Below are 70618 nucleotides of genomic sequence, written 5' to 3'. Positions count from 1 at the left end.
CGCTTCGGGTTCCTGGTCCGGTGCGCCATTGCGTGCCTGACACCTTTGTTCCAAAGACTTTAGAGACTGCTAAGTTTGTTTTTGTCAGGCACGATGCCCACAGGACAATGCTGCGGCCGCTGTATGACGGCCCATTCAGGGTTATTGAACCGGGCCAGAAACATTTTGTTTTGGATTTTGGGGGTCGAAGGGAGACTGTGTGTGTTGACAGACTTAAACCTGCACATGTTCTTCCGGACAGTAATGTAGTGCCGGCCCAGGCCCCTCGCCGTGGCCGTCCTCCTTCGATGGGGTTGACAGACTCTGGTTTTCCCCCCAGGACTACCCCCGGACCACCGGCGTTTGAGCCTCCTCCTGCCTTTCCTGCTCGCCTTCACCAGCCTCGTTCACAGGATGGACCTTCCTCTGCCTGTTCTCTCCCTCCCAGGTTCAGTCGTTTGGGTCGTTTGCTTAGACCCAGGGTCCTGGACTGAATAGAGACCTAACTGTGTGTTCAGGGGGGGGGGGGGGGGGGGGGGTATGTGTGGCGGACCACCAGGTGGCTCCACTCACACCCAAGTTGAAGGGAAGTGTTGGGGTGGAGATTTTGGCGCTTACTATATGTGAAGTTCTGAGAGTCAGTTAATAAAGTTGGAGTGAGACACTGAGACCTCTCCTGTCGTTATTACATACCTGTCGGTCCATTCAGTCTTGAAAGTTCTATTTTCAATGTCTACTTTTCTCTTTTTTGAAAGCGCCATGGTTGTTTTACCTCTTGTGACTCCCACTCACATCTTGTCTCACTGTATCGTTAATCGTCTCGCTTGTCATTCGCCTCTCACCGTCTCTTTCCTCTGTCTGTCTGTGTCTGCACTCAGCGTTGCGATCGCCTTGAATGCGCAGATGTGATTGGCTAAGTAGTGTCACGTGGGTGGCTTAACTCGCACACCATTGGTTTGTATGTTCCCTGGTCTAATACAATGTAACGTTACCGCTTAAAATTGAATCGCCGGTCAAAATTAAATATAATTTAATATTTTGTTAACTATAGGTCCGGGTCCATATAGGATGGCGACTGGGTCCTGACCGCGTGAGGCATCCAGAAGACGTTTCAACAATCAGCTCATCTTTGGGTCTGCTGATGTCCAGAACATAGTTGAGCTAAAAAAACAGAGTTGTCATAGACTGTGGATGACAAAATCAGATAAGCACTAAAAGTTGCACTTTGCGACATCTGAAAACTTTAACATACAAGCTACAAGCTACAACATACACCATGATGAACGGCTGGCCAAAATGTTCTCAGGCTTTGTCAGAGCTTCGCACGGTGGTCCACACACGTCAGGAAAAGTTGCATCTGTTGACCTTCTATAGGGAGTGCAGAATTATTAGGCAAGTTGTATTTTTGAGGACTAATTTTATTATTGAACAACAACCATGTTCTCAATGAACCCAAAAAACTCATTAATATCAAAGCTGAATGTTTTTGGAAGTAGTTTTTAGTTTGTTTTTAGTTTTAGCTATTTTAGGGGGATATCTGTGTGTGCAGGTGACTATTACTGTGCATAATTATTAGGCAACTTAACAAAAAACAAATATATACCCATTTCAATTATTTATTTTTACCAGTGAAACCAATATAACATTTCCACATTCACAAATACACATTTCTGACATTCAAAAACAAAACATAAACAAATCAGCGACCAATATAGCCACCTTTCTTTGCAAGGACACTCAAAAGCCTGCCATCCATGGATTCTGTCAGTGTTTTGATCTGTTCACCATCAACATTGCGTGCAGCAGCAACCACAGCCTCCCAGACACTGTTCAGAGAGGTGTACTGTTTTCCCTCCTTGTAAATCTCACATTTGATGATGGACCACAGGTTCTCAATGGGGTTCAGATCAGGTGAACAAGGTGGCCATGTCATTAGTTTTTCTTCTTTTATACCCTTTCTTGCCAGCCACGCTGTGGAGTACTTGGACGCGTGTGATGGAGCATTGTCCTGCATGAAAATCATGTTTTTCTTGAAGGATGCAGACTTCTTCCTGTACCACTGCTTGAAGATGGTGTCTTCCAGAAACTGGCAGTAGGACTGGGAGTTGAGCTTGACTCCATCCTCAACCCGAAAAGGCCCCACAAGCTCATCTTTGATGATACCAGCCCAAACCAGTACTCCACCTCCACCTTGCTGGTGTGATACCCACTAATGTGTGATCACATTTATGTGAATTAATTTAAGTAATTTCACTTTCAATGTAAGTGATATTTCCATTTGGAAATGCCCTAAATAACTACAGTAATTGTAACAGGAAACTTGGTAACTACCCTGGGATGTTTGTAGCGGACGCTTCATTTTTATACCAATAGGTGGCAGTGTGAGACCATGGTTTGGCCTGTTGTTAGCAGCCTGAAGCGCATGGTCCGCGCTGTTTTCTCATAATGGCGGAGTATTCAGGAAACGGCAAGCCAAGTCTCTCTGTCTGATCATTTCTTTCCTGTTTACAGGACACATATATAGCTGTCTACAGGTGCTGCCACCCGGTACCTGTAACAGTTTTCTGGGGGCTCGTCCGGGATCAGTCCTGCCTTTGAGGCTGGGAGCTGATCCAGTAATACCGGTACTTTGGGCCAAGAGTGGCAAGAAAACACCAACAACTCCAGTCTGCTGGTTGTTACCGACACCTCCTGCTGCTGCCTGATGGAGAATAGATGCTACTAATTGTGCAGGAAATGCATTGGCCATGTGTCACAACTAGCACAATGGACAAGAAGTAAGGAAAAAGACAAATAAGGACTGCTTGGTGCTGCTTGGTGCTCGGACCATCGCCCATCAAGGCAAAAACTGTACGAAAGCTGACATTGTGTGACCCACTGCAAGGGATAGGGAAGCAACCATAGCGGAAGGTGAGAGGAGGAGCTTGGTGTGGGCCATCAAGAAAGACCTTCTCGCCCTCTCTGCTGATGAACTGTTCCAGATTGCCAAATCTCTGGGTCCAGTGCCAGGAGTGGATCAGTCTTGCCTTAAGTCAGGGGATGAAGACAGTTGCTTCGAGTACATCAGTGGTTTCATGTGCAGTAAGGCTTTATTAGAGTCAGAAGATCAGGGCATGTCACACTTATTGTCACTGAAAGATGTTGTTGATGCTGTTACCCAGGGTCATGTTTCTGATTTGCAGATACAGGCTGCCACTGGTAATGATTCATGTGATCTATGTCCAAATGCTCAGCCTCATGATGTCAGTGTTGAAGTGAGTCCAACTAATGCAATGTTTTTAGAAGATGGTCATAATAGTGGTACAGAAGTAACTGACAGTGTGACCCAGAATACCAGCTCTACTGCTGTTTCCCAACGTGATATAGAACTGCAAAAAATACTCTTCAGTTACGAAGAGCTCTCTAAGAAAATTAAGCAGTACATGCCCACATCAGGCTCAAAGAGGAAAACAGATTCGGACAGGTTCATGGCAGGTGAGACTGGACACTTAACCCAAATCACCTGACCCGCTGGAATGAGGGTGTCATACCTGCCAGTCCGCAGACGTCCACATTGTGCAGGGGCTTCATCAGCCTTGATGAGGTTTACCAGGAGCTCTGCCTTTTTTGTTGGTATTGACATGGCATTGCAAAGCAGGGTGACGAGAGTTGGCATGAACCGTCCTGGTTGTTCCTGCACAAGTTCCTCCATCACATTGAAACCCAGCAGCAGTCTCTCCAAAACAAAACTGCTTACAAGAAAAGGCACAGTTATTGACAAATTAGGGTCTTCATTCCCTCTCAAATTAACTGTGATTGGCACCCAGCCATCAAATGGGAGAGTGTCACCATTCACAGCACGGACTTTTAACTCTTCTTCAGTATCAATGACTTCATCAAGTGACCTTACAGGTGTATCTGGTAGATATTTATTTATCACTCTCTTTCAATCATGCTCACTTGAGCTCCCGTGTCCAACAAAGCACTAACTGCTAAACCATTTAGATGGCACTGGGTGAGAGCTTTTTTTCCAATTAGTTTGGCTAATTTTTCACTTTTACTGTTGGTTGAACTGCCAAGAAGTATAGCAGATTTATTTTCTTGGTTATTCTGTCTCTGGGTTGGCACTACATTATGTTTGGTGTCAGCGTCACATTTTGCCAAACTTACAGCAACAGTCTCACTAGTACTACATAGGTCAGATTGGGACGGAGCGTGGGACACGGTTTGTCCCGTGACAGGGACCGGCTCCCGTTTCCCTGACGTATTGTTTTCTTCATGCAGCCAACTGCGCGGTGGCCTTCCTGTGGAAAACCTACTCATCCATCCCTAAGCCACTTTTTAAAGAGGTTAAAGAGTACATACAAGAACTTTTGGTAAAAGGCTGGATAGTAAAGTCTCAGTCCCCGTACGCCGCCCCAGTCGTCTGTGTCAGAAAGAAAGATGGCAGTTTACGCTTATGCATAGACTATCGCCTTCTGAACAAAAAGACTGTTCCCGATCGACACCCACTGCCCAGGATACAGGATCTGATTGATACTCTGGGTGGGTACTCGTGGTTTAGCATCTTAGACCAAGGAAAAGCTTACCACCAGGGCTTTGTAGCTGAGGGCTCTCGCCACCTCACTGCCTTCGTAACACCATGGGGTCTTTATGAATGGGTTCGCATCCCATTTGGTCTCACAAATGCCCCAGCTGCTTTTCAGCGGCGCATGGAAGAGATGCTTGGCTCTCTTAGAGATGAATGTTGCGTCCCATACCTCGACGATGTACTTTGCTATGCAAAAACATTTGACGACCATGTTGAGACTAGAGATGGACCGATCCGATATTACGTATCCGTATCGGTCCGATACTGACCTAAATTACTGGATCGGATATCGGAGAAAAATAAAAAATGTAATCCGATCCATTAAATATCACGAAAGCACCTCACAAAACTTGCAACACGCCGTAACTCACCTCAGAACGTTAGCACGTCGGAGCAGTATGTCTCATGTGATAGAGCGGCTGTGGCATGCGGGACCTGTCGGTGGTCTGGATAGCATTTGGAGCTTAGCTAGCAACCTCCGACAAAGTTATCCCCGAGAGAAGTACAGCAAGTGTGTAAGTCCATCTCTGAATGTTTGTAAAGCATTCCCGCGTTAAGCTTAACAAGCGACTGCCTCTTCTTGCTGCTACTTTAATCATGAAACTGCTTAATGATCAGCTGATCGGCTTTTCTGTCGTGAGTCCGTCTCTCTGGTTTGTTTTTGGCCCACTTTGCACCAGAAAGAGGAAACCAGCGGCTGAACAACAGCAGCACGTTTAAGCTTGATAAGCTGTTGTTAGAATGTATTTAACATTACTTTCTACACCAGGATCTTTTTCTACGTAGCTGACGCTGGTAACTGTGCAGGGGCGGATCTAGCAAAGTTTAGCCAGGGGGGCCGATAGGGCATTAACAGGGAAAAGGGGCACAAAGACATACTTTTCTTTCTTATTCTCATTTAAAATGTCTAGCTTTTAATAAATAATTATCTGACACCCAAAGTTTTAATTTGATGTAAAAGGAATAGAAGTCAATTACTGTATATAGTGACTATTAAGTCTAATATATATACCCTAGTAAGCTATAGTACTTTTTCCTTTGGGAAGGTACCATCTGTGCAGTCTGCAATTTTGTTGAAGAAAGATGTTGAATCTATTTAATATTTCTTGAAAAATAATTGATTTCTGTGCATTTTATTTCACACTGCATCAAAGTAAGGTTGATTACGTCGATTAAGCATCATGAGGTGGAGCATGAGGGGTGGTTCCCTATTTTTTATTTATTTATTTTTGTTGTTGCTGGGAGTTGGAACCCTATTAGTTAGGTTGCTTAATATTTCTGCTAAGTACTCTTTAAAATACCAGAATAGGGAGGATGGTGTAGGTTTAAGTTTATTAGATTGATCAGTATTGCTGAACTATGAAATATTTTTTTTTGCATACAGGTATAACAGAATAGCTTTAGTGTAGTTGTTGTTTTAAACTTGAGTATGAACTTATACAAAATGCAGCAAGATATTTAAAAAAAACAGTTTTGTTGATTAAAAAACACTATATCGGATTCATATCGGTATCGGCAGATATCCAAATTTATGATATCGGTATCGGACATAAAAAAGTGGTATCGTGCCATCTCTAGTTGAGACCCTCCGCAAGGTTCTCCAGGCACTCCAAGAACATGGAGTAAAATTGAGGCCGGAGAAATGTGACCTCTTCAAACAAGAAGTCCGATATGTGGGTCGGCTTGTGTCTGCTGAAGGAGTCAAAATAGACCCGGCAGACCTGGAGGCTGTCAAAACCCTGACATCTAAGACACCTCAAACAGTTGGTGATGTGAGGAAGCTGGCAGGCTTTCTAAGCTACTACCGCTCGTATATCCAGGATTTTTCCCGAATAGCTAAACCAATCTATGAACTCCTTCAGACCAAGCCAGGCAAAACTCAGTGTCCGAAATCTGTGAGAAACAGCAAACACCCACAGCTGTCCTCTCGAGAGCACGTTGAGTGGACCCTGAAACACCAGAGAGCGTTAGAACAGTTGGCGACCCTCCTCACCAACCCCCCTGTTCTGACATATCCCGATTTTAGCCTGCCTTTCACATTGCATACAGATGCATCTGACCAGGGCTTAGGAGCTGTCCTGTATCAGCGTCAACATGGGAAATTGAGAGTAATTGGCTATGGATCTAGGACTCTGACACAAGCAGAACGCAACTACCACCTGCATAGTGGAAAATTAGAGTTCCTTGCGTTGAAATGGGCTGTATGTGAAAAATTCCGTGACTACCTGTACTATGCCCCACACTTCACAGTTTATACAGATAACAACCCCCTAACCTATGTAATGAGTACCGCAAAGTTAAACGCAGTGGGACATAGGTGGGTTGGAGAGCTCTCGGATTTCCGGTTCGACATCAGATACAGGCCAGGAAAGTCAAATGTAGACGCAGACACTCTTTCGCGTCTCCCCTTGGATATAGAGAAATATGAAACTGCTTGCACAGAGGGATTTCCAGATGAGGCAGTGCAGGCAGTCTGGGATGGAAGCCAGGTGGCCAGACAGAAAGATGTTGCTTGGGTAGCTGTTACAGGAAAAATGATTGTTTCTTTACCTTCTTTTAAATGTACAAAGCATTGTTTGGATGCCCTTCGTCTATGGTTAGATTAGTTTAGAATTATCCTTTTAGACTTTCTCAGCAAAGACATACTGTTTTGGGACATATTGTTTTAGATTGTTTTATCTCTCACAGCTTTCTCCCAGCTCTCTGCTGACGAGACTAGCGCCACATATGGAGTTGTTTATTTTATCTGTTTTGTATTTTCTTATCCTGTTCTCACTGTCTTTCCTATAAAAAGTGCCAAGCCTCTGTACACGGTGTGAGTTGTTCTGAACAGCTTACCCGTGTGCACGTTAAAGCATAAAAAGTGATCTTGTCTCATTGTGTCTTTATTTCTCCTGGGTCTTTTACAGAGTTTTCCCCCAACAGTAGCCATGCTCAATATCTCTTCTCTGGACCCCCATCAGCAGCCTCATATCAACTCGCTGAGCATCAGCCATGATGATCTGGTTAAAGCTCAAAGAGAGGATCCAGCCATTGGCCAAATCCTCAAGCTGAAACTAGATGGAGCAAAACTGACAGATGAAATACGCAAGATGGTAAGAGGAACTGCCCATAAACTCCTCCATGAGTGGGGTAAGTTACATCTTGAAAATGACCTCTTGTATAGATGTACCAGTGACAGAAGACAATTAGTGCTTCCTGCCAAGTACAGGACTTTAGCATTAAGACATTTACATGACACGATGGGTCATGTTGGGACAGACCGAGTGCTACATCTCGCAAGGGACAGATTCTATTGGCCCTTTATGGCTAAGGACATTGAAGCCTATGTGACCCAGAAGTGTCCCTGTATCATGTCCAAGAAACCAGTAACACACGTCAGGGCTCCCATGGGTAGTATAAGATCGGACTACCCTTTAGAACTGGTGTGTATTGACTTTTTGCATTTGGAAGCCAGCCGTGGAGGGTATGAGTATATTCTCGTGGTAATTGACCATTTCACTAGATTTGCTCAAGCATACCCCACAAGGAACAAGAGTGGGAAAACAGCTGCTGAACGGATTTTCCAGGATTTCATACCCAGATTTGGATACCCATCCAAACTACATCACGACCAGGGTCGTGAATTTGAGAATGAACTGTTCAGGACACTACAGAAATTATCTGGTGTCGGACATTCCAGAACATCACCTTACCATCCTCAAAGTAACCCTTCAGAACGTCTCAACAGGACAATACTCCAAATGTTGAGAACATTAACAGAAAAGGAAAAAGTACAGTGGAAAGACCACCTCCCACATCTTGTACATGCGTACAACTGTACTCGACATGAGTCCACCGGCTACTCACCATTCTATCTCCTCTATGGACGACACCCGCATCTACCAGTCGATCTGCTGTTTGGATTGAAGGGGGAAAATGAAACATACTCACCTACAGGATATGCCAAGAAATGGGCCGAACGAATGTCGGAAGCTTATCGGATTGCTAGTGAAAATAGCAAGAAGTCTAGTGCAAGAGGCAAAATAACATATGATAAAAAGGCAAAAGGAGTCATGCTTCAGCCAGGAGACAGAGTTCTGGTCAGAAACCTCAGTGAGCAGGGAGGACCTGGCAAGTTGAGATCATATTGGGAGAGGACTATTTATATAGTAAAAGAGCAGCTAGCAGATAGCCCAGTTTACGTAGTCCATCCTGAAGCTGGAGACCCAAAAAGAACCCGAACATTGCATCGCAATCTACTGTTACTTGTAAATGACTTACCTGTTCAAGTCACTCCCCCCCTGGCAAAGCCTGCAATTGGAAAGACAACACGCAACAGACGAAGGATGGAAAGATCGGCAGATGCACAAAGACAAACAGACATGTGGGATATCTCTGACAGCGGTTCTGAGAGTGATTGCTCGGGGTACTGGCTAAGAGCACCTGTTGAAAGGACTGTGAGAAAGAACCTGGACCATGAGCAACACCCTGCATCTCAGTCATACCAGACCAAAGAACCTATTAGAGTGACAACAAACACAAAAAATGGACATTCACCTGTGCAGACGATGGAAGACATACTGACTATGCCTGAGCATTCACCATCCGTCAGCATTGAACAATTCGAAGAGGAAACTGGGAGAGAATGCTCACACCTGCCATGTTCTCTGAGAGAGGAGATGGAAGAAATGGAAGTGGGTAGTGACAACCTATCTGAATCCAGAGGGTCTGGTGAGGAGTGTGAAACTCATTTGCAGTCTAACGTACAGGTTCAACCACCGGGACATACTTGTACGGACATTAGAAGAGCTACCCGTCACAGGAAGCCACGACAGTTTCTGACTTATGAATCACTGGGTAAACCCTCAGTGCAGTCACATGCGGCAGTTAATCTAGTTGGGGAACGCACAGCACCACAGTTACCTGCCACAACCATACCATCATACACTGTATTTCCATACCCACCATTGGCAATTGTGCCGCCCGTGTGTATGTCACAGTCACCAATGTACTGCACCCCAATACCATACTCACCATACCAGTATCACGCATCACTGAACCCATCTGCATACACACCACCCCCACTGCTTGTTTCATAACTAGTTCTTGGACTGATTAGAGTTAATAAGAATTTGAGAAGCAAAAGTTAAAAATGTCATGATTTTGTGAATGTTGGGAGCCATTTTGTTTTTGTCAGGGAGTGTGTGATACCCACTAATGTGTGATCACATTTATGTGAATTAATTTAAGTAATTTCACTTTCAATGTAAGTGATATTTCCATTTGGAAATGCCCTAAATAACTACAGTAATTGTAACAGGAAACTTGGTAACTACCCTGGGATGTTTGTAGCGGACACTTCATTTTTATACCAATAGGTGGCAGTGTGAGACCATGGTTTGGCCTGTTGTTAGCAGCCTGAAGCGCATGTTCCGCGCTGTTTTCTCATAATGGCGGAGTATTCAGGAAACGGCAAGCCACGTCTCTCTGTCTGATCATTTCTTTCCTGTTTACAGGACACATATATAGCTGTCTACAGGTGCTGCCACCCGGTACCTGTAACACTGGCGTCTGAGTCGGACTGGAGCTCTCTGCCCTTTACCAATCCAGCCACGGGCCCATCCATCTGGCCCATCAAGACTCACTCTCATTTCATCAGTCCATAAAACCTTAGAAAAATCAGTCTTGAGATATTTCTTGGCCCAGTCTTGACGTTTCAGCTTGTGTGTCTTGTTCAGTGGTGGTCGTCTTTCAGCCTTTCTTACCTTGGCCATGTCTCTGAGTATTGCACACCTTGCGCTTTTGGGCACTCCAGTGATGTTGCAGCTCTGAAATATGGCCAAACTGGTGGCAAGTGGCATCTTGGCAGCTGCACGCTTGACTTTTCTCAGTTCATGGGCAGTTATGTTGCGCCTTGGTTTTTCCACACGCTTCTTGCGACCCTGTTGACTATTTTGAATGAAACGCTTGATTGTTCGATGATCACGCTTCAGAAGCTTTGCAATTTTGAGACTGCTGCATCCCTCTGCAAGATATCTCACTATTTTTGACTTTTCTGAGCCTGTCAAGTCCTTCTTTTGACCCATTTTGCCAAAGGAAAGGACGTTGCCTAATAATTATGCACAGCTGATATAGGGTGTTGATGTCATTAGACCACACCCCTTCTCATTACAGAGATGCACATCACCTAATATGCTTAATTGGTAGTAGGCTTTCGAGCCTATACAGCTTGGAGTAAGACAACATGCATGAAGAGGATGATGTGGACAAAATACTCATTTGCCTAATAATTCTGCACTCCCTGTATTGGCTTTCTTGTTGTCAACTCTTTCCTGAGGTCCTATAGGGCTTTTAACAGGTTTCAGACAAAACACTACATAGAATGCATATTAAATGCATACAAATGCAAGAAAAATGAGCACTATTTATAGAAGGAAATTCATTTGAAACAGCATGTAACAAATTCGTTTATGAGCCCTCAACTACAACAAGATAATGAATGCAAGATTATTATTTCACCTATATATGACAATCACTATTCAAAATAAGAAATTTTACCAGTGTCACCAGACATTGAAGGTGCTGGGTTCAACACTGTTTCTGTGGTTTCTCTGGGTTTATTGCACACCTTTGGGGCTAGGTACACAAAGAAAAGAATATACACACACAGATAGGAACAAATCCAAGGGGTCAAAATGTGGTCATAAATATTTTGTACTTGTAAATCAGTTTTGTATGTGTAAAAAGAATTTGTGTGTGTGTAAAAAAGATTTGTATTTGTGTGGTAGCGTTCTGGTCATAAGACAATGCATATACTTACCTACAACAGCTTGACCCAGTGCTGACAATGAGATATTGATCTTTCCAAGTCGACCATGTCGTAGCTGCCTCTCCAGAAGTTTCTTGTTGGTGACAGTGTTATAATGATGAGTTATATTTCTCATCAAAAACACATGTGTGGATGGACTCATATTACTTAAAAAGTAATTGCTTTTCCTCATGTTTGCAAAGAACTGTTCAACAACTTGACTGTTCAGCCAGCCTTTCAGCTCTGGGACAAGTTGAATTCTGCGGCATTGTCCTCAAAGGAAGAACTCTCCTGAGTCATCTGTGATGGGGTGCCTGATGATAGTGGTACAGTTGATTTGAAGATGTCTCTCTGTGTCTGGAAGAGATGCCATTTAGCTATGTTTTTATGAGGACATGATATTCGAGGCTTTGCACAAGCACAATGCCAGGTGTTCCTCAGAGCATTATAAGTCACAAATATTCTGCCAAGACGGCAGAAACTGTGTATTTCCGGCTCAAATACAGACAAACAGATCTGTGTTGAGGATCCACCAAAATCCACCCTCACACAAAGTGGAGCATATGCCATCTGGGCAGCTTTCTGTCTCTTTATGCATGTAGCAGCTTTGGCCTCTCCAAAAAATTTAAGGTCCACCATTTCCATCACGATGTGCTCTTGAAGAAAAACCTCCTTTACAGTTTCTCGGCAGTAATCTAGTGAGCGAAGGTGCTCACATAAACTGAAGCCTAGTCCGCTCCGCTGGGCCAGCAACTGGTATTGCTGACATTCCTCCAGCTCACATCTGATATTGTGAGACATCCCCCATGTTTTCCTCTGAACGTGAACTGGCACAGAGAACCCATGGCCAGTTCTCTGCACAGCAAATAACCCTGTAGTTTCATCTACACAAACACACTGCTCCGGCTCACTGAGCTGCAGCGGCGCTGGCTCCTCAGCTGGTGGCTCGCTGAGCTGCTCCGGCTCGCTGAGCTGCGCAGCTGGCGGCGCGGGCTTCTCCCGCTCTCCGAGCTCCTGCCCGCTGAGCTCCAGCTCTGGCTCCTGCTCGCTGAGGTGCTCCTGCTCCTCTTGCTGCCTCGCGGGCTCCTCCGGCTCGCCGAGCTCCTGCTCACGCAGGGCAGGTCCAGGTGGCGACATAGCAGCCGGTGAAGAAGATGGCAGAAGGGTGACTGCAGGCGGATGAGGTGACAGTGGCGCTACAGCTACAGATGGTGAAGCAGCAAGTGATGTGGAGAAAAACCCAAGTGAAATAAATAAATAATTAATTAAATGTGTCAATAATTAATTAATTACATGTGTCGTAAATATTTATGTAATTAATTATTTCTGATTTTAATTAATTATTGCCACATTTAATTAATTATTTAATGGTGTATTTAATTAATTCATTATGGCAGTCCTGGCGTTCCATAGGATCTTTGTTCCCTACAAGTGAGGAAACACTACACAATGTGTTACTCTTCTATCACTCCCAGTTTCAACATTTTGCCCATTTTCTTCTGAACAATTTGCCTGTTGTGCTCGAGTCAGGCTATGAGTGCATTATCACCCCAGGCTGTGTTTCAAAATAGCGCTCTTTGAGCAAAGTAAGTTTCTGGGGTGGCTGTAGCTCAGGTGGCAGAGCAGGTCAGCCACTAATCAGAAGGTCGGTGGTTCGATCCCAGGCTGCCTCCTGGCTGCATGCCAAATATACTTGGGCAAGATACTAACCCCATGTTTGCCTACTGGTGGTGGTCAGAGGGCCCGGTGGCGCCTGTGGCCGGCAGCCTCGCCTCTGTCAGTGCCCCCCAGGGCAGCTGTGGCTGCAATGTAGCTTGCCATTGCCAGTGTGTGAATGACTGAATGTAGTGTAAAGTACTTTGGGGTCCTTAAGGACTAGAAAAGCGCTATACAAATGCAGGCCATTTACCATTTAAAGTCGGGCAGGTGGGAGAACAAATCTGCAAACCGCTGCAAAATTGAGGTCACTTTTTCTTTTGTTAGATTAACAAGTTCAATGCGGCTCCCTATGTGGATGAGAGCAAGTGGTTCAGAAAATGTGGTAGATTGTGGTGCTTGGTCTTTCCCCCAGTGGTAGGACATCTATGTACATTCTGATTAAGTTATGAAGTTTATGTGAACTTATTAGCCTTGTGATTTTACAACTGAAATTTGTGTAGATATAGGACCAAATGGCATCAAATGGTTTGACTGTATAGTACAACATACCCCAAAACTTCAACATTTACATACTGAAAATATGTCTTAAGCTTGGACTTTTACTTCTTCAAGAAGCATGTCTCCTTTCTTAATTTGACTGATCTCACATATGGTGGAAATATATAATGTCAAGTCTGAGAGCACTTGTGATTCCAGAAAATAAACGTGACAGTAACTCATTGGACACAGTATTAGATGATCACTTTTTATTAACAACTCTTTTATGTAATAAAAAAGTGGGATCTTCAAAAACAAATACAATGCAAAAGCCCTCAAATAAGGCATTTCTTGGGCTTACTGGGAGCAATGGAATAAATTGCACCTTATTTTCAGAGTCCTTTTTCCCCCTTCACTCTTCATCTTCTCCAGAGGCTCCTGCTGTACTTTTTCTTTTCTCTCTCTTACTTTGGCTTCACTCTTCATCTTCTCCAGAGGTTCCTGCTGCACTTTTTCTTTTCTCTTTCCTACTTTGGCTTCACTCTTCATCTTCTCCAGAGGCTCTGCCTGTATCTTTTCTTCCTTCCTTTGCCTTTTGCCGCTCATCTTCTCCAGAGGCTCTGCCTGTATCTTTTCTTCCTTCCTTTTCCTTTTGCCGCTCATCTTCTCCAGAGGCTCCTGCTGCACTTTTTCTTTTCTCTTTCCTACTTTGGCTTCACTCTTCATCTTCTCCAGAGGCTCTGCCTGTATCTTTTCTTCCTTCCTTTTCCTTTTGCCGCTCATCTTCTCCAGAGGCTCCTGCTGTACTTTTTCTTTTCTCTTTTCTACTTTGGCTTCACTCTTCATCTTCTCCAGAGGCTCTGCCTGTATCTTTTCTTCCTTCCTTTTCTTTTTGCCGCTCATCTTCTCCAGAGGCTCCTGCTGTACTTTTTCTTTTCTCTCTCTTACTTTGGCTTCACTCTTCATCTTCTCCAGAGGCTCTGCCTGTATCTTTTCTTCCTTCCTTTGCCTTTTGCCGCTCATCTTCTCCAGAGGCTCCTGCTGCACTTTTTCTTTTCTCTTTCCTACTTTGGCTTCACTCTTCATCTTCTCCAGAGGCTCTGCCTGTATCTTTTCTTCCTTCCTTTTCTTTTTGCCGCTCATCTTCTCCAGAGGCTCCTGCTGTACTTTTTCTTTTCTCTCTCTTACTTTGGCTTCACTCTTCATCTTCTCCAGAGGCTCTGCCTGTATCTTTTCTTCCTTCCTTTTCCTTTTGCCGCTCATCTTCTCCAGAGGCTCCTGCTGCACTTTTTCTTTTCTCTTTCCTACTTTGGCTTCACTCTTCATCTTCTCCAGAGGCTCTGCCTGTATCTTTTCTTCCTTCCTTTTCCTTTTGCCGCTCATCTTCTCCAGAGGCTCCTGCTGCACTTTTTCTTTTCTCTTTCCTACTTTGGCTTCACTCCTCATCTTCTCCAGAGGCTCCTGCTGCACTTTTTCTTTTCTCTCTCTTACTTTGGCTTCACTCCTCATCTTCTCCAGAGGCTCCTGCTGCACTTTTTCTTTTCTCTCTCTTACTTTGGCTTCACTCTTCATCTTCTTCAGAGGCTCCTGCTGTACTTTTTCTTTTCTCTCTCTTACTTTGGCTTCACTCTTCATCTTCTTAAGAGGCTCCTGCTGTACTTTTTCTTTTCTCTCTCCTACTTTGTCTTCACTCTTCATCTTCTCCAGAGACTCTTCTTGTATCTCTTTCTCCTCCAGTTGTTCTTTATTTTAAGAAAATAATCATTTACTTACTCATTAACTTAACATTGTTCATATTGTGCAATATAATGTTAATATTTACCTGAGGTTATTATTGCTGCAGATGACATTCCACTTTGGTCTTTCTTGTTGTTATCTAAGACCAAATGAGAAATAAATAAATACCACTTCACCTTAAAGTTCTTTGAACTTGTGTATTTTTACTACAGCTGCTGGTTTCCAGTTACCAGATCTGGGTATGGTGTCTTCAAAGAGAGTTGATTGATGAAAAGTGAGCCTCTTCAAGCATCTGGTTTGGTGAATCACCCTTTTTTCTGAACTCTTATTCACAGTCATTGCTTTGTCTTGGCTTACATAGGCCTGCTGCATCTGAAAAATGATGATTGACAAAGAAAAACAAGGTTACTTTAGCTCATCTAGATGTAATGTTCAGATTTGTTATGTAACAACTGGAATTTGGTGCTGTAATCGTAATGAGCTCATCGCCGTTTCTCTGTCCTGTACATATAACACACAGAAATGCAAGAAGACTATGGTGTGAAGACGTGTCTCCCGGGGCTCCGCAAAGCAATGACAAAAATATTGGTTTAAGACGCATCCGCATTTACTATATCAGCCCTGTAGGCTCTAAATAACCGTTCTTGCCGCCGAGCATCCGCTCGTTTATTTATTTTTTTTATTTTTTCACTCTCTGAGGTCGGGAAACCTACTTTTGACAACTTCTGGGAAAGGCCGTAGGAGCTTCTTTCCTGGTTGGCTGTGGTGACCGTAGCAGTTGCGTCCGGGCAATCAAGTTCTCCCACTAAAAGCCTCACCATTTGCTCTTCATTTTTCTTTTTGTACAATGGCAGATAAGAGGGAGCACCGTCGAAAACGGGGTCAAGCCGGCGCGGGTGGTTCTCAGAGCCCGGAGCTGGGCCGCGAATCCCAACGTGACGCGGCTATCACAGAGAGCAGCTACGAGCAGGGTGCGGGCGCACCGCTCGGTGAAGCCACATTTACCAGAGCATTGGAGGCTCTGAAACGGGACATCTGCGACAAGCTTGAATGCAAGATTGACACGGTTACCCATACACTGCGGTCAGAAATATCATCTGTGAAGGCTGAGTTTAAAGCTGCTATAACCACCCTACAGGCCACCGTTAATGCTCAAGGGACTACCATTAAAGATTTGGAGCTTTCAGCTACAACCTGCAGTGACGACCTGACTTCTCTTCAATCTGCTGTAAAGGTCCTAACGGAGGAGGTCAGACAACTCCAAGCTAAATGTGAGGATCTAGAAGGAAGATCAAGGCGTAACAATATTCGCCTTGTTGGCATCCCCGAGGGTTTGGAGTCTTCCAACCCTAGGGAGTTTATTTCCCATCTCCTGCAAGATCTTCTGAAACTGAATGAAGCACCCTTGTTAGATCGGGTTCACAGGTCCCTTGGGTCAAAGCCCAGAGAGGGAACGCCTCCTCGCCCACTTCTCATTAGAGTCCATTACTTCCATGTCAAGGAACAGCTGCTACGTCTTGCAGGGGCAAATTCTCCTCTACTTTACCAGGGCAGAAGGATTTCCATTTTTCCAGACTTTACACCTGCAGTGGCTAAAAAGCGTTCACAGTTTACTGGTGTCAAGCGCCTTCTGCATTCCTGTCCTGGGATCAAGTTCTGCCTGTTCTACCCTGCGGAACTGAGGGTGACACTTCCAGATGGAGTTATACGTAAGTTTACTGATCCTGCGTCTGCCACGGACTTTGCCAATAAGATCCTGGGGGGCCCAGCCTCTCAGGGTACATAAGTGTCTTAGTCCATGGGCTGATATGTCCATCTTGCTTAATTTCTTTGAAATAATTTTTTTTTTTTTTTTTTTTTTTTTTAGGATGTGTCTCGTTCTAATATACTCTCATATAATCCTTGATTTGTCTTTGCCTTGTAATGCACGGAGCTTAAACTCAACTGGGACTTCGAATGGTTGGGAGGAAGTGCTCAGGGGTGTGTTTAGCGAGGGGTGCGCGCATCTTGTTAGGGAAGATGCTTCAGCATTTAGGGGGAAGTTTGGGTGTTTTTTGTTTTTATGTTGTACTGTTCTGTACACTGATTTTGTTTTTTGCGTGTTTTTCATTGGTCAGCTGTGGCTTTTCTCAACCTATGTTTTAATATGGCACCGCAATTAAATATTAATAATCAACAAGCAGGTTACTCATTTAAGTTCTGTAGCTGGAATTGTAAAGGCCTGAACCAACCTATTAAAAGGAGCAAGGTCCTTCATCATTTGCAATTTTTGGGCGCCCAGGTTGTGTTCTTACAAGAAACACACCTAAAAATTTCAGATCATTTTAGACTTCGCAAGGGGTGGGTGGGTCAACTCTATCACTCTACATTTAATTCCAAAGTTCGTGGTGCTGCTATTTTAATACACAAATCAGTGCCATTTGTTTCTTCTAAGGTTATAGTGGACCAGAATGGTAGATTCATTATTGTGAGTGGTAGTATTTGGAACACTAAATTTATTTTTGCCAATGTTTATGCTCCCAATTGGGACGATCCAAATTTTCTTAGTATTCTTTTCACTAAAATTTCTGATTTCTCTTCCCACTATTTGGTTCTTGGTGGCGATTTTAATTGCTGGCTCGGGCCGCTGGATCGATCCTCAAATAAGCCTGGTAGGCAATCCAACTCTTCCAAAATTATTAATACGTTCCTTAAAGAATTCTCTGTTATTGATGCCTGGCGTTTCCTCAACCCTACACGTAGAGAATACACCTTTTTCTCCCCTGTTCATCATACATACACTCGTATTGATTACTTCCTACTGGACAGTCGACTTACTTCACAGATTCGCTCTTGCTCTCATAGTGCTATTGTCATTTCAGATCATGCTCCGTTGACTCTAGATTTGGCAGTGGGCCAATGTTCTCCGCCAGCTCCATGGCGTTTGAATACACGCTCGCTGTCAGACGATAAGTTCACCACATTTCTGAATTCCAAGATAGACTTATTTATAGAGACAAATACTACACCCGGAATATCACCCTCTATTTTGTGGGAAACATTTAAGGCTTTTATCAGGGGACATATTATATCTTATGCTGGTTTTGAGGCAAACCAAAGGAAAGCAAAATTGTCCGAGCTCATAATACGCATATCGCAATTAGACGAGTTGTATGCCGTTTGCCCGGCACCAGAGGTCTATAATGATAGGCTGTCTTTGCAGACTGAGTTTGATCACCTGTCCTCTGCTCGGGCTGAAGAGATGTTGCTGAAATGTCAGTACTCCCAGTATGAATATGGGGATAAGGCCAGTAAACTGCTCTCTCATCAGCTCCGTAGTGCAGCAGCTGCACACTCCATTCCTCGGATTCAGACATTAAGTGGTGTCTCTATGGATCCTAGAATAATTAATGACCAATTTCGAGACTTTTATTCATCTCTCTATGCGTCTGAGTGTGCATTTAGTACGGAGGCTTTGGACTCATTTTTCAATCATCTTAAGCTCCCATCAATCGATCAGACACACAGCCTCCAGCTGGAGGGACCAGTAACTGTAGAAGAGATCATGCAAGCTATCAGCAAACTGCAGTGTTCTAAGTGTCCCGGACAGGACGGGTTTCCGGTTGAGTTCTATCGTAAATTCATGCCTAAACTGGCTCCGCTCATGATAAATATGTATAAGCACTCACTGGAAGTTGGATCCCTCCCACCCTCTCTACTGCAGGCATCTATATCCCTGATCCTAAAAAAGGATAAGGATCCACTACAATGTGGCTCATACCGTCCCATTTCTTTGTTAAATGTGGATTATAAAATCCTTGCTAAACTTCTAGCGAGGCGTGTAGAAGCAGTCTTACCATCTCTAATCAATCTGGACCAAACAGGCTTTATTAAAGGGAGATACGCCTTCTCTAACCTTAGACGTTTGTTTAATGTCCTTTACAATCCCTCAGACTCCAACAGCCCTGAGTTTGGGATCAGTTTAGATGCTGAGAAGGCTTTTGACAGGGTAGAGTGGGGATACCTCTTTTATGTTTTAGATAAATTCGGCTTTGGTAAAATATTCATCTCCTGGTTGAAACTTCTTTATACTTCCCCGCTTGCCGCTGTCAAAACAAATGGCACATGCTCTGACTTCTTTCCCCTGTTTAGGGGGACTAGGCAGGGCTGTCCTATGTCGCCATTGCTATTTGCAATCGTAATTGAGCCCCTAGCCATATCGCTAAGATCAAACCCAGGTATCACCGGGGTTTTTAGAAATGGTATAGAACAAAGAGTCTCCTTATATGCAGATGACTTGCTTCTTTATATCTCAGAGCCAGCATCCTCATTCCCTTTGGTACTTTCAATACTTGAACAGTTTAGCCTTATTTCTGGCTATAAACTGAATCTTGCTAATAGCGAACTGTTTCCCCTGAATGCTGCTGCACAGAAATATCAGTGCACAGCACTGCCTTTTCGAGTTGTATCAGACAACTTCACATATTTAGGGGTTAAAATTACAAGTCATTTTCATGCTCTTTTCAAGCTTAATTTCGACCCACTTGTGGAGAAAGTTAGGCAGGATTTGGACAGATGGTCTCTACTCCATCTGTCTGTAGCAGGGCGCATAAATACAATTAAAATGAATATCCTCCCCAGATTTTCTTTTCTTTTTCAGTGTGTCCCTGTATTTATTCCAATTTCCTTTTTTGTTAAATTAGACAAGATTCTATCTGGGTTCATCTGGAACAAAAAAAACCCCAGAATACGCAAGACATATCTTCAAAGACCGAAAAAGATGGGGGGGATGGCTTTACCAAACTTTATGTTCTATTATTGGGCATGTAATATTCGTATTCTCAGGTATTGGCTACAGGGGGAGGACACGAATAATGCCCCGGCCTGGCTCAGTTTGGAGACTTCTTCCTGTGTCTCAGCCTCTTTACCAGCCCTGATTTATGCCCAAAAGCAGCCTCCGAGTGCAGGTTCTTATAATAACTCTATTGTCAAAGTTACCTTGAAAATATGGTATCAATTTCGTCGTTACTTTAAGTTGACCTTTTTTCCCCTTCAATCACCCATTGTGAAAAATCCCTCTTTTCAGCCTTCGTTAGCTGATGGTGCTTTTTATTTGTGGGCCTCTTTGGGTATTAGGTCTTTTTCTGATCTGTACATTCAGAATACATTTGCCTCCTTTGAACAGCTCTCATTGAAATTTGGCCTTCCAAAAAGTCACTTTTTTCGCTATTTACAAATCCGGAGTTTTGTTAAGGAGAAATCCTCTCAGTTTCCATCTAGACCTTCTTATCATGACTTTGATAACCTTCTATCGCCTCCCCCTTCATTACAGGGCCTGATCTCCTGTTTGTATGGGAGAATATGCTCCTTTGGCAATTCTTCAATCTCGGCTATTAAATTGGCATGGGAGCAGGATCTGGGGTGTGTGATTCAGGATGACTCTTGGGATAAAATTCTTTACCGGGTCCATGGCTCCTCATTCTGTGCCAAACACGGGCTGATTCAATGTAAGATTCTGCACCGTATACATTGGACTAAGGCCAGACTAGCTCAAATATACCCCAATCTTAGCCCTGATTGCGACCGTTGTCATCAAACACCTGCCTCTTTAATGCATATGTTTTGGTCATGTTCATCCCTCAAACAATACTGGATTAATATTTTCTTGATTTTATCTAAGATCACCCAGCTAACCCTCCAACCTGTGCCCTTAACTGCTTTGTTTGGGGTTCTTCCTGATTCAGTTGCCTTGCCGACGCCTCAAGCGGATCTGGTAGCATTTTTCACCTTATTGGCAAGACGCAGAATATTGTTATGTTGGAAGTCCCCTTCCGTCCCATCCTGGGAAATCTGGATCAGAGACGTTTTGCACTTTAGCAAACTCGAAAAGATTAAATTCACCCTACGCGGGTCTACGGCCAAATTTTTTAAGACCTGGCAACCCTTTTTTGACCATGTTCAGACTTTGCGGTCTCGCAATGCTCCCAATTAGCCAGCTCAGACTCTATCATATTTTATTTTTTTCTTATCTTATGTTTAAGTAAGAGGCCTAAGTTTAAGTATATGGATTCTATTGTGCCTGCGCCCTAGTATTTATTTAACTACTTTATACATATTTTGTTTTCTCTAACAGAATTGACTTATCCCTATCACTAAGCTGACCACTTATCATCTGTGGTTTTTTTTTTTTTTTTTTTTTTTTTTTTTGTGTGTTTTGGTTTTTATGTGTCTGTGTGGGGGTGTGGGTTCTGGATACTCTCCACATCTCCTTTGTACACTCAGGAACTGTTGTCTTGTACCCTTGGGTTTGTTACTAGTATTATTAGATTGGACTTTTTCCTTTTTCTGTTTGTACACCCACTGGTACTGCTATAATCATGAGGTGGGAATGTATGTTTTATATTGCTTTATGTTCTTTAAAAAGAAAACGGCATATTGTTCAATTTATCTTTTGTAAAAGTCGATGCAAAAACTTTAATAAAAAAAAAAAAAAAGAAATGCAAGAACAAGAAAAAAATTATAAACCAGTTTCATGTTGGTATTGATTGTTTTAGAAACAAATCAAACTGCAAGGAATGAACTTTAGCCCCCTATTTGTGAGTAAAAGCATTTTGTAATAGTGCACCACTATAAGTGCCTGTGCTGATTTGTTAGCAAATAGTTTTTGGACCGTCCAAGTCCTCAGAACTCACTGCTGGTATTATACATACACGAGCACGATCATTAGATTTACTGCAGCTTTCTACTCCTCCTCATGACCTCACTAAAATGGACTGCAGCTAACTCACCTCTTCCTCAAACACATCTTTTCTGAATTGTCTTTGAATTTATCTGGTGGAGGTTTCCCATCATGTTCCATCCTCTTCGAATAAGCTGAGTTCTTCTTCTTCTTCTGGCTCCTCCCTTTAGGGGTCACTACAGTGGATCATCTGCCTCCATCTTATTCTATCCATAGCCGCCTCCTCGTTCATACCAACCCTATCTATATCCTCCATCACTATATCCTTGAACTCCCTCTAAGGGCTTGCTCTTTCCCTCCTGCCTGGCAACTCCATATGGAACAATATATTCACTATGCCTCTTCTACATATGTCCAAATCATGTCAGCTTTGCCTCTCTAACTTTGTCTCCAAACCGCTCAACATGAGCTGTCTCTCTGATGCACTCATTTCTAATCTTCTCCATTCTGGTCACTCCCAAACAAAATCTTAGCATCTTGAGCCCTGCCATCCCCTGCCTGGCCTTTTGCACTGCTTGTTGCTTTGGATGCTTGACTCCAGGTATTTAAACTCATGTACCTTCAATACCTTTACTCCTTGCATATTTCATATGAGCTGACCATCTGACGCAGAAGAATACAAAGACATATTTTGTTGAATGCACTGAAACAGAGGACAAATTTTACCTTTTCCATGGCCACTTTGTGAATCATTTGTCCCAAATGTTCTGCTTCATCCTTTGAATCATCTTTAGATTCATCTTGTGTGGGTCTGCTATCATGTGTCCCATCCTCTTCAGATGCTGCCACCATCTGTTTTCAGAGAAGACAACAATATGTTTGGTCATTTTTGATGGATTGATTGTGGAAGCACTGAAACTGAGGATGAATTTCACATCTCTTTGTGGCACAGGACACCCAGTTTTGTTTTTCATGGCTACCTTAGGAATCCTTTTACGTTCTTGTTCTTCCTCCTCTTCTGAATAGCCTTCAGATTCATCCTGTGTGGGTTTCCAGTCATCTGTCCCATCATCTTCAGATGAGCTCACAGACTGTTATTAGAACAGAAAAATATATATTTTACTCATTTTTCATGGATGTGTGGAAACAAAACACTTACATCTTTAACTGCAGGAGAAGAAACTCTGCTGGATTTTTCCTGCCCACCTTAGGAACCCATTCCCTCGCTTCATCCTCCTCCTCCTCTTCTGGATTGTCTTCTTGTGTGAGTTTCCCCACATCTGTCCTATCATTTTTGTAAAAGACCACCATCTGATTTTAGAAAAGTAAAAGTAAAAAGGTAAAAGATTAGTAATCAGTGAAAACACTAAAAACAAGCACAAGAACATACATTACATACTTTTCTCTTGCGCAACTGGTATGTCACTTTTTGTAGATGCTCCACCCCCTTTTTCAAATCCTGTTTAGTTTCTCTTATTGTGGCTCCGGCACTACAGGCAACCTCACCCTGACCTGGGCTCACCATCTGTTTATGGTACAAATTAAATATGTTTTGTTCATGATGGAGTAAATGATTATATATGAAAGAAGTGCAACCAATCAAAACTCTTACCAAGGGAATCAGGGCACACATACCTTGTTACTGCTACACTGGAAGAGCGTTCTGTCTAAAAGCTCCTCTGTTCCTGATGACTGCTGCTCTTCCTTGTCAGATCCTTCACTGTCCTCGTCCTGCACAGATCCTCTGTCCTCTCTCCTTTTCCTTTTATTTGCTGCATATGTTGCAATTGCATTGGTGGTCAGTGCTCGGCTCTGGAGTGTGTCCTCTGCAGGGTCCTCAGCTGTGCAAAGCAATATTACTAAATATGAATAAATGTAAGTGTATAGATAAATATATGACTTCACTTTAGCTTATTTAAATAACCTTGATAAAATCTTTTGGCTGTGATGGCATCATGGCACATAAATGTTGCCACTCTGTCGTAAGATTTACGTCCCAACTGTCGCTTGGCCTGAAAGAATAATGTTTTAAAAAGAAACCACATGAATAAAACCCATGACACTTTAACCTACTTCATTGTGTGTCAAAAAATAAAAATGAAAAGTTTTCTCACATACAGCGGGGAAAATAAGTATTTGACACATCAGCATTTTTATCAGTAAGGGGATTTCCAAGTGGACTATTGACACAACATTTCCACCAGATGTTGCCATCAAGCCAAATATTGAAGTCATACAATCAAATCAGAACATATAAGTATACAAGTTAAACCATAATAAATAAAGTGAAATGACACAGGGAATAAGTATTGAACACACTTTATTCAATACTTTGTAGAAAAGCCTTTGTTGGTGATTACAGCTTCTAGACGCCTCTTGTATGGATAGACCAGTCGTCTGCATTGCTCAGGAGTGATTCTGGCCCATTCTTCCACACAAACGGTCTTTAAATCTTGAAGGTTCCTTGGGCCTCTTTTATGAACTTTAATCTTCAGTTCTCTCCATAGATTTTCTATGGGATTTAGGTCAGGTGATTGACTGGGCCATTCAAGCAACTTGATTTTCTTTCTTTGAAACCACTTCATTGTTTCCTTGGCCTTGTGTTTGGGATCATTGTCTTGCTGAAATGTCCACCCTCTTTTCATTTTTAGCTTCCTGGTAGATGGCAGCAGATTTTTATCCAGAATGTCCCGGTACATCTCTCCATTCATCCTGCCTTCAATAATATGAAGTCTGCCAGTACCCCTTGCTGAAAAGCAGCCCCAAACCATGATGCTTCCACCCCCAAACTTGACTGTTGGTATGGTGTTCTTGGGGTGGTGAGCAGTGCCATTTCTTCTCCAAACATGGTGTGTAGAATGACTGCCAAAAAGTTCAATTTTGCTTTCATCTGACCATACTATAGTCGTCCAATAATCCACAGGCTTCTCCAAATGCTGTTGCGCAAATTTTAACCGAGCCTTGACATGCTTTTTGTTCAGCAATGGAGTCTTGCGTGGTGAGCGTGCATGGATGCCATGGCGGTTCAGTGCATTGCTTATAGTTTTCTTTGAAACAACAGTACCTGCTGATGCAAGGTCTTCCTGAAGTTCTGTCCGAGTGGTTCTTGGCTCTTGGAGAACCCTCCTGATTATTCTTTGGACTCCTCGGACAGGGATCTTGCGTGGAGCACCTGATCGTGGCAGGTTTATGGTGAACTGATGCACTTTCCATTTCCGGATAATGGCCCCCACAGTGCTCACAGGAACATTCAGCATTCTGGAAATGCACCTATAACCATTCCCATCAAAATGCTTTTCAACGATAAGATTACGAAGATCTTGAGAGAGTTCTTTGCTTTTACCCATCATGAAGTCTTTCCTGTGTGCCTTCTGGGTAATGAGGAGCCTTTATAGGCCATCAATTAGGACTAAAGCAGCTGATATCAATTAGTACTGATAGGGGACAGGATTTCTCTATCAATACTGACAGATTTCAGGTGATCTCCTGGCTTTCTATGTCATTTTGCCCCTTGTTATCTCCATGTATTCAATACTTATTCCCTGTGTCATTTCACTTTATTTATTGTGGTTTAACTTGTATACTTATATGTTCTGATTTGTTTGTATGACGTCAATATTTGGCTTGATGGCAACATCTGGTGGAAATGTTGTGTCAATAGTCCACTTGGAAATCCCCTTACTGATAAAAATGCTGATGTGTCAAATACTTATTTTCCCCGCTGTAAGTGCTACAGGAGGAACGTAGCATGTTGAAGGTGGGGGCAATCCCCAGATTCATCATCTCCCAGGCTGCCTTGAAAAATACCGGTAGTCTATGAAGAACACCTCCACTAGAACTGTGGAAAAAAGTCGGTGCCTCCGAACCGCCTTCAACATACTCTCTGATATGATTGTAACGCTGCAACCAGGTATACTCATTCTTGTACAGGGGGACAGCTGCTTGCCCATGATATCTTTGAGTTTTGTGCTGTTTAACCTAATACATGAAAAGACATGTTTATTCAGCTGAATAAAAAAATGTCTATGTATACTTAGATTTATATCGTTTTAGTACATACACGGATGATGCGGGCACCCTGCTTAGCTTTTTCTGCCATTTCAACCTCCTCAGTAGTCATGTTGATGATCACTCCCTTTCGGTGACCAGTTATGGCAATAATATATCCGCCCAACAGTCCAAAAAACAATTTCAATATTGTTCTGCTCTGGGGTTGCTTCTCGAGGTCATCTGTAAAAACACAAAGAGAACACTACATGTATTAATATGCTATGCTAACACATACACTGCATTTACATGTCCAGTCCCTTGTGCAGATTATAGAGGGATTTTACAAGCACCATGTCTCAAGGACCATGCAAGCACCACAAAGTATCAAACAAATTTTCCAGACCAACCATACAAAAAACCCAGTTTCCAATTACAAAACCCTGTAATGTGTCTTAAGATAGAAGATAGAAAGAGATAAAAGTCTCACGCCCCGTGCCGCCTCTACATATAGATAACAAATGCAAATGTGTTTGAGTAGTAGAAATGGCTGTTATAATGGCTGAGTGTGTGTGTGTGTGTGTGTGTGTGTGTGTGTGTGCGCGCGCGCGCGTCTGTGCGTCCAAAATATAACTCTAAATATTGAATGTAAATCTGTTCCAGATACCATAACTTGTAACTTGTTTTACTGAGGGTTAGTTATGCTCAGTTTCTGGCATGTTGAAAATAAATGAAACAAAGGAAAGAAAATGTGTAAGTTAACCAGTGTAATGAATCTGAGAATACAGGGAGTGCAGAATTATTAGGCAAGTTGTATTTTTGAGGAATAATTTTATTATTGAACAACAAACATGTTCTCAATGAACCCAAAAAATTCATTAATATCAAAGCTGAATGTTTTTGGAAGTAGTTTTTAGTTTGTTTTTAGTTTTAGCTATTTTAGGGGGATATCTGTGTGTGCAGGTGACTATTACTGTGCATAATTATTAGGCAACTTAACAAAAAACAAATATATACCCATTTCAATTATTTATTTTTACCAGTGACACCAATATAACATCTCCACATTCACAAATATACATTTCTGACATTCAAAAACAAAACAAAAACAAATCAGCGACCAACATAGCCACCTTTCTTTGCAAGGACACTCAAAAACCTGCCATCCATGGATTCTGTCAGTGTTTTGATCTGTTCACCATCAACATTGCGTGCAGCAGCAACCACAGCCTCCCAGACACTGTTCAGAGAGGTGTACTGTTTTCCCTCCTTGTAAATCTCACATTTGATGATGGACCACAGGTTCTCAATGGGGTTCAGATCAGGTGAACAAGGTGGCCATGTCATTAGTTTTTCTTCTTTTATACCCTTTCTTGCCAGCCACGCTGTGGAGTACTTGGACGCGTGTGATGGAGCATTGTCCTGCATGAAAATCATGTTTTTCTTGAAGGATGCAGACTTCTTCCTGTACCACTGCTTGAAGAAGGTGTCTTCCAGAAACTGGCAGTAGGACTGGGAGTTGAGCTTGACTCCATCCTCAACCCGAAAAGGCCCCTCAAGCTCATCTTTGATGATACCAGCCCAAACCAGTACTCCACCTCCACCTTGCTGGCGTCTGAGTCGGACTGGAGCTCTCTGCCCTTTACCAATCTAGCCACGGGCCCATCCATCTGGCCCATCAAGACTCACTTTCATTTCATCAGTCCATAAAACCTTAGAAAAACCAGTCTTGAGATATTTCTTGGCCCAGCCTTGACGTTTCAGCTTGTGTGTCTTGTTCAGTGGTGGTCGTCTTTCAGCCTTTCTTACCTTGGCCATGTCTCTGAGTACTGCACACCTTGCGCTTTTGGGCACTCCAGTGATGTTGCAGCTCTGAAATATGGCCAAACTGGTGGCAAGTGGCATCTTGGCAGCTGCACGCTTGACTTTTCTCAGTTCATGGGCAGTTATTTTGTGCCTTGGTTTTTCCACACGCTTCTTGCAACCCTGTTGACTATTTTGAATGAAACGCTTGATTGTTCGATGATCACGCTTCAGAAGCTTTGCAATTTTGAGACTGCTGCATCCCTCTGCAAGATATCTCACTATTCTTGACTTTTCTGAGCCTGTCAAGTCCTTCTTTTGATCCATTTTGCCAAAGGAAAGGACGTTGCCTAATAATTATGTACACCTGATATAGGGTGTTGATGTCATTAGACCACACCCCTTCTCATTACAGAGATGCACATCACCTAATATGCTTAATTGGTAGTAGGCTTTCGAGCCTATACAGCTTGGAGTAAGACAACATGCATGAAGAGGATGATGTAGACAAAATACTCATTTGCCTAATGATTCTGCACTCCCTGTAGAATAACAGTGATTCTAATAACAGGCCTCACAGAGTGTCTGACCTTGGTGTGTGTGTTTCTGTGTGTTGTGTATAATGTGACACAGTGGAGCTAATAATCTCAAAGAATATCTGACAAACAAAATGTATGTTTTCATTAAATCATAAAATAACTAGAGAAATAAATGGTAATTAACTGAGTTTTAAAGCATTCGAATTGGAAAGGGATTAAGTTACAATGGATGTTCTTGTGAAAATGTCCTAAAGACAAATCTAACTGAAGTAGAATCACATAAACTGAATGAAACATGAAGTGATTGAATATGAATTCTCTATGTTAAGAATAACAATGAAAATGTAATGAAGCATTCACAATTTTAAAAGCTACACATTGATAGATAAGGTGTGGGAAGATATGACGTCCAGTAGGAGAAGGGGGGGGGGGGGGGTGAACAGGTGAGGTGAAGAAGAGATTTTGTGTTTTTCTTTTTTGTCTTCTGCAAGATGAGCAGCCCAAAAGATTGGATCGAAGAGGTTCACAGTTGAAAACCTGTCCAACCTGTGAATTCATTCCTTTTTGTCTGCTCATTGTTGCTGTGTTAGGCGGTTAATTTAGAAGGATTTTGATTTACATCCTTCCTCCAACCTCTCCTCACCAAAGAAAAGAACACACTTAGCATTAGCTTAGAGCATCTTAGTTAGATAAGTAGAGTTTAAGTAATCTGATTATTGTTTTGTGATTATTTTATTTTCCTTATTCTTATTTAATTAAATTTCCTGCAATTAAAGTTTAAATTGTGGACACCTTTTATGAAACAATAAAAGTAAAAGTCTTATTCTTTGTAAGTGCAAATACCTCTTACACTTTATTCTAGCCATAATAATGAAAATTATCTTTACAATCATCCCAGAAATAACAAGATCAAAATGTACAGGGCTCCATCTTAAGGCAGAGCTGCACATATTTCACTGCAATGGTGATGTGTTTTAGCTCTGGCTTCATGTGCATTACATTGACCAAGCTGCACATTATTCTTAAATTTAAACTGGACATTAGACAGAAAAGACATAAGCTCAGTTTCAGTGTGTGGGTCACTGTGATGTAAAGATCTGTAGGGGCTTTGTCTTAACCCAGATCTGAAGTCTGTATAATCCCTCTTAAGTAAAATGAACATTCAGTGTCATTGTGATCATTGCAGTGATCCATACCCAGTGCGGCAGCAATCTTCTGGGGAGCCTCATCAATGAACAAAGCATGTTTTTCTGCTTTGACAAGTCTTTCTAAAAAAAAATGTAAGCACAATACCTTAGACACTTTATTATTAACATCATGTCATTAAAGTAGGTAGAGGTATAGATGTGTATTATATACGTACTAGACTTAGATCTCCGCACATTCAGCTGGTGCACGACTACTTCACGGCCTACTTCCGATAACCATCTTGTGATTGCCTGGACATCATGTCTCTCTGACAACATTTGCACCATTGGGACGTGAGAGTTGTCCCTTCCTGTTAACACACCTTGATACAGGAAGATATTTCCAGACAAACCATTAGGCCCGAGAAGCTTTTTTACAACTGAGCCAGTCGCATCAAAGGCAACTATGGGGTGCTTTTCAATCTTGTACATCAGCATTTGAGTTTGACTCCAGTAGTGACAGAAGAACTTGTCTAATCCAATGTCCCAAATGCTTCCATTGTGAGGGGAACTGTATTTTAATGAGTGGAGAGACAGTATTGGGTTTTTATGAGCAACTTCTAGTTGATTTTGTTCATGTTTGGCTTTGCGCAGAGTTGTCAAATTTGGTAGATGGCTTGGCTCTGGATCACCAAAGTCCATCAGCTTTTCTGTCTCTGATGCTCTCCACACATGGGGCTGCAGTCTGCCTTCACAAAGTTCTTTTTTTACTTGTGCCCTCAGACTTCTGGACACGGCTCTCCTAGAAAAGCCAGTGTGCATGGATTCATCTGTGTTTGCCATTACACACTTCAGCACCATTGGGCAGTGATTTTCAGGTTCCTTTTCACATGTAATGTACAGCTGGCCACTACACTCTTTGCAAAAGCCTCTGATTTAATAAAACAAGATACAGTTCTGGGGTACACCTTGGCTCGTTTAAAAGTAATGGTGCATGTACTTGTAACCTCTTTCCAGATTCCCTGGTTTACAACATGAGTCCATGTACCTGGTTTCAAAATTGTGTATTCCCTTTTCTTGAAAGTATTCTTTTTGTATGTGACTTTATGTGGAATCATATGTATCCACTGTTCAAATGGGAGCTCCACATTGAAAGTCTTGCAGTCTTTGTTTTGAAAAGGAGAGCTGCTTTGTTCAAAATCATTATCATTGTCACTACTGTCTGTGTCAGTCAGTCTCTCTTCATCACTGTAATCCAGAGCAGCCCATACATTGTGTCTGTTTAATTTAACAAAAGTGTAAAGAGCTTTTGGTGTCATCTTTTCACCAAGTTGTTTGCATAGATTTTGCCATATGTCATCACTTGGAGTTGAAACTTTTCCATTTTTTATGACTGCTTCTTTAGAAGCACGAAGGACTTCAAATACTGCAATTTTGTCCACCACTGATTTCTTTGGCATCTGTCAAGCAAAAATTAAAAATGTGATATATTACTGCTATAATTTGATTATAACTTTAATTCTACATCTTTAAGTGGACATAAAATTACTTACTTTTATACACTGTTTTGACATAGTGAATTGAAGTGTTGATGATTGCTGTTGGTCATGGAATCTAGCTTAAAAATGCAAATAAGATAGCTAGCACATGTTTTCTTCAACTCTTGTTTTTTTTCTCTCAGAAGAAGAATGTGTATGATAGCACCCCCTGGTGATCACAAACCAAACACAGGTCGCTATGTTTGGTTTTTTTGGCAGAGTTGTACCAGTTTATCCTTAACAAGATCTAGTTCAAAATTCATTTGATCGGTATAAAAATGAATGTAGTCAATGTTCATAGCTCATCATCAAAATACTTGTAGATAAATCCGTGCACTGTTGAGATAAATCTGTGTCTGTGTCAATCCCACACATGTTTAATAGCCCACTCATTTAATAGCCTTTTGTGACCATGGCTACAGAAGTTTGACTCTTGCAAAAAATATAAATCGGCCCTTTCAGGTAACATTGACAGTTACCTAAGATTTACAGTTCTTCAGGCTGTTTGGAGCCTTTGAGTTCAGATTTGCTGAATCACTGAAGTGCACTCCTGTCCTGTGTATGTTAATTTTATACAACTTGCTCATGACAGCCCACATACAAATGACAGCACTTTTGTTAATATTACCATTTGACTTAAAAGCTACAGTTCACATATTATTAGGTTAATGTTTTAACAACCATTAGCATTTTAGCATAAACCCTGCTGGTAGCACACTAGATGGAGTAAGGTAATGTTAAGAAACATGGTAGTCAGTGATCCACAACCAGCTTATTGGCTCAAAACACCTTATCTAATTATAAACTGATACGCACCTACTGGCATGCCCCTTTAAATTTCTTCATAAATGTTATTTAATGTTATTATTACGGCAGCACGGTGGTTAGCACTGTTGCTGCACAGCAAGAAGGTCCTGAGTTCAATTCCACCATCACGCCAGGGTCTTTCTGTGTGGAGTTTGCAGGTTCTCCCCGTGTTTGCGTGGGTTCTCTCCAAAGACATGCAGCTTGTGGTGATAGGTTAATTGGTTAATCCGAATTGCCCATAGGTGTGAATGTGAGTGCGAATGGTTGTCTGTCCCTGTGTGTTGGCCCTGTGACAGACTGGCAACCTGTCCAGGATGTACCCCGCCTCTTTATCTTTAAAATAATAGCGCCACAAACAAAATTTTTTGCAGCACAAACCAGCACAAACATAGCACAAACCTGTGACATCAACTTTTGTTTGATTTGGGTGATGTGGGGGGCTGGTTGACCTTTTGACGTTTGCATTTTCATTAATATCTTTAAAACAGAGGCAGCACAAACGACAATTTTAGCAGCACAAACCAGCACAAACGTAGCACAAACTTTTGACGCCAGTTTTTTTTTGATTCCATTAATGTGGGGGGCTGGTTGACCTCTGATGACCGCTAGAAATTTTTCTTGAATATCTTTAAAATGAAAACGGCAAAAAATAAACTTTTGCAGCATGCACAAACGTAGCACAAACGTTTGATACCACTTTTGTTGGATTTGAAGAAGGTGGGGGGGCCAACTTCACTCACATGCCGATCATGCAATAACCCAGCCCTCTGTGGTAGATCTCACTGACAATGAACATAATCGGGCCGCTGATGATCTGTTGGTGGAAAACATAAATTAAGAACCATCAAACCACTTTGTAAATAATGATGGAGCTTCCATAAGTGGATATTTGGAACTGAATGACACATTACCATGGGATGGTCTGCCAAATGTAGGTGAAAGTGAAGATTCTGTTGCAGTTGTTATTATTAGTGGGGATAACAGGGTGGATATTAGTGTGGTTGAACTAAACCCTGAAACACTGTTTACAGAAAAAGAGTCTGATCCACCTCATCACACATTGTCTCTCTCACCGGGGCTGACAGGAGAGGCCAATATTCCTGACCAAGCACCCCCTGAACCACGATCTTGTCCCGTAATACTGACTGTTAGAAGAGGTCATTGTCTTACTGATTTGATCAGTGCCATTCATCCGGCATGACTTTCAGTGTGAAGAATGGCAGGCTATAGCTAGAATGTTTGTTGTAGGGTGGAAACAAGCTGGTTACTTCCCAGTGAAGCTTGCAATACCCTTTCTGGAGGAGATACAGCTCGACAACCAGTAGTTTAAAAGATTCCTTTCTTTTGTATGTCTCACAAGAAGAGCGATCTGTTCTCCTGAAGGCTTTGGATGACTTCAATTCAGTGGATACAGATGAATTGCTGGAAGTACTTGATGCACATGAGTGCAAGCAGGTCCCTACCAAGGACACACTGCTCCCTGTTTTGGCACAGACAGGACAAAAAGTACTTATTGAGGCCCCAATGTTTGTAATCAAGTGCTGGCGTCCCATTGTGGGTTCTGTAGCTGGTTTACTCCCACCAGAAGGACTGCATCATTTCATTGAAGAAAAAAAACCAACTGTAAAAACAGTGAAGGAGCTTCTAGACTTTCCAGAGGAGATGACAGCTGCCCAGTCAACAGTTTCTCGTTACCTGAAAAGGTACATTGGAGAAATTGATTTCAATTATCTTCAGCTTTTCCTGCAGTTCTGTACAGGATCCAATCTGTTGGATAAAGCCATACTAATTGAGTTAATAGAAACTACAGATTTCCTCCACAGACCACAATCCCACACATGTGGATGTGTACTAAAGCTGCCACTTGGTTATCACAGCTATCCAGACTTTTGCAGTGAATTTTACAGCATTCTCGCAAGCTCTATGTGGGTGATGGATGTGGTGTAGGTCAGTGTTTTCCAACCTTGGTCCTCAAGGCACTCTGCCCTACACGTTTTAGGTTTTCCACCCTAACAGTTCATAAAAACACGGGTGTAGTTAACAGTAACATGAAGGAATGAATGTGAATGTTCAATAGACTGGGTGGTTAAGTTCTCTTAACAGTGCAGCCTTTTTTTTCCCCATCTGGTCAGTAAGTGCTTCCTTAGTCTCCCCCCCCCCCCCCCCCAATTAAAATAGTAAGCTAAAGGGAATGTTCAGGTTTTTTGAAGTGGAGTTACCTGTAGTAGACAGCACTTAGCACTCTGACTTTGCAGAAGCAGCAGTGAGTGTTGGGGACAATATAAGGCAACAAATTGCTTGGGGAATGAGACCACAAAATAACACCAGTTGAAAATACATATACATATTTAAATAATATTTTCAGTGCTTCACCTGGTGGGAATCCTAAACATAGAAGTGCATCTGTTCCTGCTGCACACATTGTTACTGTGTTTCTGGTTAGTGCCAAAATAAATTACTAATTTTAACATTCTAATTCTAAAGCAATCTAGGATTGCTTTAATCTATTCCACAATAACAAAACTATATGCATCCCTGTCTGCAATTATTCGGGCTTGCAGTATAAAGAAAAAAAAGTCTACTGTTATAAAAACTGGTTAAAATATAAATAGTTGATAAAAGGTTTAAAAATCATATGCTTGGGTACAAATGTATTTCATTTACAGTTAAGAGTCCAATAATTAAAAGGGTTTCATGATTTAGAGTTATTTTCTGTGCACAATAAATATGTTGGGGTGTAACCTAAGCTTATTTACCCATCTAATGTCAGTTATCTCAATATTGTATTGTCATTGGTTGTTGTGCTGACGAGCCAGTCAATGTCATTCTTTTCTGCTATGGGGGCGGGACGAGTGGTAAGTTTGTGTGAATCTGTGGGAGCGGACACAGAAGCTAAGTCCGAAGAGAGAGATGTCGTAAGGCAAACGTGGTGTGGATTTTGCATCTAAGTGTATCATTGAGGTCGACTACCCGTGGTCCTGATATTACTTATTTGTGATCTGCAAGAGGTAAATGAGACTGTGTGCCTTGACATTTGTACTGTAACTATTCGTTATAGTGGTAAAATGGCGTGATATGTGATGCTAACTAGCGGCTTGCTAATTAGCGCAGCTTACCGCATTATGTGGTGTGATGCCATGCTGTATGTTTAGCTCTGTGATTTTCAGTCAAAGCATGCTAATGCTAAATCGTTATGTGATAGCATTTGGTATTGTAGCTCAAGTGTTTTAATATGTTTAGAAGCCGATGGACGCTCTGAAAGGAGAGGGAGAGAGAGGTTTCTGCCCGGATGGACCCTGCTGTTTTCTTACCCCTGACTGTCTACACTACTGGTGAACTAACTGCCCGTTTCTGATTGCCCCACTAACAAACTCATTGTAGTGTTGATGCATGTGTGTTCTAAGGTGCAACTAGAAAAATTTGCATTTCCTGCGAAAATGCTGTGTGGATGCCTTTACGCTGAGGATGTCTGCTGAAAAAAGCTGAAAAAGTTGAAAAAAAAAACAAAAAAAATATTGCCCGAGTGGGATTCGAACCTGGCCCTTCTGGTACTCAAGGGAGGTTCTCATCTCACTGCGCCACAGTCATTCTCTCAAAGAAGAGGTGGAGAGACTGACAATTGTGCTGAAATGAGCAGAAGAGGCTTAGAATTGTGCTGATAAGAGGTGGAAAGGCTGAAAATGTTTCAGAAGAGGTGAATAAGCAGAATTTGGGCAGAAAAGAGGTGAAAACTCTGAATATTTTGCTGAAAAGAGTTCAATCAGTAAAATTTCTTCTGAAAAGAGTTCAATCAGCAGAATTTTGCTGAAAAATGTTTTTTTCTGAAAACAGCAGAAAAAACTGAAAATTTTGCTGAAAAGAGTTGAATGAGCAGAATTCTGCTGAAAAGAGTTCAATGAGCAGAATTCTGCTTTGAATCATCTTTAGATTCATCTTGTGTGGGTCTGCTATCATGTGTCCCATCCTCTTCAGATGCTGCCACCATCTGTTTTCAGAGAAGACAACAATATGTTTGGTCATTTTTGATGGATTGATTGTGGAAGCACTGAAACTGAGGATGAATTTCACATCTCTTTGTGGCACAGGACACCCAGTTTTGTTTTTCATGGCTACCTTAGGAATCCTTTTACGTTCTTGTTCTTCCTCCTCTTCTGAATAGCCTTCAGATTCATCCTGTGTGGGTTTCCAGTCATCTGTCCCATCATCTTCAGATGAGCTCACAGACTGTTATTAGAACAGAAAAATATATATTTTACTCATTTTTCATGGATGTGTGGAAACAAAACACTTACATCTTTAACTGCAGGAGAAGAAACTCTGCTGGATTTTTCCTGCCCACCTTAGGAACCCATTCCCTCGCTTCATCCTCCTCCTCCTCTTCTGGATTGTCTTCTTGTGTGAGTTTCCCCACATCTGTCCTATCATTTTTGTAAAAGACCACCATCTGATTTTAGAAAAGTAAAAGTAAAAAGGTAAAAGATTAGTAATCAGTGAAAACACTAAAAACAAGCACAAGAACATACATTACATACTTTTCTCTTGCGCAACTGGTATGTCACTTTTTGTAGATGCTCCACCCCCTTTTTCAAATCCTGTTTAGTTTCTCTTATTGTGGCTCCGGCACTACAGGCAACCTCACCCTGACCTGGGCTCACCATCTGTTTATGGTACAAATTAAATATGTTTTGTTCATGATGGAGTAAATGATTATATATGAAAGAAGTGCAACCAATCAAAACTCTTACCAAGGGAATCAGGGCACACATACCTTGTTACTGCTACACTGGAAGAGCGTTCTGTCTAAAAGCTCCTCTGTTCCTGATGACTGCTGCTCTTCCTTGTCAGATCCTTCACTGTCCTCGTCCTGCACAGATCCTCTGTCCTCTCTCCTTTTCCTTTTATTTGCTGCATATGTTGCAATTGCATTGGTGGTCAGTGCTCGGCTCTGGAGTGTGTCCTCTGCAGGGTCCTCAGCTGTGCAAAGCAATATTACTAAATATGAATAAATGTAAGTGTATAGATAAATATATGACTTCACTTTAGCTTATTTAAATAACCTTGATAAAATCTTTTGGCTGTGATGGCATCATGGCACATAAATGTTGCCACTCTGTCGTAAGATTTACGTCCCAACTGTCGCTTGGCCTGAAAGAATAATGTTTTAAAAAGAAACCACATGAATAAAACCCATGACACTTTAACCTACTTCATTGTGTGTCAAAAAATAAAAATGAAAAGTTTTCTCACATACAGCGGGGAAAATAAGTATTTGACACATCAGCATTTTTATCAGTAAGGGGATTTCCAAGTGGACTATTGACACAACATTTCCACCAGATGTTGCCATCAAGCCAAATATTGAAGTCATACAATCAAATCAGAACATATAAGTATACAAGTTAAACCATAATAAATAAAGTGAAATGACACAGGGAATAAGTATTGAACACACTTTATTCAATACTTTGTAGAAAAGCCTTTGTTGGTGATTACAGCTTCTAGACGCCTCTTGTATGGATAGACCAGTCGTCTGCATTGCTCAGGAGTGATTCTGGCCCATTCTTCCACACAAACGGTCTTTAAATCTTGAAGGTTCCTTGGGCCTCTTTTATGAACTTTAATCTTCAGTTCTCTCCATAGATTTTCTATGGGATTTAGGTCAGGTGATTGACTGGGCCATTCAAGCAACTTGATTTTCTTTCTTTGAAACCACTTCATTGTTTCCTTGGCCTTGTGTTTGGGATCATTGTCTTGCTGAAATGTCCACCCTCTTTTCATTTTTAGCTTCCTGGTAGATGGCAGCAGATTTTTATCCAGAATGTCCCGGTACATCTCTCCATTCATCCTGCCTTCAATAATATGAAGTCTGCCAGTACCCCTTGCTGAAAAGCAGCCCCAAACCATGATGCTTCCACCCCCAAACTTGACTGTTGGTATGGTGTTCTTGGGGTGGTGAGCAGTGCCATTTCTTCTCCAAACATGGTGTGTAGAATGACTGCCAAAAAGTTCAATTTTGCTTTCATCTGACCATACTATAGTCGTCCAATAATCCACAGGCTTCTCCAAATGCTGTTGCGCAAATTTTAACCGAGCCTTGACATGCTTTTTGTTCAGCAATGGAGTCTTGCGTGGTGAGCGTGCATGGATGCCATGGCGGTTCAGTGCATTGCTTATAGTTTTCTTTGAAACAACAGTACCTGCTGATGCAAGGTCTTCCTGAAGTTCTGTCCGAGTGGTTCTTGGCTCTTGGAGAACCCTCCTGATTATTCTTTGGACTCCTCGGACAGGGATCTTGCGTGGAGCACCTGATCGTGGCAGGTTTATGGTGAACTGATGCACTTTCCATTTCCGGATAATGGCCCCCACAGTGCTCACAGGAACATTCAGCATTCTGGAAATGCACCTATAACCATTCCCATCAAAATGCTTTTCAACGATAAGATTACGAAGATCTTGAGAGAGTTCTTTGCTTTTACCCATCATGAAGTCTTTCCTGTGTGCCTTCTGGGTAATGAGGAGCCTTTATAGGCCATCAATTAGGACTAAAGCAGCTGATATCAATTAGTACTGATAGGGGACAGGATTTCTCTATCAATACTGACAGATTTCAGGTGATCTCCTGGCTTTCTATGTCATTTTGCCCCTTGTTATCTCCATGTATTCAATACTTATTCCCTGTGTCATTTCACTTTATTTATTGTGGTTTAACTTGTATACTTATATGTTCTGATTTGTTTGTATGACGTCAATATTTGGCTTGATGGCAACATCTGGTGGAAATGTTGTGTCAATGGTCCACTTGGAAATCCCCTTACTGATAAAAATGCTGATGTGTCAAATACTTATTTTCCCCGCTGTAAGTGCTACAGGAGGAACGTAGCATGTTGAAGGTGGGGGCAATCCCCAGATTCATCATCTCCCAGGCTGCCTTGAAAAATACCGGTAGTCTATGAAGAACACCTCCACTAGAACTGTGGAAAAAAGTCGGTGCCTCCGAACCGCCTTCAACATACTCTCTGATATGATTGTAACGCTGCAACCAGGTATACTCATTCTTGTACAGGGGGACAGCTGCTTGCCCATGATATCTTTGAGTTTTGTGCTGTTTAACCTAATACATGAAAAGACATGTTTATTCAGCTGAATAAAAAAATGTCTATGTATACTTAGATTTATATCGTTTTAGTACATACACGGATGATGCGGGCACCCTGCTTAGCTTTTTCTGCCATTTCAACCTCCTCAGTAGTCATGTTGATGATCACTCCCTTTCGGTGACCAGTTATGGCAATAATATATCCGCCCAACAGTCCAAAAAACAATTTCAATATTGTTCTGCTCTGGGGTTGCTTCTCGAGGTCATCTGTAAAAACACAAAGAGAACACTACATGTATTAATATGCTATGCTAACACATACACTGCATTTACATGTCCAGTCCCTTGTGCAGATTATAGAGGGATTTTACAAGCACCATGTCTCAAGGACCATGCAAGCACCACAAAGTATCAAACAAATTTTCCAGACCAACCATACAAAAAACCCAGTTTCCAATTACAAAACCCTGTAATGTGTCTTAAGATAGAAGATAGAAAGAGATAAAAGTCTCACGCCCCGTGCCGCCTCTACATATAGATAACAAATGCAAATGTGTTTGAGTAGTAGAAATGGCTGTTATAATGGCTGAGTGTGTGTGTGTGTGTGTGTGTGTGTGTGTGTGTGTGTGTGTGTGTGTGTGTGTGTGTGTGTGCGCGCGCGCGCGCGTCTGTGCGTCCAAAATATAACTCTAAATATTGAATGTAAATCTGTTCCAGATACCATAACTTGTAACTTGTTTTACTGAGGGTTAGTTATGCTCAGTTTCTGGCATGTTGAAAATAAATGAAACAAAGGAAAGAAAATGTGTAAGTTAACCAGTGTAATGAATCTGAGAATACAGGGAGTGCAGAATTATTAGGCAAGTTGTATTTTTGAGGAATAATTTTATTATTGAACAACAAACATGTTCTCAATGAACCCAAAAAATTCATTAATATCAAAGCTGAATGTTTTTGGAAGTAGTTTTTAGTTTGTTTTTAGTTTTAACTATTTTAGGGGGATATCTGTGTGTGCAGGTGACTATTACTGTGCATAATTATTAGGCAACTTAACAAAAAACAAATATATACCCATTTCAATTATTTATTTTTACCAGTGACACCAATATAACATCTCCACATTCACAAATATACATTTCTGACATTCAAAAACAAAACAAAAACAAATCAGCGACCAACATAGCCACCTTTCTTTGCAAGGACACTCAAAAACCTGCCATCCATGGATTCTGTCAGTGTTTTGATCTGTTCACCATCAACATTGCGTGCAGCAGCAACCACAGCCTCCCAGACACTGTTCAGAGAGGTGTACTGTTTTCCCTCCTTGTAAATCTCACATTTGATGATGGACCACAGGTTCTCAATGGGGTTCAGATCAGGTGAACAAGGTGGCCATGTCATTAGTTTTTCTTCTTTTATACCCTTTCTTGCCAGCCACGCTGTGGAGTACTTGGACGCGTGTGATGGAGCATTGTCCTGCATGAAAATCATGTTTTTCTTGAAGGATGCAGACTTCTTCCTGTACCACTGCTTGAAGAAGGTGTCTTCCAGAAACTGGCAGTAGGACTGGGAGTTGAGCTTGACTCCATCCTCAACCCGAAAAGGCCCCTCAAGCTCATCTTTGATGATACCAGCCCAAACCAGTACTCCACCTCCACCTTGCTGGCGTCTGAGTCGGACTGGAGCTCTCTGCCCTTTACCAATCTAGCCACGGGCCCATCCATCTGGCCCATCAAGACTCACTTTCATTTCATCAGTCCATAAAACCTTAGAAAAACCAGTCTTGAGATATTTCTTGGCCCAGCCTTGACGTTTCAGCTTGTGTGTCTTGTTCAGTGGTGGTCGTCTTTCAGCCTTTCTTACCTTGGCCATGTCTCTGAGTACTGCACACCTTGCGCTTTTGGGCACTCCAGTGATGTTGCAGCTCTGAAATATGGCCAAACTGGTGGCAAGTGGCATCTTGGCAGCTGCACGCTTGACTTTTCTCAGTTCATGGGCAGTTATTTTGTGCCTTGGTTTTTCCACACGCTTCTTGCAACCCTGTTGACTATTTTGAATGAAACGCTTGATTGTTCGATGATCACGCTTCAGAAGCTTTGCAATTTTGAGACTGCTGCATCCCTCTGCAAGATATCTCACTATTCTTGACTTTTCTGAGCCTGTCAAGTCCTTCTTTTGATCCATTTTGCCAAAGGAAAGGACGTTGCCTAATAATTATGTACACCTGATATAGGGTGTTGATGTCATTAGACCACACCCCTTCTCATTACAGAGATGCACATCACCTAATATGCTTAATTGGTAGTAGGCTTTCGAGCCTATACAGCTTGGAGTAAGACAACATGCATGAAGAGGATGATGTGGACAAAATACTCATTTGCCTAATGATTCTGCACTCCCTGTAGAATAACAGTGATTCTAATAACAGGCCTCACAGAGTGTCTGACCTTGGTGTGTGTGTTTCTGTGTGTTGTGTATAATGTGACACAGTGGAGCTAATAATCTCAAAGAATATCTGACAAACAAAATGTATGTTTTCATTAAATCATAAAATAACTAGAGAAATAAATGGTAATTAACTGAGTTTTAAAGCATTCGAATTGGAAAGGGATTAAGTTACAATGGATGTTCTTGTGAAAATGTCCTAAAGACAAATCTAACTGAAGTAGAATCACATAAACTGAATGAAACATGAAGTGATTGAATATGAATTCTCTATGTTAAGAATAACAATGAAAATGTAATGAAGCATTCACAATTTTAAAAGCTACACATTGATAGATAAGGTGTGGGAAGATATGACGTCCAGTAGGAGAAGGGGGGGGGGGTGAACAGGTGAGGTGAAGAAGAGATTTTGTGTTTTTCTTTTTTGTCTTCTGCAAGATGAGCAGCCCAAAAGATTGGATCGAAGAGGTTCACAGTTGAAAACCTGTCCAACCTGTGAATTCATTCCTTTTTGTCTGCTCATTGTTGCTGTGTTAGGCGGTTAATTTAGAAGGATTTTGATTTACATCCTTCCTCCAACCTCTCCTCACCAAAGAAAAGAACACACTTAGCATTAGCTTAGAGCATCTTAGTTAGATAAGTAGAGTTTAAGTAATCTGATTATTGTTTTGTGATTATTTTATTTTCCTTATTCTTATTTAATTAAATTTCCTGCAATTAAAGTTTAAATTGTGGACACCTTTTATGAAACAATAAAAGTAAAAGTCTTATTCTTTGTAAGTGCAAATACCTCTTACACTTTATTCTAGCCATAATAATGAAAATTATCTTTACAATCATCCCAGAAATAACAAGATCAAAATGTACAGGGCTCCATCTTAAGGCAGAGCTGCACATATTTCACTGCAATGGTGATGTGTTTTAGCTCTGGCTTCATGTGCATTACATTGACCAAGCTGCACATTATTCTTAAATTTAAACTGGACATTAGACAGAAAAGACATAAGCTCAGTTTCAGTGTGTGGGTCACTGTGATGTAAAGATCTGTAGGGGCTTTGTCTTAACCCAGATCTGAAGTCTGTATAATCCCTCTTAAGTAAAATGAACATTCAGTGTCATTGTGATCATTGCAGTGATCCATACCCAGTGCGGCAGCAATCTTCTGGGGAGCCTCATCAATGAACAAAGCATGTTTTTCTGCTTTGACAAGTCTTTCTAAAAAAAAATGTAAGCACAATACCTTAGACACTTTATTATTAACATCATGTCATTAAAGTAGGTAGAGGTATAGATGTGTATTATATACGTACTAGACTTAGATCTCCGCACATTCAGCTGGTGCACGACTACTTCACGGCCTACTTCCGATAACCATCTTGTGATTGCCTGGACATCATGTCTCTCTGACAACATTTGCACCATTGGGACGTGAGAGTTGTCCCTTCCTGTTAACACACCTTGATACAGGAAGATATTTCCAGACAAACCATTAGGCCCGAGAAGCTTTTTTACAACTGAGCCAGTCGCATCAAAGGCAACTATGGGGTGCTTTTCAATCTTGTACATCAGCATTTGAGTTTGACTCCAGTAGTGACAGAAGAACTTGTCTAATCCAATGTCCCAAATGCTTCCATTGTGAGGGGAACTGTATTTTAATGAGTGGAGAGACAGTATTGGGTTTTTATGAGCAACTTCTAGTTGATTTTGTTCATGTTTGGCTTTGCGCAGAGTTGTCAAATTTGGTAGATGGCTTGGCTCTGGATCACCAAAGTCCATCAGCTTTTCTGTCTCTGATGCTCTCCACACATGGGGCTGCAGTCTGCCTTCACAAAGTTCTTTTTTTACTTGTGCCCTCAGACTTCTGGACACGGCTCTCCTAGAAAAGCCAGTGTGCATGGATTCATCTGTGTTTGCCATTACACACTTCAGCACCATTGGGCAGTGATTTTCAGGTTCCTTTTCACATGTAATGTACAGCTGGCCACTACACTCTTTGCAAAAGCCTCTGATTTAATAAAACAAGATACAGTTCTGGGGTACACCTTGGCTCGTTTAAAAGTAATGGTGCATGTACTTGTAACCTCTTTCCAGATTCCCTGGTTTACAACATGAGTCCATGTACCTGGTTTCAAAATTGTGTATTCCCTTTTCTTGAAAGTATTCTTTTTGTATGTGACTTTATGTGGAATCATATGTATCCACTGTTCAAATGGGAGCTCCACATTGAAAGTCTTGCAGTCTTTGTTTTGAAAAGGAGAGCTGCTTTGTTCAAAATCATTATCATTGTCACTACTGTCTGTGTCAGTCAGTCTCTCTTCATCACTGTAATCCAGAGCAGCCCATACATTGTGTCTGTTTAATTTAACAAAAGTGTAAAGAGCTTTTGGTGTCATCTTTTCACCAAGTTGTTTGCATAGATTTTGCCATATGTCATCACTTGGAGTTGAAACTTTTCCATTTTTTATGACTGCTTCTTTAGAAGCACGAAGGACTTCAAATACTGCAATTTTGTCCACCACTGATTTCTTTGGCATCTGTCAAGCAAAAATTAAAAATGTGATATATTACTGCTATAATTTGATTATAACTTTAATTCTACATCTTTAAGTGGACATAAAATTACTTACTTTTATACACTGTTTTGACATAGTGAATTGAAGTGTTGATGATTGCTGTTGGTCATGGAATCTAGCTTAAAAATGCAAATAAGATAGCTAGCACATGTTTTCTTCAACTCTTGTTTTTTTTCTCTCAGAAGAAGAATGTGTATGATAGCACCCCCTGGTGATCACAAACCAAACACAGGTCGCTATGTTTGGTTTTTTTGGCAGAGTTGTACCAGTTTATCCTTAACAAGATCTAGTTCAAAATTCATTTGATCGGTATAAAAATGAATGTAGTCAATGTTCATAGCTCATCATCAAAATACTTGTAGATAAATCCGTGCACTGTTGAGATAAATCTGTGTCTGTGTCAATCCCACACATGTTTAATAGCCCACTCATTTAATAGCCTTTTGTGACCATGGCTACAGAAGTTTGACTCTTGCAAAAAATATAAATCGGCCCTTTCAGGTAACATTGACAGTTACCTAAGATTTACAGTTCTTCAGGCTGTTTGGAGCCTTTGAGTTCAGATTTGCTGAATCACTGAAGTGCACTCCTGTCCTGTGTATGTTAATTTTATACAACTTGCTCATGACAGCCCACATACAAATGACAGCACTTTTGTTAATATTACCATTTGACTTAAAAGCTACAGTTCACATATTATTAGGTTAATGTTTTAACAACCATTAGCATTTTAGCATAAACCCTGCTGGTAGCACACTAGATGGAGTAAGGTAATGTTAAGAAACATGGTAGTCAGTGATCCACAACCAGCTTATTGGCTCAAAACACCTTATCTAATTATAAACTGATACGCACCTACTGGCATGCCCCTTTAAATTTCTTCATAAATGTTATTTAATGTTATTATTACGGCAGCACGGTGGTTAGCACTGTTGCTGCACAGCAAGAAGGTCCTGAGTTCAATTCCACCATCACGCCAGGGTCTTTCTGTGTGGAGTTTGCAGGTTCTCCCCGTGTTTGCGTGGGTTCTCTCCAAAGACATGCAGCTTGTGGTGATAGGTTAATTGGTTAATCCGAATTGCCCATAGGTGTGAATGTGAGTGCGAATGGTTGTCTGTCCCTGTGTGTTGGCCCTGTGACAGACTGGCAACCTGTCCAGGATGTACCCCGCCTCTTTATCTTTAAAATAATAGCGCCACAAACAAAATTTTTTGCAGCACAAACCAGCACAAACATAGCACAAACCTGTGACATCAACTTTTGTTTGATTTGGGTGATGTGGGGGGCTGGTTGACCTTTTGACGTTTGCATTTTCATTAATATCTTTAAAACAGAGGCAGCACAAACGACAATTTTAGCAGCACAAACCAGCACAAACGTAGCACAAACTTTTGACGCCAGTTTTTTTTTGATTCCATTAATGTGGGGGGCTGGTTGACCTCTGATGACCGCTAGAAATTTTTCTTGAATATCTTTAAAATGAAAACGGCAAAAAATAAACTTTTGCAGCATGCACAAACGTAGCACAAACGTTTGATACCACTTTTGTTGGATTTGAAGAAGGTGGGGGGGCCAACTTCACTCACATGCCGATCATGCAATAACCCAGCCCTCTGTGGTAGATCTCACTGACAATGAACATAATCGGGCCGCTGATGATCTGTTGGTGGAAAACATAAATTAAGAACCATCAAACCACTTTGTAAATAATGATGGAGCTTCCATAAGTGGATATTTGGAACTGAATGACACATTACCATGGGATGGTCTGCCAAATGTAGGTGAAAGTGAAGATTCTGTTGCAGTTGTTATTATTAGTGGGGATAACAGGGTGGATATTAGTGTGGTTGAACTAAACCCTGAAACACTGTTTACAGAAAAAGAGTCTGATCCACCTCATCACACATTGTCTCTCTCACCGGGGCTGACAGGAGAGGCCAATATTCCTGACCAAGCACCCCCTGAACCACGATCTTGTCCCGTAATACTGACTGTTAGAAGAGGTCATTGTCTTACTGATTTGATCAGTGCCATTCATCCGGCATGACTTTCAGTGTGAAGAATGGCAGGCTATAGCTAGAATGTTTGTTGTAGGGTGGAAACAAGCTGGTTACTTCCCAGTGAAGCTTGCAATACCCTTTCTGGAGGAGATACAGCTCGACAACCAGTAGTTTAAAAGATTCCTTTCTTTTGTATGTCTCACAAGAAGAGCGATCTGTTCTCCTGAAGGCTTTGGATGACTTCAATTCAGTGGATACAGATGAATTGCTGGAAGTACTTGATGCACATGAGTGCAAGCAGGTCCCTACCAAGGACACACTGCTCCCTGTTTTGGCACAGACAGGACAAAAAGTACTTATTGAGGCCCCAATGTTTGTAATCAAGTGCTGGCGTCCCATTGTGGGTTCTGTAGCTGGTTTACTCCCACCAGAAGGACTGCATCATTTCATTGAAGAAAAAAAACCAACTGTAAAAACAGTGAAGGAGCTTCTAGACTTTCCAGAGGAGATGACAGCTGCCCAGTCAACAGTTTCTCGTTACCTGAAAAGGTACATTGGAGAAATTGATTTCAATTATCTTCAGCTTTTCCTGCAGTTCTGTACAGGATCCAATCTGTTGGATAAAGCCATACTAATTGAGTTAATAGAAACTACAGATTTCCTCCACAGACCACAATCCCACACATGTGGATGTGTACTAAAGCTGCCACTTGGTTATCACAGCTATCCAGACTTTTGCAGTGAATTTTACAGCATTCTCGCAAGCTCTATGTGGGTGATGGATGTGGTGTAGGTCAGTGTTTTCCAACCTTGGTCCTCAAGGCACTCTGCCCTACACGTTTTAGGTTTTCCACCCTAACAGTTCATAAAAACACGGGTGTAGTTAACAGTAACATGAAGGAATGAATGTGAATGTTCAATAGACTGGGTGGTTAAGTTCTCTTAACAGTGCAGCCTTTTTTTTCCCCATCTGGTCAGTAAGTGCTTCCTTAGTCTCCCCCCCCCCCCCCCCCAATTAAAATAGTAAGCTAAAGGGAATGTTCAGGTTTTTTGAAGTGGAGTTACCTGTAGTAGACAGCACTTAGCACTCTGACTTTGCAGAAGCAGCAGTGAGTGTTGGGGACAATATAAGGCAACAAATTGCTTGGGGAATGAGACCACAAAATAACACCAGTTGAAAATACATATACATATTTAAATAATATTTTCAGTGCTTCACCTGGTGGGAATCCTAAACATAGAAGTGCATCTGTTCCTGCTGCACACATTGTTACTGTGTTTCTGGTTAGTGCCAAAATAAATTACTAATTTTAACATTCTAATTCTAAAGCAATCTAGGATTGCTTTAATCTATTCCACAATAACAAAACTATATGCATCCCTGTCTGCAATTATTCGGGCTTGCAGTATAAAGAAAAAAAAGTCTACTGTTATAAAAACTGGTTAAAATATAAATAGTTGATAAAAGGTTTAAAAATCATATGCTTGGGTACAAATGTATTTCATTTACAGTTAAGAGTCCAATAATTAAAAGGGTTTCATGATTTAGAGTTATTTTCTGTGCACAATAAATATGTTGGGGTGTAACCTAAGCTTATTTACCCATCTAATGTCAGTTATCTCAATATTGTATTGTCATTGGTTGTTGTGCTGACGAGCCAGTCAATGTCATTCTTTTCTGCTATGGGGGCGGGACGAGTGGTAAGTTTGTGTGAATCTGTGGGAGCGGACACAGAAGCTAAGTCCGAAGAGAGAGATGTCGTAAGGCAAACGTGGTGTGGATTTTGCATCTAAGTGTATCATTGAGGTCGACTACCCGTGGTCCTGATATTACTTATTTGTGATCTGCAAGAGGTAAATGAGACTGTGTGCCTTGACATTTGTACTGTAACTATTCGTTATAGTGGTAAAATGGCGTGATATGTGATGCTAACTAGCGGCTTGCTAATTAGCGCAGCTTACCGCATTATGTGGTGTGATGCCATGCTGTATGTTTAGCTCTGTGATTTTCAGTCAAAGCATGCTAATGCTAAATCGTTATGTGATAGCATTTGGTATTGTAGCTCAAGTGTTTTAATATGTTTAGAAGCCGATGGACGCTCTGAAAGGAGAGGGAGAGAGAGGTTTCTGCCCGGATGGACCCTGCTGTTTTCTTACCCCTGACTGTCTACACTACTGGTGAACTAACTGCCCGTTTCTGATTGCCCCACTAACAAACTCATTGTAGTGTTGATGCATGTGTGTTCTAAGGTGCAACTAGAAAAATTTGCATTTCCTGCGAAAATGCTGTGTGGATGCCTTTACGCTGAGGATGTCTGCTGAAAAAAGCTGAAAAAGTTGAAAAAAAAAACAAAAAAAATATTGCCCGAGTGGGATTCGAACCTGGCCCTTCTGGTACTCAAGGGAGGTTCTCATCTCACTGCGCCACAGTCATTCTCTCAAAGAAGAGGTGGAGAGACTGACAATTGTGCTGAAATGAGCAGAAGAGGCTTAGAATTGTGCTGATAAGAGGTGGAAAGGCTGAAAATGTTTCAGAAGAGGTGAATAAGCAGAATTTGGGCAGAAAAGAGGTGAAAACTCTGAATATTTTGCTGAAAAGAGTTCAATCAGTAAAATTTCTTCTGAAAAGAGTTCAATCAGCAGAATTTTGCTGAAAAATGTTTTTTTCTGAAAACAGCAGAAAAAACTGAAAATTTTGCTGAAAAGAGTTGAATGAGCAGAATTCTGCTGAAAAGAGTTCAATGAGCAGAATTCTGCTTTGAATCATCTTTAGATTCATCTTGTGTGGGTCTGCTATCATGTGTCCCATCCTCTTCAGATGCTGCCACCATCTGTTTTCAGAGAAGACAACAATATGTTTGGTCATTTTTGATGGATTGATTGTGGAAGCACTGAAACTGAGGATGAATTTCACATCTCTTTGTGGCACAGGACACCCAGTTTTGTTTTTCATGGCTACCTTAGGAATCCTTTTACGTTCTTGTTCTTCCTCCTCTTCTGAATAGCCTTCAGATTCATCCTGTGTGGGTTTCCAGTCATCTGTCCCATCATCTTCAGATGAGCTCACAGACTGTTATTAGAACAGAAAAATATATATTTTACTCATTTTTCATGGATGTGTGGAAACAAAACACTTACATCTTTAACTGCAGGAGAAGAAACTCTGCTGGATTTTTCCTGCCCACCTTAGGAACCCATTCCCTCGCTTCATCCTCCTCCTCCTCTTCTGGATTGTCTTCTTGTGTGAGTTTCCCCACATCTGTCCTATCATTTTTGTAAAAGACCACCATCTGATTTTAGAAAAGTAAAAGTAAAAAGGTAAAAGATTAGTAATCAGTGAAAACACTAAAAACAAGCACAAGAACATACATTACATACTTTTCTCTTGCGCAACTGGTATGTCACTTTTTGTAGATGCTCCACCCCCTTTTTCAAATCCTGTTTAGTTTCTCTTATTGTGGCTCCGGCACTACAGGCAACCTCACCCTGACCTGGGCTCACCATCTGTTTATGGTACAAATTAAATATGTTTTGTTCATGATGGAGTAAATGATTATATATGAAAGAAGTGCAACCAATCAAAACTCTTACCAAGGGAATCAGGGCACACATACCTTGTTACTGCTACACTGGAAGAGCGTTCTGTCTAAAAGCTCCTCTGTTCCTGATGACTGCTGCTCTTCCTTGTCAGATCCTTCACTGTCCTCGTCCTGCACAGATCCTCTGTCCTCTCTCCTTTTCCTTTTATTTGCTGCATATGTTGCAATTGCATTGGTGGTCAGTGCTCGGCTCTGGAGTGTGTCCTCTGCAGGGTCCTCAGCTGTGCAAAGCAATATTACTAAATATGAATAAATGTAAGTGTATAGATAAATATATGACTTCACTTTAGCTTATTTAAATAACCTTGATAAAATCTTTTGGCTGTGATGGCATCATGGCACATAAATGTTGCCACTCTGTCGTAAGATTTACGTCCCAACTGTCGCTTGGCCTGAAAGAATAATGTTTTAAAAAGAAACCACATGAATAAAACCCATGACACTTTAACCTACTTCATTGTGTGTCAAAAAATAAAAATGAAAAGTTTTCTCACATACAGCGGGGAAAATAAGTATTTGACACATCAGCATTTTTATCAGTAAGGGGATTTCCAAGTGGACTATTGACACAACATTTCCACCAGATGTTGCCATCAAGCCAAATATTGAAGTCATACAATCAAATCAGAACATATAAGTATACAAGTTAAACCATAATAAATAAAGTGAAATGACACAGGGAATAAGTATTGAACACACTTTATTCAATACTTTGTAGAAAAGCCTTTGTTGGTGATTACAGCTTCTAGACGCCTCTTGTATGGATAGACCAGTCGTCTGCATTGCTCAGGAGTGATTCTGGCCCATTCTTCCACACAAACGGTCTTTAAATCTTGAAGGTTCCTTGGGCCTCTTTTATGAACTTTAATCTTCAGTTCTCTCCATAGATTTTCTATGGGATTTAGGTCAGGTGATTGACTGGGCCATTCAAGCAACTTGATTTTCTTTCTTTGAAACCACTTCATTGTTTCCTTGGCCTTGTGTTTGGGATCATTGTCTTGCTGAAATGTCCACCCTCTTTTCATTTTTAGCTTCCTGGTAGATGGCAGCAGATTTTTATCCAGAATGTCCCGGTACATCTCTCCATTCATCCTGCCTTCAATAATATGAAGTCTGCCAGTACCCCTTGCTGAAAAGCAGCCCCAAACCATGATGCTTCCACCCCCAAACTTGACTGTTGGTATGGTGTTCTTGGGGTGGTGAGCAGTGCCATTTCTTCTCCAAACATGGTGTGTAGAATGACTGCCAAAAAGTTCAATTTTGCTTTCATCTGACCATACTATAGTCGTCCAATAATCCACAGGCTTCTCCAAATGCTGTTGCGCAAATTTTAACCGAGCCTTGACATGCTTTTTGTTCAGCAATGGAGTCTTGCGTGGTGAGCGTGCATGGATGCCATGGCGGTTCAGTGCATTGCTTATAGTTTTCTTTGAAACAACAGTACCTGCTGATGCAAGGTCTTCCTGAAGTTCTGTCCGAGTGGTTCTTGGCTCTTGGAGAACCCTCCTGATTATTCTTTGGACTCCTCGGACAGGGATCTTGCGTGGAGCACCTGATCGTGGCAGGTTTATGGTGAACTGATGCACTTTCCATTTCCGGATAATGGCCCCCACAGTGCTCACAGGAACATTCAGCATTCTGGAAATGCACCTATAACCATTCCCATCAAAATGCTTTTCAACGATAAGATTACGAAGATCTTGAGAGAGTTCTTTGCTTTTACCCATCATGAAGTCTTTCCTGTGTGCCTTCTGGGTAATGAGGAGCCTTTATAGGCCATCAATTAGGACTAAAGCAGCTGATATCAATTAGTACTGATAGGGGACAGGATTTCTCTATCAATACTGACAGATTTCAGGTGATCTCCTGGCTTTCTATGTCATTTTGCCCCTTGTTATCTCCATGTATTCAATACTTATTCCCTGTGTCATTTCACTTTATTTATTGTGGTTTAACTTGTATACTTATATGTTCTGATTTGTTTGTATGACGTCAATATTTGGCTTGATGGCAACATCTGGTGGAAATGTTGTGTCAATGGTCCACTTGGAAATCCCCTTACTGATAAAAATGCTGATGTGTCAAATACTTATTTTCCCCGCTGTAAGTGCTACAGGAGGAACGTAGCATGTTGAAGGTGGGGGCAATCCCCAGATTCATCATCTCCCAGGCTGCCTTGAAAAATACCGGTAGTCTATGAAGAACACCTCCACTAGAACTGTGGAAAAAAGTCGGTGCCTCCGAACCGCCTTCAACATACTCTCTGATATGATTGTAACGCTGCAACCAGGTATACTCATTCTTGTACAGGGGGACAGCTGCTTGCCCATGATATCTTTGAGTTTTGTGCTGTTTAACCTAATACATGAAAAGACATGTTTATTCAGCTGAATAAAAAAATGTCTATGTATACTTAGATTTATATCGTTTTAGTACATACACGGATGATGCGGGCACCCTGCTTAGCTTTTTCTGCCATTTCAACCTCCTCAGTAGTCATGTTGATGATCACTCCCTTTCGGTGACCAGTTATGGCAATAATATATCCGCCCAACAGTCCAAAAAACAATTTCAATATTGTTCTGCTCTGGGGTTGCTTCTCGAGGTCATCTGTAAAAACACAAAGAGAACACTACATGTATTAATATGCTATGCTAACACATACACTGCATTTACATGTCCAGTCCCTTGTGCAGATTATAGAGGGATTTTACAAGCACCATGTCTCAAGGACCATGCAAGCACCACAAAGTATCAAACAAATTTTCCAGACCAACCATACAAAAAACCCAGTTTCCAATTACAAAACCCTGTAATGTGTCTTAAGATAGAAGATAGAAAGAGATAAAAGTCTCACGCCCCGTGCCGCCTCTACATATAGATAACAAATGCAAATGTGTTTGAGTAGTAGAAATGGCTGTTATAATGGCTGAGTGTGTGTGTGTGTGTGTGTGTGTGTGTGTGTGTGTGTGTGTGTGTGTGTGTGTGTGCGCGCGCGCGCGTCTGTGCGTCCAAAATATAACTCTAAATATTGAATGTAAATCTGTTCCAGATACCATAACTTGTAACTTGTTTTACTGAGGGTTAGTTATGCTCAGTTTCTGGCATGTTGAAAATAAATGAAACAAAGGAAAGAAAATGTGTAAGTTAACCAGTGTAATGAATCTGAGAATACAGGGAGTGCAGAATTATTAGGCAAGTTGTATTTTTGAGGAATAATTTTATTATTGAACAACAAACATGTTCTCAATGAACCCAAAAAATTCATTAATATCAAAGCTGAATGTTTTTGGAAGTAGTTTTTAGTTTGTTTTTAGTTTTAACTATTTTAGGGGGATATCTGTGTGTGCAGGTGACTATTACTGTGCATAATTATTAGGCAACTTAACAAAAAACAAATATATACCCATTTCAATTATTTATTTTTACCAGTGACACCAATATAACATCTCCACATTCACAAATATACATTTCTGACATTCAAAAACAAAACAAAAACAAATCAGCGACCAACATAGCCACCTTTCTTTGCAAGGACACTCAAAAACCTGCCATCCATGGATTCTGTCAGTGTTTTGATCTGTTCACCATCAACATTGCGTGCAGCAGCAACCACAGCCTCCCAGACACTGTTCAGAGAGGTGTACTGTTTTCCCTCCTTGTAAATCTCACATTTGATGATGGACCACAGGTTCTCAATGGGGTTCAGATCAGGTGAACAAGGTGGCCATGTCATTAGTTTTTCTTCTTTTATACCCTTTCTTGCCAGCCACGCTGTGGAGTACTTGGACGCGTGTGATGGAGCATTGTCCTGCATGAAAATCATGTTTTTCTTGAAGGATGCAGACTTCTTCCTGTACCACTGCTTGAAGAAGGTGTCTTCCAGAAACTGGCAGTAGGACTGGGAGTTGAGCTTGACTCCATCCTCAACCCGAAAAGGCCCCTCAAGCTCATCTTTGATGATACCAGCCCAAACCAGTACTCCACCTCCACCTTGCTGGCGTCTGAGTCGGACTGGAGCTCTCTGCCCTTTACCAATCTAGCCACGGGCCCATCCATCTGGCCCATCAAGACTCACTTTCATTTCATCAGTCCATAAAACCTTAGAAAAACCAGTCTTGAGATATTTCTTGGCCCAGCCTTGACGTTTCAGCTTGTGTGTCTTGTTCAGTGGTGGTCGTCTTTCAGCCTTTCTTACCTTGGCCATGTCTCTGAGTACTGCACACCTTGCGCTTTTGGGCACTCCAGTGATGTTGCAGCTCTGAAATATGGCCAAACTGGTGGCAAGTGGCATCTTGGCAGCTGCACGCTTGACTTTTCTCAGTTCATGGGCAGTTATTTTGTGCCTTGGTTTTTCCACACGCTTCTTGCAACCCTGTTGACTATTTTGAATGAAACGCTTGATTGTTCGATGATCACGCTTCAGAAGCTTTGCAATTTTGAGACTGCTGCATCCCTCTGCAAGATATCTCACTATTCTTGACTTTTCTGAGCCTGTCAAGTCCTTCTTTTGATCCATTTTGCCAAAGGAAAGGACGTTGCCTAATAATTATGTACACCTGATATAGGGTGTTGATGTCATTAGACCACACCCCTTCTCATTACAGAGATGCACATCACCTAATATGCTTAATTGGTAGTAGGCTTTCGAGCCTATACAGCTTGGAGTAAGACAACATGCATGAAGAGGATGATGTGGACAAAATACTCATTTGCCTAATGATTCTGCACTCCCTGTAGAATAACAGTGATTCTAATAACAGGCCTCACAGAGTGTCTGACCTTGGTGTGTGTGTTTCTGTGTGTTGTGTATAATGTGACACAGTGGAGCTAATAATCTCAAAGAATATCTGACAAACAAAATGTATGTTTTCATTAAATCATAAAATAACTAGAGAAATAAATGGTAATTAACTGAGTTTTAAAGCATTCGAATTGGAAAGGGATTAAGTTACAATGGATGTTCTTGTGAAAATGTCCTAAAGACAAATCTAACTGAAGTAGAATCACATAAACTGAATGAAACATGAAGTGATTGAATATGAATTCTCTATGTTAAGAATAACAATGAAAATGTAATGAAGCATTCACAATTTTAAAAGCTACACATTGATAGATAAGGTGTGGGAAGATATGACGTCCAGTAGGAGAAGGGGGGGGGGGTGAACAGGTGAGGTGAAGAAGAGATTTTGTGTTTTTCTTTTTTGTCTTCTGCAAGATGAGCAGCCCAAAAGATTGGATCGAAGAGGTTCACAGTTGAAAACCTGTCCAACCTGTGAATTCATTCCTTTTTGTCTGCTCATTGTTGCTGTGTTAGGCGGTTAATTTAGAAGGATTTTGATTTACATCCTTCCTCCAACCTCTCCTCACCAAAGAAAAGAACACACTTAGCATTAGCTTAGAGCATCTTAGTTAGATAAGTAGAGTTTAAGTAATCTGATTATTGTTTTGTGATTATTTTATTTTCCTTATTCTTATTTAATTAAATTTCCTGCAATTAAAGTTTAAATTGTGGACACCTTTTATGAAACAATAAAAGTAAAAGTCTTATTCTTTGTAAGTGCAAATACCTCTTACACTTTATTCTAGCCATAATAATGAAAATTATCTTTACAATCATCCCAGAAATAACAAGATCAAAATGTACAGGGCTCCATCTTAAGGCAGAGCTGCACATATTTCACTGCAATGGTGATGTGTTTTAGCTCTGGCTTCATGTGCATTACATTGACCAAGCTGCACATTATTCTTAAATTTAAACTGGACATTAGACAGAAAAGACATAAGCTCAGTTTCAGTGTGTGGGTCACTGTGATGTAAAGATCTGTAGGGGCTTTGTCTTAACCCAGATCTGAAGTCTGTATAATCCCTCTTAAGTAAAATGAACATTCAGTGTCATTGTGATCATTGCAGTGATCCATACCCAGTGCGGCAGCAATCTTCTGGGGAGCCTCATCAATGAACAAAGCATGTTTTTCTGCTTTGACAAGTCTTTCTAAAAAAAAATGTAAGCACAATACCTTAGACACTTTATTATTAACATCATGTCATTAAAGTAGGTAGAGGTATAGATGTGTATTATATACGTACTAGACTTAGATCTCCGCACATTCAGCTGGTGCACGACTACTTCACGGCCTACTTCCGATAACCATCTTGTGATTGCCTGGACATCATGTCTCTCTGACAACATTTGCACCATTGGGACGTGAGAGTTGTCCCTTCCTGTTAACACACCTTGATACAGGAAGATATTTCCAGACAAACCATTAGGCCCGAGAAGCTTTTTTACAACTGAGCCAGTCGCATCAAAGGCAACTATGGGGTGCTTTTCAATCTTGTACATCAGCATTTGAGTTTGACTCCAGTAGTGACAGAAGAACTTGTCTAATCCAATGTCCCAAATGCTTCCATTGTGAGGGGAACTGTATTTTAATGAGTGGAGAGACAGTATTGGGTTTTTATGAGCAACTTCTAGTTGATTTTGTTCATGTTTGGCTTTGCGCAGAGTTGTCAAATTTGGTAGATGGCTTGGCTCTGGATCACCAAAGTCCATCAGCTTTTCTGTCTCTGATGCTCTCCACACATGGGGCTGCAGTCTGCCTTCACAAAGTTCTTTTTTTACTTGTGCCCTCAGACTTCTGGACACGGCTCTCCTAGAAAAGCCAGTGTGCATGGATTCATCTGTGTTTGCCATTACACACTTCAGCACCATTGGGCAGTGATTTTCAGGTTCCTTTTCACATGTAATGTACAGCTGGCCACTACACTCTTTGCAAAAGCCTCTGATTTAATAAAACAAGATACAGTTCTGGGGTACACCTTGGCTCGTTTAAAAGTAATGGTGCATGTACTTGTAACCTCTTTCCAGATTCCCTGGTTTACAACATGAGTCCATGTACCTGGTTTCAAAATTGTGTATTCCCTTTTCTTGAAAGTATTCTTTTTGTATGTGACTTTATGTGGAATCATATGTATCCACTGTTCAAATGGGAGCTCCACATTGAAAGTCTTGCAGTCTTTGTTTTGAAAAGGAGAGCTGCTTTGTTCAAAATCATTATCATTGTCACTACTGTCTGTGTCAGTCAGTCTCTCTTCATCACTGTAATCCAGAGCAGCCCATACATTGTGTCTGTTTAATTTAACAAAAGTGTAAAGAGCTTTTGGTGTCATCTTTTCACCAAGTTGTTTGCATAGATTTTGCCATATGTCATCACTTGGAGTTGAAACTTTTCCATTTTTTATGACTGCTTCTTTAGAAGCACGAAGGACTTCAAATACTGCAATTTTGTCCACCACTGATTTCTTTGGCATCTGTCAAGCAAAAATTAAAAATGTGATATATTACTGCTATAATTTGATTATAACTTTAATTCTACATCTTTAAGTGGACATAAAATTACTTACTTTTATACACTGTTTTGACATAGTGAATTGAAGTGTTGATGATTGCTGTTGGTCATGGAATCTAGCTTAAAAATGCAAATAAGATAGCTAGCACATGTTTTCTTCAACTCTTGTTTTTTTTCTCTCAGAAGAAGAATGTGTATGATAGCACCCCCTGGTGATCACAAACCAAACACAGGTCGCTATGTTTGGTTTTTTTGGCAGAGTTGTACCAGTTTATCCTTAACAAGATCTAGTTCAAAATTCATTTGATCGGTATAAAAATGAATGTAGTCAATGTTCATAGCTCATCATCAAAATACTTGTAGATAAATCCGTGCACTGTTGAGATAAATCTGTGTCTGTGTCAATCCCACACATGTTTAATAGCCCACTCATTTAATAGCCTTTTGTGACCATGGCTACAGAAGTTTGACTCTTGCAAAAAATATAAATCGGCCCTTTCAGGTAACATTGACAGTTACCTAAGATTTACAGTTCTTCAGGCTGTTTGGAGCCTTTGAGTTCAGATTTGCTGAATCACTGAAGTGCACTCCTGTCCTGTGTATGTTAATTTTATACAACTTGCTCATGACAGCCCACATACAAATGACAGCACTTTTGTTAATATTACCATTTGACTTAAAAGCTACAGTTCACATATTATTAGGTTAATGTTTTAACAACCATTAGCATTTTAGCATAAACCCTGCTGGTAGCACACTAGATGGAGTAAGGTAATGTTAAGAAACATGGTAGTCAGTGATCCACAACCAGCTTATTGGCTCAAAACACCTTATCTAATTATAAACTGATACGCACCTACTGGCATGCCCCTTTAAATTTCTTCATAAATGTTATTTAATGTTATTATTACGGCAGCACGGTGGTTAGCACTGTTGCTGCACAGCAAGAAGGTCCTGAGTTCAATTCCACCATCACGCCAGGGTCTTTCTGTGTGGAGTTTGCAGGTTCTCCCCGTGTTTGCGTGGGTTCTCTCCAAAGACATGCAGCTTGTGGTGATAGGTTAATTGGTTAATCCGAATTGCCCATAGGTGTGAATGTGAGTGCGAATGGTTGTCTGTCCCTGTGTGTTGGCCCTGTGACAGACTGGCAACCTGTCCAGGATGTACCCCGCCTCTTTATCTTTAAAATAATAGCGCCACAAACAAAATTTTTTGCAGCACAAACCAGCACAAACATAGCACAAACCTGTGACATCAACTTTTGTTTGATTTGGGTGATGTGGGGGGCTGGTTGACCTTTTGACGTTTGCATTTTCATTAATATCTTTAAAACAGAGGCAGCACAAACGACAATTTTAGCAGCACAAACCAGCACAAACGTAGCACAAACTTTTGACGCCAGTTTTTTTTTGATTCCATTAATGTGGGGGGCTGGTTGACCTCTGATGACCGCTAGAAATTTTTCTTGAATATCTTTAAAATGAAAACGGCAAAAAATAAACTTTTGCAGCATGCACAAACGTAGCACAAACGTTTGATACCACTTTTGTTGGATTTGAAGAAGGTGGGGGGGCCAACTTCACTCACATGCCGATCATGCAATAACCCAGCCCTCTGTGGTAGATCTCACTGACAATGAACATAATCGGGCCGCTGATGATCTGTTGGTGGAAAACATAAATTAAGAACCATCAAACCACTTTGTAAATAATGATGGAGCTTCCATAAGTGGATATTTGGAACTGAATGACACATTACCATGGGATGGTCTGCCAAATGTAGGTGAAAGTGAAGATTCTGTTGCAGTTGTTATTATTAGTGGGGATAACAGGGTGGATATTAGTGTGGTTGAACTAAACCCTGAAACACTGTTTACAGAAAAAGAGTCTGATCCACCTCATCACACATTGTCTCTCTCACCGGGGCTGACAGGAGAGGCCAATATTCCTGACCAAGCACCCCCTGAACCACGATCTTGTCCCGTAATACTGACTGTTAGAAGAGGTCATTGTCTTACTGATTTGATCAGTGCCATTCATCCGGCATGACTTTCAGTGTGAAGAATGGCAGGCTATAGCTAGAATGTTTGTTGTAGGGTGGAAACAAGCTGGTTACTTCCCAGTGAAGCTTGCAATACCCTTTCTGGAGGAGATACAGCTCGACAACCAGTAGTTTAAAAGATTCCTTTCTTTTGTATGTCTCACAAGAAGAGCGATCTGTTCTCCTGAAGGCTTTGGATGACTTCAATTCAGTGGATACAGATGAATTGCTGGAAGTACTTGATGCACATGAGTGCAAGCAGGTCCCTACCAAGGACACACTGCTCCCTGTTTTGGCACAGACAGGACAAAAAGTACTTATTGAGGCCCCAATGTTTGTAATCAAGTGCTGGCGTCCCATTGTGGGTTCTGTAGCTGGTTTACTCCCACCAGAAGGACTGCATCATTTCATTGAAGAAAAAAAACCAACTGTAAAAACAGTGAAGGAGCTTCTAGACTTTCCAGAGGAGATGACAGCTGCCCAGTCAACAGTTTCTCGTTACCTGAAAAGGTACATTGGAGAAATTGATTTCAATTATCTTCAGCTTTTCCTGCAGTTCTGTACAGGATCCAATCTGTTGGATAAAGCCATACTAATTGAGTTAATAGAAACTACAGATTTCCTCCACAGACCACAATCCCACACATGTGGATGTGTACTAAAGCTGCCACTTGGTTATCACAGCTATCCAGACTTTTGCAGTGAATTTTACAGCATTCTCGCAAGCTCTATGTGGGTGATGGATGTGGTGTAGGTCAGTGTTTTCCAACCTTGGTCCTCAAGGCACTCTGCCCTACACGTTTTAGGTTTTCCACCCTAACAGTTCATAAAAACACGGGTGTAGTTAACAGTAACATGAAGGAATGAATGTGAATGTTCAATAGACTGGGTGGTTAAGTTCTCTTAACAGTGCAGCCTTTTTTTTCCCCATCTGGTCAGTAAGTGCTTCCTTAGTCTCCCCCCCCCCCCCCCCCAATTAAAATAGTAAGCTAAAGGGAATGTTCAGGTTTTTTGAAGTGGAGTTACCTGTAGTAGACAGCACTTAGCACTCTGACTTTGCAGAAGCAGCAGTGAGTGTTGGGGACAATATAAGGCAACAAATTGCTTGGGGAATGAGACCACAAAATAACACCAGTTGAAAATACATATACATATTTAAATAATATTTTCAGTGCTTCACCTGGTGGGAATCCTAAACATAGAAGTGCATCTGTTCCTGCTGCACACATTGTTACTGTGTTTCTGGTTAGTGCCAAAATAAATTACTAATTTTAACATTCTAATTCTAAAGCAATCTAGGATTGCTTTAATCTATTCCACAATAACAAAACTATATGCATCCCTGTCTGCAATTATTCGGGCTTGCAGTATAAAGAAAAAAAAGTCTACTGTTATAAAAACTGGTTAAAATATAAATAGTTGATAAAAGGTTTAAAAATCATATGCTTGGGTACAAATGTATTTCATTTACAGTTAAGAGTCCAATAATTAAAAGGGTTTCATGATTTAGAGTTATTTTCTGTGCACAATAAATATGTTGGGGTGTAACCTAAGCTTATTTACCCATCTAATGTCAGTTATCTCAATATTGTATTGTCATTGGTTGTTGTGCTGACGAGCCAGTCAATGTCATTCTTTTCTGCTATGGGGGCGGGACGAGTGGTAAGTTTGTGTGAATCTGTGGGAGCGGACACAGAAGCTAAGTCCGAAGAGAGAGATGTCGTAAGGCAAACGTGGTGTGGATTTTGCATCTAAGTGTATCATTGAGGTCGACTACCCGTGGTCCTGATATTACTTATTTGTGATCTGCAAGAGGTAAATGAGACTGTGTGCCTTGACATTTGTACTGTAACTATTCGTTATAGTGGTAAAATGGCGTGATATGTGATGCTAACTAGCGGCTTGCTAATTAGCGCAGCTTACCGCATTATGTGGTGTGATGCCATGCTGTATGTTTAGCTCTGTGATTTTCAGTCAAAGCATGCTAATGCTAAATCGTTATGTGATAGCATTTGGTATTGTAGCTCAAGTGTTTTAATATGTTTAGAAGCCGATGGACGCTCTGAAAGGAGAGGGAGAGAGAGGTTTCTGCCCGGATGGACCCTGCTGTTTTCTTACCCCTGACTGTCTACACTACTGGTGAACTAACTGCCCGTTTCTGATTGCCCCACTAACAAACTCATTGTAGTGTTGATGCATGTGTGTTCTAAGGTGCAACTAGAAAAATTTGCATTTCCTGCGAAAATGCTGTGTGGATGCCTTTACGCTGAGGATGTCTGCTGAAAAAAGCTGAAAAAGTTGAAAAAAAAAACAAAAAAAATATTGCCCGAGTGGGATTCGAACCTGGCCCTTCTGGTACTCAAGGGAGGTTCTCATCTCACTGCGCCACAGTCATTCTCTCAAAGAAGAGGTGGAGAGACTGACAATTGTGCTGAAATGAGCAGAAGAGGCTTAGAATTGTGCTGATAAGAGGTGGAAAGGCTGAAAATGTTTCAGAAGAGGTGAATAAGCAGAATTTGGGCAGAAAAGAGGTGAAAACTCTGAATATTTTGCTGAAAAGAGTTCAATCAGTAAAATTTCTTCTGAAAAGAGTTCAATCAGCAGAATTTTGCTGAAAAATGTTTTTTTCTGAAAACAGCAGAAAAAACTGAAAATTTTGCTGAAAAGAGTTGAATGAGCAGAATTCTGCTGAAAAGAGTTCAATGAGCAGAATTCTGCTTTGAATCATCTTTAGATTCATCTTGTGTGGGTCTGCTATCATGTGTCCCATCCTCTTCAGATGCTGCCACCATCTGTTTTCAGAGAAGACAACAATATGTTTGGTCATTTTTGATGGATTGATTGTGGAAGCACTGAAACTGAGGATGAATTTCACATCTCTTTGTGGCACAGGACACCCAGTTTTGTTTTTCATGGCTACCTTAGGAATCCTTTTACGTTCTTGTTCTTCCTCCTCTTCTGAATAGCCTTCAGATTCATCCTGTGTGGGTTTCCAGTCATCTGTCCCATCATCTTCAGATGAGCTCACAGACTGTTATTAGAACAGAAAAATATATATTTTACTCATTTTTCATGGATGTGTGGAAACAAAACACTTACATCTTTAACTGCAGGAGAAGAAACTCTGCTGGATTTTTCCTGCCCACCTTAGGAACCCATTCCCTCGCTTCATCCTCCTCCTCCTCTTCTGGATTGTCTTCTTGTGTGAGTTTCCCCACATCTGTCCTATCATTTTTGTAAAAGACCACCATCTGATTTTAGAAAAGTAAAAGTAAAAAGGTAAAAGATTAGTAATCAGTGAAAACACTAAAAACAAGCACAAGAACATACATTACATACTTTTCTCTTGCGCAACTGGTATGTCACTTTTTGTAGATGCTCCACCCCCTTTTTCAAATCCTGTTTAGTTTCTCTTATTGTGGCTCCGGCACTACAGGCAACCTCACCCTGACCTGGGCTCACCATCTGTTTATGGTACAAATTAAATATGTTTTGTTCATGATGGAGTAAATGATTATATATGAAAGAAGTGCAACCAATCAAAACTCTTACCAAGGGAATCAGGGCACACATACCTTGTTACTGCTACACTGGAAGAGCGTTCTGTCTAAAAGCTCCTCTGTTCCTGATGACTGCTGCTCTTCCTTGTCAGATCCTTCACTGTCCTCGTCCTGCACAGATCCTCTGTCCTCTCTCCTTTTCCTTTTATTTGCTGCATATGTTGCAATTGCATTGGTGGTCAGTGCTCGGCTCTGGAGTGTGTCCTCTGCAGGGTCCTCAGCTGTGCAAAGCAATATTACTAAATATGAATAAATGTAAGTGTATAGATAAATATATGACTTCACTTTAGCTTATTTAAATAACCTTGATAAAATCTTTTGGCTGTGATGGCATCATGGCACATAAATGTTGCCACTCTGTCGTAAGATTTACGTCCCAACTGTCGCTTGGCCTGAAAGAATAATGTTTTAAAAAGAAACCACATGAATAAAACCCATGACACTTTAACCTACTTCATTGTGTGTCAAAAAATAAAAATGAAAAGTTTTCTCACATACAGCGGGGAAAATAAGTATTTGACACATCAGCATTTTTATCAGTAAGGGGATTTCCAAGTGGACTATTGACACAACATTTCCACCAGATGTTGCCATCAAGCCAAATATTGAAGTCATACAATCAAATCAGAACATATAAGTATACAAGTTAAACCATAATAAATAAAGTGAAATGACACAGGGAATAAGTATTGAACACACTTTATTCAATACTTTGTAGAAAAGCCTTTGTTGGTGATTACAGCTTCTAGACGCCTCTTGTATGGATAGACCAGTCGTCTGCATTGCTCAGGAGTGATTCTGGCCCATTCTTCCACACAAACGGTCTTTAAATCTTGAAGGTTCCTTGGGCCTCTTTTATGAACTTTAATCTTCAGTTCTCTCCATAGATTTTCTATGGGATTTAGGTCAGGTGATTGACTGGGCCATTCAAGCAACTTGATTTTCTTTCTTTGAAACCACTTCATTGTTTCCTTGGCCTTGTGTTTGGGATCATTGTCTTGCTGAAATGTCCACCCTCTTTTCATTTTTAGCTTCCTGGTAGATGGCAGCAGATTTTTATCCAGAATGTCCCGGTACATCTCTCCATTCATCCTGCCTTCAATAATATGAAGTCTGCCAGTACCCCTTGCTGAAAAGCAGCCCCAAACCATGATGCTTCCACCCCCAAACTTGACTGTTGGTATGGTGTTCTTGGGGTGGTGAGCAGTGCCATTTCTTCTCCAAACATGGTGTGTAGAATGACTGCCAAAAAGTTCAATTTTGCTTTCATCTGACCATACTATAGTCGTCCAATAATCCACAGGCTTCTCCAAATGCTGTTGCGCAAATTTTAACCGAGCCTTGACATGCTTTTTGTTCAGCAATGGAGTCTTGCGTGGTGAGCGTGCATGGATGCCATGGCGGTTCAGTGCATTGCTTATAGTTTTCTTTGAAACAACAGTACCTGCTGATGCAAGGTCTTCCTGAAGTTCTGTCCGAGTGGTTCTTGGCTCTTGGAGAACCCTCCTGATTATTCTTTGGACTCCTCGGACAGGGATCTTGCGTGGAGCACCTGATCGTGGCAGGTTTATGGTGAACTGATGCACTTTCCATTTCCGGATAATGGCCCCCACAGTGCTCACAGGAACATTCAGCATTCTGGAAATGCACCTATAACCATTCCCATCAAAATGCTTTTCAACGATAAGATTACGAAGATCTTGAGAGAGTTCTTTGCTTTTACCCATCATGAAGTCTTTCCTGTGTGCCTTCTGGGTAATGAGGAGCCTTTATAGGCCATCAATTAGGACTAAAGCAGCTGATATCAATTAGTACTGATAGGGGACAGGATTTCTCTATCAATACTGACAGATTTCAGGTGATCTCCTGGCTTTCTATGTCATTTTGCCCCTTGTTATCTCCATGTATTCAATACTTATTCCCTGTGTCATTTCACTTTATTTATTGTGGTTTAACTTGTATACTTATATGTTCTGATTTGTTTGTATGACGTCAATATTTGGCTTGATGGCAACATCTGGTGGAAATGTTGTGTCAATGGTCCACTTGGAAATCCCCTTACTGATAAAAATGCTGATGTGTCAAATACTTATTTTCCCCGCTGTAAGTGCTACAGGAGGAACGTAGCATGTTGAAGGTGGGGGCAATCCCCAGATTCATCATCTCCCAGGCTGCCTTGAAAAATACCGGTAGTCTATGAAGAACACCTCCACTAGAACTGTGGAAAAAAGTCGGTGCCTCCGAACCGCCTTCAACATACTCTCTGATATGATTGTAACGCTGCAACCAGGTATACTCATTCTTGTACAGGGGGACAGCTGCTTGCCCATGATATCTTTGAGTTTTGTGCTGTTTAACCTAATACATGAAAAGACATGTTTATTCAGCTGAATAAAAAAATGTCTATGTATACTTAGATTTATATCGTTTTAGTACATACACGGATGATGCGGGCACCCTGCTTAGCTTTTTCTGCCATTTCAACCTCCTCAGTAGTCATGTTGATGATCACTCCCTTTCGGTGACCAGTTATGGCAATAATATATCCGCCCAACAGTCCAAAAAACAATTTCAATATTGTTCTGCTCTGGGGTTGCTTCTCGAGGTCATCTGTAAAAACACAAAGAGAACACTACATGTATTAATATGCTATGCTAACACATACACTGCATTTACATGTCCAGTCCCTTGTGCAGATTATAGAGGGATTTTACAAGCACCATGTCTCAAGGACCATGCAAGCACCACAAAGTATCAAACAAATTTTCCAGACCAACCATACAAAAAACCCAGTTTCCAATTACAAAACCCTGTAATGTGTCTTAAGATAGAAGATAGAAAGAGATAAAAGTCTCACGCCCCGTGCCGCCTCTACATATAGATAACAAATGCAAATGTGTTTGAGTAGTAGAAATGGCTGTTATAATGGCTGAGTGTGTGTGTGTGTGTGTGTGTGTGTGTGTGTGCGCGTCTGTGCGTCCAAAATATAACTCTAAATATTGAATGTAAATCTGTTCCAGATACCATAACTTGTAACTTGTTTTACTGAGGGTTAGTTATGCTCAGTTTCTGGCATGTTGAAAATAAATGAAACAAAGGAAAGAAAATGTGTAAGTTAACCAGTGTAATGAATCTGAGAATACAGGGAGTGCAGAATTATTAGGCAAGTTGTATTTTTGAGGAATAATTTTATTATTGAACAACAAACATGTTCTCAATGAACCCAAAAAATTCATTAATATCAAAGCTGAATGTTTTTGGAAGTAGTTTTTAGTTTGTTTTTAGTTTTAGCTATTTTAGGGGGATATCTGTGTGTGCAGGTGACTATTACTGTGCATAATTATTAGGCAACTTAACAAAAAACAAATATATACCCATTTCAATTATTTATTTTTACCAGTGACACCAATATAACATCTCCACATTCACAAATATACATTTCTGACATTCAAAAACAAAACAAAAACAAATCAGCGACCAACATAGCCACCTTTCTTTGCAAGGACACTCAAAAACCTGCCATCCATGGATTCTGTCAGTGTTTTGATCTGTTCACCATCAACATTGCGTGCAGCAGCAACCACAGCCTCCCAGACACTGTTCAGAGAGGTGTACTGTTTTCCCTCCTTGTAAATCTCACATTTGATGATGGACCACAGGTTCTCAATGGGGTTCAGATCAGGTGAACAAGGTGGCCATGTCATTAGTTTTTCTTCTTTTATACCCTTTCTTGCCAGCCACGCTGTGGAGTACTTGGACGCGTGTGATGGAGCATTGTCCTGCATGAAAATCATGTTTTTCTTGAAGGATGCAGACTTCTTCCTGTACCACTGCTTGAAGAAGGTGTCTTCCAGAAACTGGCAGTAGGACTGGGAGTTGAGCTTGACTCCATCCTCAACCCGAAAAGGCCCCACAAGCTCATCTTTGATGATACCAGCCCAAACCAGTACTCCACCTCCACCTTGCTGGCGTCTGAGTCGGACTGGAGCTCTCTGCCCTTTACCAATCTAGCCACGGGCCCATCCATCTGGCCCATCAAGACTCACTTTCATTTCATCAGTCCATAAAACCTTAGAAAAACCAGTCTTGAGATATTTCTTGGCCCAGCCTTGACGTTTCAGCTTGTGTGTCTTGTTCAGTGGTGGTCGTCTTTCAGCCTTTCTTACCTTGGCCATGTCTCTGAGTACTGCACACCTTGCGCTTTTGGGCACTCCAGTGATGTTGCAGCTCTGAAATATGGCCAAACTGGTGGCAAGTGGCATCTTGGCAGCTGCACGCTTGACTTTTCTCAGTTCATGGGCAGTTATTTTGTGCCTTGGTTTTTCCACACGCTTCTTGCAACCCTGTTGACTATTTTGAATGAAACGCTTGATTGTTCGATGATCACGCTTCAGAAGCTTTGCAATTTTGAGACTGCTGCATCCCTCTGCAAGATATCTCACTATTCTTGACTTTTCTGAGCCTGTCAAGTCCTTCTTTTGATCCATTTTGCCAAAGGAAAGGACGTTGCCTAATAATTATGTACACCTGATATAGGGTGTTGATGTCATTAGACCACACCCCTTCTCATTACAGAGATGCACATCACCTAATATGCTTAATTGGTAGTAGGCTTTCGAGCCTATACAGCTTGGAGTAAGACAACATGCATGAAGAGGATGATGTAGACAAAATACTCATTTGCCTAATGATTCTGCACTCCCTGTAGAATAACAGTGATTCTAATAACAGGCCTCACAGAGTGTCTGACCTTGGTGTGTGTGTTTCTGTGTGTTGTGTATAATGTGACACAGTGGAGCTAATAATCTCAAAGAATATCTGACAAACAAAATGTATGTTTTCATTAAATCATAAAATAACTAGAGAAATAAATGGTAATTAACTGAGTTTTAAAGCATTCGAATTGGAAAGGGATTAAGTTACAATGGATGTTCTTGTGAAAATGTCCTAAAGACAAATCTAACTGAAGTAGAATCACATAAACTGAATGAAACATGAAGTGATTGAATATGAATTCTCTATGTTAAGAATAACAATGAAAATGTAATGAAGCATTCACAATTTTAAAAGCTACACATTGATAGATAAGGTGTGGGAAGATATGACGTCCAGTAGGAGAAGGGGGGGGGGGGGGGTGAACAGGTGAGGTGAAGAAGAGATTTTGTGTTTTTCTTTTTTGTCTTCTGCAAGATGAGCAGCCCAAAAGATTGGATCGAAGAGGTTCACAGTTGAAAACCTGTCCAACCTGTGAATTCATTCCTTTTTGTCTGCTCATTGTTGCTGTGTTAGGCGGTTAATTTAGAAGGATTTTGATTTACATCCTTCCTCCAACCTCTCCTCACCAAAGAAAAGAACACACTTAGCATTAGCTTAGAGCATCTTAGTTAGATAAGTAGAGTTTAAGTAATCTGATTATTGTTTTGTGATTATTTTATTTTCCTTATTCTTATTTAATTAAATTTCCTGCAATTAAAGTTTAAATTGTGGACACCTTTTATGAAACAATAAAAGTAAAAGTCTTATTCTTTGTAAGTGCAAATACCTCTTACACTTTATTCTAGCCATAATAATGAAAATTATCTTTACAATCATCCCAGAAATAACAAGATCAAAATGTACAGGGCTCCATCTTAAGGCAGAGCTGCACATATTTCACTGCAATGGTGATGTGTTTTAGCTCTGGCTTCATGTGCATTACATTGACCAAGCTGCACATTATTCTTAAATTTAAACTGGACATTAGACAGAAAAGACATAAGCTCAGTTTCAGTGTGTGGGTCACTGTGATGTAAAGATCTGTAGGGGCTTTGTCTTAACCCAGATCTGAAGTCTGTATAATCCCTCTTAAGTAAAATGAACATTCAGTGTCATTGTGATCATTGCAGTGATCCATACCCAGTGCGGCAGCAATCTTCTGGGGAGCCTCATCAATGAACAAAGCATGTTTTTCTGCTTTGACAAGTCTTTCTAAAAAAAAATGTAAGCACAATACCTTAGACACTTTATTATTAACATCATGTCATTAAAGTAGGTAGAGGTATAGATGTGTATTATATACGTACTAGACTTAGATCTCCGCACATTCAGCTGGTGCACGACTACTTCACGGCCTACTTCCGATAACCATCTTGTGATTGCCTGGACATCATGTCTCTCTGACAACATTTGCACCATTGGGACGTGAGAGTTGTCCCTTCCTGTTAACACACCTTGATACAGGAAGATATTTCCAGACAAACCATTAGGCCCGAGAAGCTTTTTTACAACTGAGCCAGTCGCATCAAAGGCAACTATGGGGTGCTTTTCAATCTTGTACATCAGCATTTGAGTTTGACTCCAGTAGTGACAGAAGAACTTGTCTAATCCAATGTCCCAAATGCTTCCATTGTGAGGGGAACTGTATTTTAATGAGTGGAGAGACAGTATTGGGTTTTTATGAGCAACTTCTAGTTGATTTTGTTCATGTTTGGCTTTGCGCAGAGTTGTCAAATTTGGTAGATGGCTTGGCTCTGGATCACCAAAGTCCATCAGCTTTTCTGTCTCTGATGCTCTCCACACATGGGGCTGCAGTCTGCCTTCACAAAGTTCTTTTTTTACTTGTGCCCTCAGACTTCTGGACACGGCTCTCCTAGAAAAGCCAGTGTGCATGGATTCATCTGTGTTTGCCATTACACACTTCAGCACCATTGGGCAGTGATTTTCAGGTTCCTTTTCACATGTAATGTACAGCTGGCCACTACACTCTTTGCAAAAGCCTCTGATTTAATAAAACAAGATACAGTTCTGGGGTACACCTTGGCTCGTTTAAAAGTAATGGTGCATGTACTTGTAACCTCTTTCCAGATTCCCTGGTTTACAACATGAGTCCATGTACCTGGTTTCAAAATTGTGTATTCCCTTTTCTTGAAAGTATTCTTTTTGTATGTGACTTTATGTGGAATCATATGTATCCACTGTTCAAATGGGAGCTCCACATTGAAAGTCTTGCAGTCTTTGTTTTGAAAAGGAGAGCTGCTTTGTTCAAAATCATTATCATTGTCACTACTGTCTGTGTCAGTCAGTCTCTCTTCATCACTGTAATCCAGAGCAGCCCATACATTGTGTCTGTTTAATTTAACAAAAGTGTAAAGAGCTTTTGGTGTCATCTTTTCACCAAGTTGTTTGCATAGATTTTGCCATATGTCATCACTTGGAGTTGAAACTTTTCCATTTTTTATGACTGCTTCTTTAGAAGCACGAAGGACTTCAAATACTGCAATTTTGTCCACCACTGATTTCTTTGGCATCTGTCAAGCAAAAATTAAAAATGTGATATATTACTGCTATAATTTGATTATAACTTTAATTCTACATCTTTAAGTGGACATAAAATTACTTACTTTTATACACTGTTTTGACATAGTGAATTGAAGTGTTGATGATTGCTGTTGGTCATGGAATCTAGCTTAAAAATGCAAATAAGATAGCTAGCACATGTTTTCTTCAACTCTTGTTTTTTTTCTCTCAGAAGAAGAATGTGTATGATAGCACCCCCTGGTGATCACAAACCAAACACAGGTCGCTATGTTTGGTTTTTTTGGCAGAGTTGTACCAGTTTATCCTTAACAAGATCTAGTTCAAAATTCATTTGATCGGTATAAAAATGAATGTAGTCAATGTTCATAGCTCATCATCAAAATACTTGTAGATAAATCCGTGCACTGTTGAGATAAATCTGTGTCTGTGTCAATCCCACACATGTTTAATAGCCCACTCATTTAATAGCCTTTTGTGACCATGGCTACAGAAGTTTGACTCTTGCAAAAAATATAAATCGGCCCTTTCAGGTAACATTGACAGTTACCTAAGATTTACAGTTCTTCAGGCTGTTTGGAGCCTTTGAGTTCAGATTTGCTGAATCACTGAAGTGCACTCCTGTCCTGTGTATGTTAATTTTATACAACTTGCTCATGACAGCCCACATACAAATGACAGCACTTTTGTTAATATTACCATTTGACTTAAAAGCTACAGTTCACATATTATTAGGTTAATGTTTTAACAACCATTAGCATTTTAGCATAAACCCTGCTGGTAGCACACTAGATGGAGTAAGGTAATGTTAAGAAACATGGTAGTCAGTGATCCACAACCAGCTTATTGGCTCAAAACACCTTATCTAATTATAAACTGATACGCACCTACTGGCATGCCCCTTTAAATTTCTTCATAAATGTTATTTAATGTTATTATTACGGCAGCACGGTGGTTAGCACTGTTGCTGCACAGCAAGAAGGTCCTGA

The 70618-nt window shown here is 41.0% G+C and overlaps 4 protein-coding genes across 8 annotated transcripts; all 4 read right to left on the bottom strand.

Moving 5' to 3' along the window:
• Positions 1-15135: 15135 nt before the first annotated feature.
• Positions 15136-29491, bottom strand: LOC309695085 (uncharacterized protein). Its single transcript, XM_082515530.1, has 8 exons — positions 29396-29491; positions 23506-23711; positions 23270-23395; positions 23077-23181; positions 22597-22961; positions 15443-15584; positions 15298-15351; positions 15136-15217 (listed from the first exon to the last, which is right to left on the bottom strand). Exons 3-5 carry the CDS (start codon positions 23393-23395, stop codon positions 22620-22622), a joined length of 573 nt encoding a protein of 190 aa, XP_082371656.1. The 5' UTR covers positions 23506-23711; positions 29396-29491; the 3' UTR covers positions 15136-15217; positions 15298-15351; positions 15443-15584; positions 22597-22619.
• A 5776-nt stretch (positions 29492-35267) lies between these two features.
• LOC309695084 (uncharacterized protein) lies at positions 35268-39223 on the bottom strand. The gene is made up of 5 exons (XM_082515529.1): positions 36729-39223; positions 36440-36645; positions 36204-36329; positions 36011-36115; positions 35268-35895 (listed from the first exon to the last, which is right to left on the bottom strand). Exons 1-5 carry the CDS (start codon positions 36847-36849, stop codon positions 35458-35460), a joined length of 996 nt encoding a protein of 331 aa, XP_082371655.1. The 5' UTR covers positions 36850-39223; the 3' UTR covers positions 35268-35457.
• Positions 39224-48227: 9004 nt separating this feature from the next.
• Positions 48228-55494, bottom strand: LOC309694838 (uncharacterized protein). 3 transcript variants are annotated; one of them, XM_082515081.1, is made up of 5 exons: positions 49689-52183; positions 49400-49605; positions 49164-49289; positions 48971-49075; positions 48228-48855 (listed from the first exon to the last, which is right to left on the bottom strand). In XM_082515081.1, the coding sequence occupies exons 1-5, from the start codon at positions 49807-49809 to the stop codon at positions 48418-48420; spliced, it is 996 nt and encodes a 331-aa protein (XP_082371207.1). In that variant the 5' UTR covers positions 49810-52183; the 3' UTR covers positions 48228-48417. The 3 variants fall into 3 exon arrangements, 1 of the variants encoding a protein (XP_082371207.1); XR_014272962.1 differs by lacking the exon at positions 49689-52183 and adding an exon at positions 55308-55494 and having other exon boundaries at positions 48971-49605; XR_014272963.1 differs by adding an exon at positions 55308-55451 and having other exon boundaries at positions 48756-48855; positions 48971-51994.
• Positions 55495-61179: 5685 nt separating this feature from the next.
• LOC309694839 (uncharacterized protein) lies at positions 61180-68418 on the bottom strand. 3 transcript variants are annotated; one of them, XM_082515082.1, is made up of 5 exons: positions 62641-65135; positions 62352-62557; positions 62116-62241; positions 61923-62027; positions 61180-61807 (listed from the first exon to the last, which is right to left on the bottom strand). In XM_082515082.1, exons 1-5 carry the CDS (start codon positions 62759-62761, stop codon positions 61370-61372), a joined length of 996 nt encoding a protein of 331 aa, XP_082371208.1. In that variant the 5' UTR covers positions 62762-65135; the 3' UTR covers positions 61180-61369. The 3 variants fall into 3 exon arrangements, 1 of the variants encoding a protein (XP_082371208.1); XR_014272964.1 differs by lacking the exon at positions 62641-65135 and adding an exon at positions 68232-68418 and having other exon boundaries at positions 61923-62557; XR_014272965.1 differs by adding an exon at positions 68232-68375 and having other exon boundaries at positions 61708-61807; positions 61923-64946.
• Positions 68419-70618: the final 2200 nt, after the last annotated feature.

This window comes from Aulonocara stuartgranti (assembly GCF_965226115.1).
Source record: "Aulonocara stuartgranti genome assembly, chromosome: 19".
Lineage (NCBI taxonomy): Eukaryota > Metazoa > Chordata > Actinopteri > Cichliformes > Cichlidae > Aulonocara > Aulonocara stuartgranti.
This window is presented reverse-complemented; position numbering and strand designations above follow the sequence as displayed.

What these genes read in the sequence shown, in the direction of transcription:
- LOC309695085 (XM_082515530.1), bottom strand. Translation starts at nt 23,395, where the DNA reads ATGGTGAGCCCAGGTCAGGGTGAGGTTGCCTGTAGTGCCGGAGCCACA. An exon ending in ACCAGTTGCGCAAGAGAAAA is followed by an intron (nt 23,182 to 23,269) that starts GTATGTAATGTA and finishes TTCTAAAATCAG; the next exon opens with ATGGTGGTCTTTTACAAAAA. An exon ending in CGAGGGAATGGGTTCCTAAG is followed by an intron (nt 22,962 to 23,076) that starts GTGGGCAGGAAA and finishes TTCTAATAACAG; the next exon opens with TCTGTGAGCTCATCTGAAGA.
- LOC309695084 (XM_082515529.1), bottom strand. Translation starts at nt 36,849, where the DNA reads ATGTGGTTTCTTTTTAAAACATTATTCTTTCAGGCCAAGCGACAGTTG. An exon ending in AGCCAAAAGATTTTATCAAG is followed by an intron (nt 36,646 to 36,728) that starts GTTATTTAAATA and finishes TGCTTTGCACAG; the next exon opens with CTGAGGACCCTGCAGAGGAC. An exon ending in ACCAGTTGCGCAAGAGAAAA is followed by an intron (nt 36,116 to 36,203) that starts GTATGTAATGTA and finishes TTCTAAAATCAG; the next exon opens with ATGGTGGTCTTTTACAAAAA.
- LOC309694838 (XM_082515081.1), bottom strand. Translation starts at nt 49,809, where the DNA reads ATGTGGTTTCTTTTTAAAACATTATTCTTTCAGGCCAAGCGACAGTTG. An exon ending in AGCCAAAAGATTTTATCAAG is followed by an intron (nt 49,606 to 49,688) that starts GTTATTTAAATA and finishes TGCTTTGCACAG; the next exon opens with CTGAGGACCCTGCAGAGGAC. An exon ending in CGAGGGAATGGGTTCCTAAG is followed by an intron (nt 48,856 to 48,970) that starts GTGGGCAGGAAA and finishes TTCTAATAACAG; the next exon opens with TCTGTGAGCTCATCTGAAGA.
- LOC309694839 (XM_082515082.1), bottom strand. Translation starts at nt 62,761, where the DNA reads ATGTGGTTTCTTTTTAAAACATTATTCTTTCAGGCCAAGCGACAGTTG. An exon ending in AGCCAAAAGATTTTATCAAG is followed by an intron (nt 62,558 to 62,640) that starts GTTATTTAAATA and finishes TGCTTTGCACAG; the next exon opens with CTGAGGACCCTGCAGAGGAC. An exon ending in ACCAGTTGCGCAAGAGAAAA is followed by an intron (nt 62,028 to 62,115) that starts GTATGTAATGTA and finishes TTCTAAAATCAG; the next exon opens with ATGGTGGTCTTTTACAAAAA.